General features: G+C 43.9%; 2 protein-coding genes across 2 annotated transcripts; both read left to right on the top strand.

Moving 5' to 3' along the window:
* The first annotated feature begins 13,983 nt into the window (after positions 1-13,983).
* On the top strand, positions 13,984-32,260 carry LOC311225569 (zinc finger FYVE domain-containing protein 1-like). The gene is made up of 11 exons (XM_084310918.1): positions 13,984-15,520; positions 15,618-16,122; positions 19,467-19,681; positions 22,390-22,496; positions 24,899-25,007; positions 26,155-26,252; positions 26,862-26,979; positions 27,274-27,444; positions 27,687-27,867; positions 28,003-28,116; positions 29,932-32,260. The coding sequence occupies exons 1-11, from the start codon at positions 14,966-14,968 to the stop codon at positions 30,162-30,164; spliced, it is 2,406 nt and encodes an 801-aa protein (XP_084167044.1). The 5' UTR covers positions 13,984-14,965; the 3' UTR covers positions 30,165-32,260.
* A 488-nt stretch (positions 32,261-32,748) lies between these two features.
* On the top strand, positions 32,749-70,669 carry LOC311225212 (zinc finger protein DPF3-like; the record flags this gene model as incomplete). Its single annotated transcript, XM_084310420.1, has 10 exons — positions 32,749-32,780; positions 39,088-39,248; positions 46,888-46,995; positions 56,669-56,796; positions 57,099-57,194; positions 59,104-59,167; positions 60,971-61,099; positions 62,017-62,130; positions 63,362-64,271; positions 68,583-70,669. 9 exons carry the CDS (start codon positions 32,749-32,751, stop codon positions 63,520-63,522), a joined length of 993 nt encoding a protein of 330 aa, XP_084166546.1. The 3' UTR covers positions 63,523-64,271; positions 68,583-70,669.
* Between the last annotated feature and the right edge of the window lie 1,420 nt (positions 70,670-72,089).

The raw sequence follows: 72,089 nt of genomic DNA, 5'->3' as shown, positions 1-72,089 counted from the left end.
TTGTTTAACTGTGTTAATAAATAAATACAAATACAAATACACACATACACACTGCTGGCTAGAGCTGTGTTGTCAGCAGCACACATACACACTGCTGGCTAGAGCTGTGTTGTCAGCAGCACACACACACTGCTGGCTAGAGCTGTGTTGTCAGCAGCACACATACACACTGCTGGCTAGAGCTGTGTTGTCAGCAGCACACATACACACTGCTGGCTAGAGCTGTGTTGTCAGCAGCACACTTTGAGCACTGTGGTAGAGCAACTTTATTTTTACTCATGCTGCCTGCTATTACGGTGGAGCTCACGAAGAGCGAGATTCAAGTAAAATCTTTATAAACATGCTCACACACCAGCCTTGTTTAGTCCGGTTGAATCCAACCCTGGACCTTTTATCCCTGTGGTGCTGTTCGTTTGGGCTGGTGTGAACACAGAAATCAAACTCAGGTCTGCACCAAACAATCCCAGCCTGTTCCTCCCTGTTTGGGGTAGTCTCGGTCCACCTCCAAGTGAACTCTGGAGAGGTTGATTTGAGGTTTGAATGCAAACAGAACCAAAAGCAGGATTAGATCCAATAAATCATGCATGTAATGAAGCTGATTGGGAAGGTTTTGTTGGCATTTCCCGTATATTTCCAAATGTGTGATTTTTTCATACAGCTGGAGCTGGTATTGTTCAAAATAGCCAAATAATGTTGTGATACTAAACAAATACCTTGTATGCAGTAATTCAGGTGACAGTAGCCAGAGTGGTGCATAATGAATTACTGACAGTTAATTGGAAAATGTATTTGTGCAACAAACCAAGGTGGAGCACATGATTTTATTTGGTCTCATACTCATAGTAATTTTTTCCCCACAATTGTCCCGCAATTTCCACAAATGTCCTGCAAAATCAACATGCTGGCCTGCATTTGGATCATACAGATTTGGTCACCCTAGCTTCACCCCTAGTCTACACCTAAAGGGGAAAGACCCCCCCCCCCATTTAGCTTTCCACTATGGAAGGTCATCTTATCATTTGATGGAAGCATCCATGCATCCATATAACTCTTTGGCTAATCCTCAGCATTTAAGAGCCCAGGCATGAGGAGTGAGTATCTGCTTAAAAGGGACATTATGCAGGAAATCTTATGCAAATGGCTTGTTTATCACTTCATCATGGCGTCAGCCACTTGTTTTCTACCCTATCTATGCCATGCTGATCTGCGGCTTAGGAGGGGACATAATCCCTATAATATACCTATACAACAGATTTCTCTATTGTTGTCAGATTTGGTATCAGACGGGACATTTAGTCAGTTACTGTGTTTACTTTATGGATTGAGAAGAGAGAGTTCAAGAGAGGCTGGTGGACGGCTTGATTAACCATACAGTATCTATTTATGGATCTGTTTATGGATACAGTACACCTATCAGTGCTGCGTTAGAGAGTACCAGGGGTAGAGATGATAATTCTGTGTATTCCTCGACTGTACGTTCTAAGTGTGCCTGTATTGGGGGGGCTCTGTAAGCTGCACACATTTCAGAGACCCTTACTAAGCAGATTACCTCCACAAATCTGTGTCAGGATATGTTTCTGCATGTCTAGTCATGCAGTAACGCTTGCCCTTTGCAGAGGGCGTGGGAACGTGCTGAACAAAACATGTTTACTCAGACACATGCATGCTAGATAGACCAACAGGATGCTGATCCGCTGCGTGGTGCTGAGAGAGAAGCGCATGGCTGACCTCTACTGATAAATACAAGATGCAAATGTCTGAAGGGCACTGCCATCCGCTGTTATTTCCTTACTCTATACTCTATAACTTCATTATAATGGATTCCTATTTTTTTTTGTTACAGATTTGATCACAAAAAACGAATAGCACATTTATTGATAAATGTGATCTAGCAGAGGTAAATGGCCAATATTAACCATATATGCTGTATAGGTTGCTTGTAATTGAGATAAAGTTAACATCTGTTAAGTATTTTGACATTAATTGTTATGGCTTCATTGTTTTAAAATCCCAATAATGCTGTGGGTCCACCAGACCCGTGAACACTGGGTGAGTAACACAAATGTGAACACCACACAAGGGTTAAAGGAGAACACCACACAAGGGTTAAAGGAGAACACCACATAAGGGTTAAAGGAGAACACCACACAAGGGTTAAAGGAGAACACCACACAAGGGTTAAAGGAGAACACCACACAAGGGTTAAAGGAGAACACCACACAAGGGTTAAAGGAGAACACCACACAAGGGTTAAAGGAGAACACACAAGGGTTAAAGGAGAACACCACACAAGGGTTAAAGTAGAACACACAAGGGTTAAAGCCAAAGGAGAACACCACACAGTGGTTAAAGGAGAACACCACACAATGGTTAAAGGAGAACACCACACAAGGGTTAAAGGAGAACACCACACAAGGGTTAAAGGAGAACACAACACAAGGGTTAAAGGAGAACACCACACAAGGGTTAAAGGAGAACACCACACAAGGGTTAAAGGAGAACACCACACAAGAGTTAAAGGAGAACACCACACAAGAGTTAAAGGAGAACACCACACAAGGGTTAAAGGAGAACACCACACAAGGGTTAAAGGAGAACACCACACAAGAGTTAAAGGAGAACACCACACAATGGTTAAAGGAGAACACCACACAAGGGTTAAAGGAGAACACCACACAATGGTTAAAGGAGAACACCACACAATGGTTAAAGGAGAACACCACACAAGAGTTAAAGGAGAACACCACACAAGAGTTAAAGGAGAACACCACACAAGGGTTAAAGGAGAACACCACACAAGAGTTAAAGGAGAACACCACACAAGGGTTAAAGGAGAACACCACACAAGAGTTAAAGGAGAACACCACACAATGGTTAAAGGAGAACACCACACAAGAGTTAAAGGAGAACACCACACAATGGTTAAGGGAGAACACCACACAAGAGTTAATGGAGAACACCACACAAGGGTTAAAGGAGAACACACAATGGTTAAAGGAGAACACCACACAAGAGTTAAAGGAGAACAAGAATGGGTTCAGTTTTATTATTATAATTTTTTAACCCAGGCCCCATTTAAACATTGTTTGGTATGACGTTGACTATAGTGCAGGCCATAATTTCACTGATCCCTTTAGCACTGAGAAACACTGTTTCCTCTCACCAGGCTCCAATCCACTACAGTGGGGCAAGTGTTTTAGCCTTCAAAAACCATGATACGTGTCCTTAAACCATGATACATGTCCTTCAAAAACCACGACACACATGTCCTTCAAAAACCATGATACATGTCCTTTTCCAAAATAGGAAAAGTGCACAGTGTAATCAGATGTGTCTTATGTTCTGCTGCGGAAATGGTTGCAAACTGGATATTGTTGCAAATGTTACGAGTTTCATAGGCTTATGCACATCTGATTAAACTGTAACTTTCCTATTTTGGAAGAGGTCATGTGTCATGGTTTTTGAAGGCTAAAACACTTGCCCCACTGGACTGTATTGGAGCCTGCCGAGAGGATACAGCACAGCACAAACGTGAACCTGTCCTTTAATATCAAATGCAAACTTGCAGGTTGCTTGGAAATGTTAAAAAAAAAAAAAAGCTTTTAGCAAAAGGCCCTCTGGAAATAGATATTAAAGCGTTGCTTCCTGTGTGTGACAGTTACCTTGGATGGCGGAACAACATTGTGTGTCACAGCTGTCAGGGGTGCAGCATAGGGGCTGGTGACATGATATAGAGGGGGCCCAGATGTTGTCTTTCTGCCACGGGGAATAGGAATAAACTCCCTATCACTCACACTGCAGGTGGTGAGGAGAAGGGGGAGAGAAAGGGAGAAGTGGATGAGAGAGTGAGGGACAACGGCAAACAGGAAGCAGAGACCTTACAATACAATGCTCCCAGAATTTCCTGCAGGCTCAGATAGATAAGGAACACTGCCATATTTTAGGCTATATTTCCCCCCACCAAAAAAGAAATGTCCCACCCTCCCGAATCATATCTCATGACCCCGTCGCAGTGTTTGCATCGCAGCTGTCAATGTCCTGGGAAGGCATTTCTCCATACCATGTTACAGTATATTGTTGACAAAGTAGCAATAGCAAACATTTTGTTTGTTTGATGAAACTCCTCTATGAGGGCCTAATGTATGAACCCCGTCACCCTGGAAAATAATCCATCCTGGAATGGAACTTTGGCAGATGATGCAGCGCAACGGAGTGTAGAATCTGCAGCAGCACCTGCAGCTGACATCTGAGCAGAGACCGTCCAGCTGTTGACAGAGGAACAATGACCACTAAGCACTGTAAGCAGTGTCGTTTATGTGGGAGAGGAAGCCTCAGTGTAGCCTAGGCCAATAACAGGCCAATGGATGGAGGATGATACTGGAGCAACAGCTCCCCCTACTGACCTAGCTGAGTAGGCTACACCACTGTATTAAACACTGTACAGTACTGTAGGCCTAACCACCGTTTCCCCCAGCTAGGGCTAGCCTACCTAATGGCATTACAAATGACATTCTTCTTCTGGCTGTAATTCTTTCCGCTTTCAAAAGATAATTAAAATTTGCAATAAAATAGCTTAGACCTATATTTTAACAAATGTAGCCTAAGATACACACACAAATGCAGCTTCCAAGATGTCACAATCATAGAAATACAACGCACGCACACGTTACAATCGAACAACAGTTTATTAAGTTTATTTGAAATCCTACACAAAAAGTTGCGATTGATAATCCAAACAAATTACCTCCAATGCTCTATCAACTACCTGTTCCATAGATAAGTTGCTAACTAAACATTGCGTCGATACAATCAAGAATGGACAAACCCTTTGGTGGGGGATTGGGAGGGTCAACAATGGTTTTACACCAAATGGAAACAAATAACGCGTTTGAGAGCACTATTGGGCAGTCGTCTGATTGGGTGTCGTATTGTTATTTCGAATCAGGGCCTTCTGTACCCATCAAGAAGAACTGCAGCTCACTGTAACGACGCTGCGCACGCTGCATGAAATAATTGGATTTCTACATGCACAGCAGTGACAGAAACGTCTTTTGATATGTTTTCTGGTAAGTCAATTGCAGGGCATATGGTTACTCATAGAGGATACATAAATAGGCCTAACAGGCCTCAAAGTTATATCTTATTTACTTACCTCTATATTATATAACAGGACTGAGCAGCTCAACGTGATGGATGCTGCTGGACAGGTGCATCTCAAAGTGATGTATGCTGCTGGACAGGTGCAGCTCAAAGTGATGGATGCTGCTGGACAGGTGCAGCTCAAAGTGATGGATGCTGCTGGACAGGTGCATCTCAAAGTGATGGATGCTGCTGGACAGGTGCAGCTCAAAGTGATGGATGCTGCTGGACAGGTGCATCTCAAAGTGATGGATACTGCTGGACAGGTGCAGCTCAAACTGATGGATGCTGATGGACAGGTGCAGCTCAAAGTGATGGATGCTGCTGGACAGGTGCAGCTCAAAGTGATGGATTCTGCTGGACAGGTGCATCTCAAAGTGATGGATACTGCTGGACAGGTGCATCTCAAAGTGATGGATGCTGCTGGACAGGTGCATCTCAAAGTGATGTATGCTGCTGGACAGGTGCATCTCAAAGTGATGGATACTGCTGGACAGGTGCATCTCAAAGTGATGTATGCTGCTGGACAGGTGCATCTCAAAGTGATGTATGCTGCTGGACAGGTGCAGCTCAAAGTGATGGATGCTGCTGGACAGGTGCAGCTCAAAGTGATGGATTCTGCTGGACAGGTGCATCTCAGATTCATGGTCAGAGAATGGCTGGAAGGCTCTCACGTCAAGTAACTAGCTAGGAGACCTGGAGAGAGAGAGATCATTTGGGGGACACTCTTATAGACACTGGAGAGAGGGGGGACAATAAGGGACTGGGGGTTGGGTGAGTTGAAGAAATGGGGGGGGGGGGGGGGGGGGTGAAGGTCGATGGGTGAGAGATTAGGGAGGGGACAAGGTTTTATCTCACACACTGGACAGGTACAGTGATGGATACTGCTGGACAGGTGCAGCTCAAATGTCCATGCAGGCATGCATTATGCATGTTTTAAATGGCCTGGGCTGTTACTTTCCCTGTTCCTAAATTCTCGCAACGTTTGTCCTTTGACAGGGAGAGTTTGATAATTTCCGCTCCCTGTGGTACGCCCAAGGGGGTGTCTTCATCCAACCCGGTGTCCTTCCACAACATCGCCTCCAAATGGATCACATCTGCGTGTTCAATCAAAGCTCTCCCATTATTCTGGCGGGGACTCTGTATGACCTTGACCTTCATCACAGTGTGAACACCCTTATTAGTTTGGACTGGTTGAGGATCAAGCTTCCTCCAATGCCTTGAAGCTGGCTTAGAAGATAAGAGCTCAGGACTATGTGTTCGGCACTGACCCAGAAGAACCTCAAAGAGGTGTTTGCTATGCTGCAATTAAGCACAAGACTTGCGATAAAGCCAAAAACGTCCACCTGTTTGCTTGTCTAAAGGATTTTTCCAGTGGTGGCTGGAAGAAACGTATGTCATCTCACACAAGACAGCTAAGAATGCTCGGCGGAGGAGTTTCACAACTAATTAAATAAAGGAACTTCAAGTAGAGCCTACCTCAATAACACTACAAAGTTTGGATTTTGCACTAAGGCAACTGGGAATATGCTAAATGAAAAACTCCTTAATTAAATTGAACACAGCCAGCTCCGTCTCCCACTCACATCTTGTGGAAAAACCTGACACAATTCAAAAGGCAGTGCTCGTGGTAGCCTACTATGGCAAGCTACACAATGGAATGTGTTTTAACCTGTGTTTTGTGTCAGGTTTGTCAATAGAAGGAAAAGTAGGGGGCTATCATCCTCTCTCTGCATAACCACCGACCTATACAGTATACAGCAGTAACACATATTTAATCTAGTCTGATGAGACTATTGGGTAGTAAAGCCACAAGCAAATGGACGGAAATTATACCACATGAACACTACCACAGGGCTCTCAGAAGAGACAAATGGTCAAGTTCAAGTTCAAGTTTTGTTTTATTTGTCACATATAAGGCACACGTACATTATAGTGAAATGCTTGGTTCTGTATGACCCTCCTAAAATTGTGCTTCGTACAGTAAAGAAAAGTTAAAGAATAAAGACCAAATACTATACAAAATATACAATATATGAAACTAAAGTACAAAATGCTAAACAAAATGCAAAAATTAGTCACCTAGAAATGGTAACAACAGCTGTACTCAAAAAACTGAGCGCCCTCCAACCTAACAAGGCCACTGGCCATGACAATATCCCCTCCAAATTCCTCAGAGGTGGACGCGGGCAAATACTGCGGCATGGTCATGCTGGGCCTACAAAAGGCCTTCGACACTGTCAATCACTCCATTCTGATTGACAAGCTAAAAGCAATTGGTTTTGATAGTTTATCAGTGAGCTGGATTCAATCCTACGTGGAGGGGAGAGAACAGATGGTGGAGGTAAACGGTACCCTATCCCCCCCCCCTCCCAGTGAGCTGTGGTGTTCCACAAGGAAGCATACTAGGACCGCTACTGTTCCTAATTTATGCAAATGACATGTCGTCAGCTTGTGACTGCAACTTGTTCCTGTTCGTGGACGACTCAGCCCTGCTGGTCTCTGACAAGAACAAGTTACAGGTTGAAAAAACCCTCAGCTCGGAACTAGGCAGAATCTGCACCTGGCTCGCTGATAACAAACTATCATTACACATGGGCAAAACAGAGTCCATTCTCTTCGGTTCAAATAACAAACTCAGCCAGACCGACGGCTTCTTAGTTACAGTGGGTGACAATATTGTCACAAGGAAAGATGAAATTACACACCTGGGTTCCATCCTAGAGGCAAATCTTTCCTGTGACAAAATGGCATCCAATGTAATCAAAAAGTCAACCAACAAACTAGATTCCTGTACCGGATCTCCTCTCTGGTAAACAAGAATACCCTGAAGACTCTGGCAGGAGCACTCATTCAAGGGTACTACGACTATGCTTGCACCTCATGGTACCAAAGCACCTCAAAGGCGCTAAAAACTAAATTACAAACATTACAAAACAAACTGGTCAGACTACTGCTTGACCTTACTCCTAGAACCCACCTCACCCCTGCCCACTTTGACAACCTAGGATGGCTTAGAGTAGACGACAGAGTACAGTAACTTGCAATGGACCTGGTCTACAAGATACACTACACCACTAAGGTAGTGGTACCCATGTACATGTCAAAATACTTCCCAAAGGTCAGTGAATACCACGATCACAACACCAGAGGGAGCTCCACAAATCATGTTAAACCCAGATTCGGCTCAAACAAGGGATTAAACACGTTTCGCAATTATGCCACATCAATGTGGAACGCCCTACCCAAAGCTGTAAAGCAGGGGTCAGCAACCTTTTTGACATGAAGTGCCAGTTTGAAATATAGTTGTAACTAGTGTGCCATATCAACAATATTCCATGCATCATACAAATCTTTTCTCATAATCAGGTATTTTTAATGATAATTTTTACATTATTACATCATTATTTTATTGTTATTATTAACAATATTATTATGATGGTTGTATCAACCCTAAATCTGAGTTGGGGGGGGATGCAATGCAGACAAACAGCTGCATACAGTGCGACCATTTCATTCACATTTGACCATTCATTTTTGGACACATCCAAAATGCCACGTGGGCTGCCTCCACCATCGGTGTGTGTACTGTGTACTGTACGTGTGCTGTACTGTACATTAAACAAGATGAAAGTCTTTCTCTGGTCTGCATCCCCTTAACAATTGTATGTATTGAGCTGTACTGTACTGTACCAATTCTGCAATCTGTTAATAAAGTTTTCAATCAATCAATCAATGCTGTGTCGTAGCTCCACCTACAGGCCTAATGGAGAACACCACAATGTGTGAATGAATGGGTGAATGTGAGGTATAACGTGTAAAGAAGTTTTGATTGATCGCAAGACTACACTGTAAAAAAAAAAAACAATAAGTTGCCAGAACTTAAAAAGATTGAGTTCAGTTATGTGCATTAAGGTTTTCAGTTTTCAATCCATAATAAGTTAACAGAAAAATACACAACCACATTATTTCAACCTAATAAAACTATGTTTATTGTCATTGTTTTAAGAACACAAGTTGACTTGGTAATACTCACATTTTGAGTAAAAAGAAATGGCGTTGCCCTCTCCCTTTTAACGTGTGCAATGTTCAAATGAAATAGAAAAATAAAGAATACAATTTGTTGATTAATCCCACTGGTCACAATGGTGTCCGTAATAATGTTTTTGTTATAAGGCTCTGAAAATGTTACTGAATGATGTATCAATGTATTTCCAGCTAAATTGAAATAATAAAGGGTCTCAATTAAATATGTGTAGTGTAGTGTCACATGACCAGAACACAGCTCAGAACACAGAACACAGCTCAGAACACAGAACACAGCTCAGTCGTCGCAAGGTTTAACTGAGGCTAACGTTAACTTAACATGATGGCACACACACACACAAAGCACACCCTCCTCCTCCAATCCCTCCACCGGAGCAAGGCCAGAGAGAGAGAGAGAGGAGAGAGAGAGAGAGACGTTCAAGTTAACATGCAGCCCCATGTGTAGGAAAATAAACAGCTGCCTACCTGTCGCTGTCAGTGAGATCCCTGGCCCTGTTTTGCTTTACTGAGCTCCGTTATCTGGGGGCTGTAGTTGGTCACTTTAAGCTGCACACCGGAGCATCTTTTAATCCAGCTGTTTGCTGTTCTCTGATATTTTCTGACATTTCGTTGATGCATCGCTCGACACTTCGAGCTGACATGGGGATATCTTTTATCCTTGATTTGATTGTCTCTTTGTTTGGCAAGCCTTCAAACAAAACATCTGAGCTACAGAGAAAAGCCTCCTTGATATACTCGCCATCAGTGAATGGCTTTCCACATTTCGCAATGCAATGAGCAATGCGATAGCTTGCTTCAGTTGCGTGGTTTTTAGCAGTCATGAACACTTTGAGGGTGCTGGCTTGCTTTCCATACCTGGCCACGGCACGTTTAATCGATTCTGCCTTATCCGCCTGATCTTTGAAACTTTTTTGATGCTTCGTCTCAAAATGGCGTTTCATACCTGGCAAACTACATTTTTTAAACATAAAGTACACACAGCACGGTCCTTCTGACACACAAACCCGTAGTCGTCTGTCCATGAGGGCTGGAATGCCCGAATTTCCTTTGCTTTAACTTTCTTAGCGGGGGTTGCCATCATGAAAGACGGCACATACAGAATGCAACCGCAGCACTGTGATTACCTGGGAACTGCGCGCGGGTGCGGGAGGCCAGCTGACTGCTGACAGCTGAGCACCATGGGAACAGCTGTATAGCTGTCATAGGGGTGTGCAAAACAGTCGACTTACAAAAAAGAACCTGTGGGAGGATTTCAACAAGATAAATGTGACAACAGTGTAAAATATTTCACTATAATATTTCAAAGCAAAGTAAAAAAATAAAATATATATATATTTTTTTTAATGCTGCTCCCTGTGCCAATGAAAATGCTCCCACGTGCCTAGGGTTGCCGACCCCTGCTGTAAAGGAATGTGAATCACTACCCACTTTCAAAACCACTCTCAAAGAACACCTACAGGAGACTGCAATTCGAAACTGGCCCCTGTAAATGTCCCAACCCAACCTCCTCCAATGTACAGTAAATGACGAAGTATGGTTTTGTCAATATTCCAATTGTAGCAGGGTGGATTATCCCTGCTTCGTGGGAACTGTGGGGTGCGGTCAATAGGTAGCGAGACACAGTAGCACTCTGGCCAGCTGCACCTCCGTCTTTGGGGTCCGGAGCGTCAACTGGAGGCTGGCAGTGGGGGTGGATGAGGCCCAGGGTTTACAAACCTGGTCCGGTACTCTGGTCTTCCTCCCTCTCTCTGGAGCAGTCAGCAGTACTCCCCAACACTCCCTCACCCTCCACAGTTGCCCCTTTTTCCCTCCCACACCTAATGACCGGATGGTAGAGAAATAACTTGGTTCCCCCCGCAAGCAGTACCCTCCCTTAGTGACACCAGAACCCTTACAATGGAAATGGAAAAGGTAGAATAGCAAGGGGTTACGATTACATATATTACCCGTAGCAAAGGGTTAGGGTTAGGGTTAGAAATAATGAAAGACACACACAGTGCTCCCGTTCTGGATGACTGTATTGTAACTCAGCCTAGTTACAACAAAGCTACGGCTGGTGATTACTGCACCATGGGTATCCATACAATAATTACTGGCATGAATTATTAGCATAAGTCAATTACAGTATCACACACAGGCACCAAGTGCTCTCAGGTACCCAGACTAAACGCTGCCCACGTCTGGGCGGACCACAGTATTCACCTTCTTTAAGGAATTACACTCTTACTGTCCCCGGTTGAGAATATGGGGAAGGAAGGGGGAAGCATAGGGAAGAGAATAAAGGGATTCACAGAACGGGAATTATTTAGGAAATACACGCCTTATCACGCTCAAAGAAAAGGAATAAAATAAAAGAGTGAGCCCACAAAATACCTTGCAAAAGTCCTATGCTAATACCGGTATATATTGTCTGGGGTACCCCTATTGAACTGTGGTTAACAACGTTAACTTCGCCCGCGGGCAGCACCACACTGTATACTGTATATGGAGTCGGGAGCATCAATGCTCGTTTGTACTTATCCGAAATGGCCGCCTCGCCACTCCACTGTTGTCCGGGAGGCAAGATGGCGTTGAACGCTCTCGCTAGGATGTCAGCAGGCGGAGCTAGCAGAGAGACAGCGCTGGCTGAGCTGGTGCCGGCGATGACGACCTCTGCTGGTGGTAAAGAACTCCCCGTGTCCTGCAGGCAGCCTGGAGCAGGTGTGCTGCTGCTCTCCGGTGCAAACAGCTGTTGACGCCCAGGCAGACTGCTTGGAGGTCCCGCACGTCTCTGGCACGCAGACTATACCGTCACTGTAACTAGGTATAACACGAGCAATGCTACTGTGATCCTTAGCCGCACGCTACCTATACCGCTCACTGTAACTAGGTATAACTCGACCGTTAGTGCCTGACTCTGCACTTATTGTTCATATCATAACACTGGTACTGCTAGGATATCGTATCCACTAGCCAGTACTTCCTATCACCCGTCACTGTTCCACGGGGCACTCCGGCATAAAGTCAGCAACGGGGCTATCCAGAGCCCCCCCGTTAGACGTGACTTCTCGTTGTCAAGTTCACTGCAGAAGAGAACGACTTCCGCTGCACTCCTCCCTTTATCATCTCTCAGCTCTCTCCGCCACTCTCTGCCTGCTACTGCCCCCTGCTGGTCCCGCCTGCCAGTCACACGGGGAGACGCACTGTAAAATATGAATCAATACTGTCATTTATGATCCGTATTCACATGCTCTTTGGACGGGGACGTTTGTGTCATTGTTCGTGTGAATCAATGACACTAGTTAGAATGTCTTTGTGTACAAAAAGGGATATAAACACAGTCAGCAGTTCTGAATAATATACCATATTTTCCAGACTGCTACACAATGTTATAAGATATACTGGCACATGGGTCTAATACAGCAATGGATTATGGGTAAATGCAAAGTTAAAGCAGTGCCAATGTAAGACTGACTTTACATTAAACGAATGACAATAATATAGTATAAAGTAGGGTATTATTTGGACTAAAGAATGGTGTTGTCTCATACTTGCATGTTGAGGGAGAGCACCATACATTATACACTGAGAAACCACGGCCGAGAGTGAGCTCTCCGGGAACAACCCCACTTTGCCGGTTTCACTTCTCTGCCTTTTTAGGTAGGTAGGTGTAGAATGTAATACAGTTTGTGCTAAACCCCTCCTTTAGCCGGTCGCTGTTTTTCTTCTTCTTCTTAGGGTCGCAACCGTCTTCCGGTCTGACTTCCTGTGCTAACGTTCTAATCTACACTGCTGCCACCTGTCGTCACGGAGGGCAATTGCAGCCATTTTGTAAAAATAAAAAAATAAAAAATAAAAACGGGATAAATACGGGAACGGGATGACGGCGGGAAGGAAGGTTGAAATACGCGACAATCCCGGGAAAAACCGGATGGTTGACAGCTAACAGTGCCCCCCCAACCCCAACCACCTCCAATGTACAGTCCCCCCCACCCACCCAGCCCCACCTACCCGACCTCCAATGTACAGTTTCTACATCAAATGTATATACTCTCTTTTCTGGACTCTTTTTGTATCACAAACTACTGTATTTGCAAATCTGGTATGTCATCTGATGTAAACAAGACGAAAGTCTTTCTCTGGTCTGCATCCCCTTAACAATTGTATGTATTGAGCTGTACACTGTACTGTACCCATTCTGCAATCTGTTAATACAGTTTTCAATCAATCAATCAATCAATCAGAGCACGTACTGTAAAAGTATCCATAGACCACCGCAACACTTCCGGGATTCTGAAATCGGGGAGGAGATAGTGGGGGGAGCAAATGAATGAATGTGGATGAGAGCCTTGATGTAAGTGATTGATTGCAGATACGGCTCTGGGGGTGATAGAGACATGATCGAATAGACTTGTATGCGCCTGAATCTCCTGAACACTGCGCGACCCATTCCTAATCAATCAGAACTAAATCGGCCGAGCTAAAGTCTCCTTTTCAGCACCTACTCCCCATACGCATGCGCAGATTGCCAACGGAGTCTGAACGACGCGAGACGACGCGCGAATGAATGTTGAACGTTCCACATAGACGACCGCAACACTTCCGGGATTCTGAAATCGGGGAGGAGAGAGCTGGGGGGGAGTATGAATGAATGCTGTGGGGGTGCTAGAAAGATATAGAACTACAATTCCCATGAACTCATGTTGCCCTCCTCTGACCCTGTGACTGACTGAAAATAATCTGATCAGCTGATCCGACCTGGCAACAAAATAACGTAGCTAGAGAAATCTGCCAAGGAGGGGGCTGATGAACAAAACAATGACACTGCTCGGAAGGATAGTAATGCAATAACACTTTTTAAAGACTCTTCAAACGGACTGGTGCCCACTTTCTTCGCGTGCTGCCTTTTATTGTACAGACGGCCGAGGATATCCGAACATTTGACAGCAAGTGGCCGCTGTTATTGTTGATATTCAGGCTAGCTGAGTTGCCAAACTGCTAGGTAATGTTACCTCGATTGGACGAATAGCAACTGCTGGGGCTAGCCAATAATACCTTTCTGTCTGGATTTTGTCCAGCGAAACTCGCTGTGAGTGTTTATCCTAGTATGCAAATTCAGCTATCGAGTTTGCTTGTAGCTAGCCACTGAGAGTCTCAGCTTGCTAGCTAGCCTGTTGTTGTTGTTGGCTAACATATGCACATTAATCTTTCAGGGATAATTCATTGTGTTGCTGCCGGTAGCTACTACCCGCACTAATTTCTGTATATATTTTTTGCCAAAATAGCCAACATTACACTTGGACACAGTATTTATGTTTGACGCCTTTTGGCAACTAACTATAATGTTACAGCTAAGATACTTTGTTTTCACGAACCAATCATCAGTCACAAAAGACTGCTGAAAAATCGGACTGGGTTAGCTTTAGGATAAGATTGACCCCGCCTCATTGCATAATTTAGTGAGTCACTGTGTATTTGCATTATAACAAATCAAAACAAAAACATCAGCCAATAAGTGTTTAAAATTCATGCTGCTGCTGAAATTGCATTGATAAGCTCTATCATTCCTGGGGACCTCTTGCATCTGTAGAGGTTTGAACTAATACCATGCAGCTGTTATAAGGTCTCTATTGCCAAGTTGAGTTTGATTGTCGATTGAGTGCATCCTCATAAAGCACACATTTGCAACACGTGTATATGTATGCAATTAGTATTCACTGCTATTGGAAATAGTTGGCTCTGTAGTCCAAGCTGTTCCAGTTAGTGTTACACTGTGTTCAAGTCTCCCTCGATAGAAACGATGAGTGGACATGGCTCATCATCTACAGAAAAGGGAGTCAATACTAGTCTAATATGTCAAGAGAGTTATGCCTGTGGTGGCTCTGAGGAGGCTGCGTTTGAGTGCGATGAGTGTAAAAGCTTGCAGTGCATCCGCTGTGAGCTCGAGCTCCACAGTCAGGAGCACCTCAAGACCCATGAGAGGGTCCAGATAGGGCCTGGCCATGTTCCTTACTGTGACAACTGCAAAGGAGGTAATGGAGGCTCAGAAAGTGACAAACGGCACAGGTCAGTAGTCCGTTGCCAGAACTGCAAAGTTAACTTGTGCCAAGACTGTCAGAAACGAACCCACAGTGGAGGTAGCAAAAAAAGACACCAGCTCACCTCGTATCCTCTACCATGTAAACCTGCTGTGGTCAACTCTGTCCAGCCCTCTGTTCAGCCCTCTGTCCAGCCCTCTGTTCAGCCCTCTGTCCAGCCCTCTGTCCCAACAGTCGACGAGACCAAAGCTCAGACAGAAAAACTATTGGAGAATGTCTCCAGTTTTCTCATGGTTGACGAGAATGAGGAGATGCAAGTGAGTGATGCAAAAACAGTACAATTATAAACGTGTTCCTTGGTTGTAATCTTTGCTAATTTTAGCACAAAAAATAACTTCTTATTTTGTCTCTCAGATAAAAGACGAAGCTGCCTTTGTGAAGAAGTTGAACTGTGAGCCTGAGCGACTGTTGAAGGTGGTGTCCATCTTTGGGAACACAGGAGAGGGCAAATCCCACACCCTGAACCACACGTTCTTCATGGGAAGGGAGGTGTTCAAGACGTCCCCCGCACAGCAGTCCTGTACGGTGGGGGTGTGGGCAGCTATGGACCCCATCCACCGTGTGGTGGTCATTGATACAGAGGGCCTGCTGGGGAACAGTTGCAACCAGGGCCAGAGGACTCGGCTCTTGCTCAAGGTGCTCGCCATCTCCGACCTCATCATCTATCGCACCCATACCGACCGTCTCCACGACGACCTCTTCAAGTTCCTTGGCGACGCGTCTGAAGCCTACCTGAGGCACTTCGCCAAGGAGCTGAAGGCGACGGCGACCCGCTGTGGCCTGGATGTCCCTCTGTCCACCCTGGGTCCCGCGGTGGTCATCTTCCATGAGACAGTCCACACCGAGCTGCTGGGGTCAGGTGAGTGTAGAGGTGTTAATTCTCAATGGTATTATTACTCTGAATAATATGTGTGTGTGGGGGGAGGGGGACATTGAAAAAATATAACAAGTTAATGATAGTGTCTTAGGTCTAATGCCAGGGTGTACCTTGTAATGCTCAAGTTAGTTTAAAAATCCCTCCTCAAATACTTAAATTGCATCAAAATAGACCACATCTACTTGTGGAACGAACCCATTGGTTCAAGGGTCAAAAATTATGTTGTGGATGACCAAATCTGTCCCCCGGGGTGCTACTTTCTGAAACCCTGGCTTAGACTATATGTGGAGGCAAGAGGCGCTTTTTGTAGAGTAAGGCAGTTTCAGTAGTGTCAAATCCCCAAACATCCAAGGTACTCTCTCCTACGAAATTAAAAAAGCCTATGTTAATTTGGCTAATGCATGTGTCAGAGTTTTAGAAAACACACCACTGCATTGATGATTTACTGCCTTCATCAGGACGCATATCAGTGCACATACACAGGTGTATTTAATGAGAACTGGCTTCCCTTTATTGGTTGTCATGATAATATGAGATAATAAACACATCATTAGGTAAGTGATTGTAAACATTGGCACCCATGTCAGGCACAGGGGGAATACAAATAAAGAAATGAAGCCCTACAGTGTATATATAATCACAAAGGTAAGGTGGGGCATTGCACATGACATGACAGCTTACACTCAATAAAGACCACAGCAGCATGACATTATGGTATTATAAAAAAAAATAAGACATGACGTGACACATACCACAAAAGAATAAATAAATGAATGTGTCCATACGAATGTTGGGGACATGGTATTGCTGCTGTGTCACTATGCATATAGGTCAGCCTCAGCAGCCGGGACAAAGGGGAATGTTTTTATAGTAAATTGAGGGTTAAACTAACAAATAATTACAGGTTTAGCCAGTGTCAGCCTAAAGTGCCTCGCATCGCTGACTCTGACACCTTCCACAGCACTGGGAGTAGCTAGCAGCATTCCAGCATGTTGTGAAAAACAACATAAACACTGCTTTTTGGACAGAACAGAACCGTCACAAATGTAGGCTGGTGATGGTGCAAATTCCAGTTTCATATTTAATATTCTATGAATGAACAAACAACTAAGTATTCTTATATGTTATTGTTATTAATCTTTAAGTATTTAATATGGTTATAATATCTAACTACGTGATATTATCTATAATATCAATAATTATTATTATATATACTATTTATTAACATAATATCTTTATAGATAGCAATAGCAATGATCAATAACATTTCTATGTGGTGCCTCAAGTATTTCCAGTCAGTCTGGGCAATGTCTTATATTTCCAGTAGCAATATTGAAGCATCCTTAGAGTCTGAGGCCTGTGTATGCTATAGGCTATATCTGATCTTTTATGCCATAGATGTGCCAATAGTCCCAGACTAGAAGAATATCCATTTATTGTAGGTGCTGCCATTTAACCAAAAAAACATCCCATTTGGTGGACACTTGTATCTAAAGTGCCTTACAGTGCACTGGTCAATTGGCCATCCGGTCGATTGCGCTGGGGGGCTTATTAAGCAATGGCCAGTAGAGCACATTCTGTGCCGGTCAAATTTAATGTTGCACGACAACAACAAGTTCACTGTGTGTGAGTGAAGAAGACGCAAAGCTGGCAATCTAAGGCCAAAGGCAGCTATGACCAGAATTGGTTGAAGATTTAGCAACATGTCAGTATCTCCTCCCTTCCACTCCTGTGTTTTTCCATGCTCTTGAGTCGCTAACAACATTAGCTTGTTACATTAGCTAGCTATCTAACAAAGCAAATTGTTGTACATAGCTGCAATGATTTTTTTAAGATTGCAAGGTAAAATAGACCTATGGCTCTTCAACTAAAACGTCTCCAGGAGCTACTAAGATCCCCTTTCACCTTGATTAGTCCAGTAAACAGTGCATGCAGCATGGCAGAATGGGTCTAGCGTATCACACTAGGCTGTCAATCAAAGTCAGTGGCACGGCCACGGGACTACTGGTAATCTCTTCAACTGGCTAGACTTGAGGCACCACCGATGCCATAAACCTGCTTACACAAAGTATTGGTTGTTTTGTTTATGTGTTTTATTTTTTAGGATTTGTTTGTGTTTTTTTCTTTTTTCTCAAATCTCTTTATTCTGGTTTTGCATTATTCTGCAATTATCTATTACAAACCCCACTCAGCCCGCTGGTCCAGTAGTCAATGTTTTATTCAGAATTTTCCATGAACACTTTCAGTGCCAGGGGTCGCTATGGGCGTTGGGCCGTTGTGTGCCAGCACTCTGTTCAATGGGGATATATTCTGGTGTTTGCAGTGCTAAACCTATATTAAATATGATAGCTATGGATCTAATAACAACGTCGATTGTCAGTGAGTTTATTTCGGTCAACATGCGAAAAACAGATAATTTTTATACCGTGGTGAATATGAGTATAGTTCTAGAGTGATTCTGTGTAATCCCAGGAAACTCCGCCAAACAGCGCTTTACTGCATTCCACTATAAATCGTGCCACTCCTCGCCTGGATCAATGATCAATCTGAAATCAACGCTAGATTATCGGTATTATGTTTCATCATCGATGCATGAAAGGGGGGAGGCGGGGAAAGATCGCAACCAACGGGACACGGCCAACACACACACCACAGACACATGCTGCGATCGCGGGGGCAAATGATCGGATCAACACAAGATTGATAATATATAGTCCTTACCTTGTCTATGATGTACTGCAAAAACAATAATCCAATTATCTGATCGCCATTCCAAATACTGATCGCGATCGTGTGTCCAACGTTATCCATCAAAACACATGAACCGGCGGTGCTCGAGTGTCCCCAATCCATGTGTTATAAACGTTACTCATGCCCGAGAAGGAAAACCTGGACCGGACTTCTTAGATCGACGTACAGCCCAAGCCAGAGGGTTTCCAATGATGTGCAATACCGGCCACAAGGCGTTAGGCGGCGGTATTGGCCGTTTGCGATCTCAGAGCCATTCCCAATGATAACACCAGGCTGGATGGATGAATTATGAATGGATATAGCGAATAAAAGAAATAACGACTAAAATCCGAGTTTTCTCGGGTTTGGCGCTCAAGCGATGGCGAGTTAACCCGACTCGGGTCTGGCGTCCATTGTGTTAAAGAAAAGTTGAAAATTGTTTGTGTATGCTGTCAATTTCAGAATCAGAATTGGCAGCTCAGACTTTTAAAAGTAATCGGAAATCAGAATCGACCAAGAAAATCTATGAGTGTTAGTGCTGCCCTCTGAGCTGCAGGACCACTTGTCATTTAACCCTTTGTGTATGTCCGTTACAGACAAGCCATCTGAGTCCATAGACCGGCTGCTAGTGGAGCGCTTCAGGAAGCTTGGCCGTGTCCCAGAGGCCTTCAGCTCTGTCCAGTACCAGGGCACCCAGACCCTCAGTCCCCCTACCAACTTTGGTGGCCTGCAGAACAACCTGGAGCTGCTCCTGGATAACAACGCCGCCCGCTCCCCGCGGACCCCTCTGGTCATCTTTAAAGCCCTGCAGGTAGGGGCTGCATGTAGGGGCTGCAGGTAGGGGCTGCAGGTAGGGGCTGCAGGTAGGGGCTGCAGGTAGGGACTGCATGTAGGGGCTGCAGGTAGGGGCTGCAGGTAGGGGCTGCATGTAGGGGCTGCAGGTAGGGGCTGCATGTTGAGGCTGCAGGTAGGGGCTGCAGGTAGGGGCTGCATGTAGGGGCTGCAGGTAGGGGCTGCATGTTGGGGCTGCAGGTCTGCAGGTAGGGGCTGCATGCAGGGGCTGCACGTAGGGGCTGCAGGGCTGCATGTAGGGGCTGCAGGTAGGGGCTGCATGTAGGGGCTGCAGGTAGGGGCTGCATGTAGGGGCTGCATGTAGGGGCTGCAGGTAGGGGCTGCACGTTGGGGCTGCAGGTAGGGGCTGCATGTAGGGGCTGCAGGTAGGGGCTGCAGGTAGGGGCTGCATGTGGGGGCTGTAGGTAGGGGCTGTAGGTAGGGGCTGCACGTAGCTCATCAACCAGCTGGCCTCCGAGCTTTCCAACTGGAAAGCAAGCACTGTGGCTGTCTTAGAATAACAATTGATATACAGTACCTTTTTTAAAGGTGCACTATGCAGTTTTGGAGGAAGGGGGATTTGTTGGCCTGCAAAAGATGTATACTGTAATTCTTAGAATCATTCTTAAAATCATTCTTATGTCATCATAAATAAATATTTTTTAGGCACTGTGAACCAAACGTAAGCCTAGAATATGTCTGTTAACAGAATTGAGGGCCCTACCTTTGTAAATGAGAGCAAGGAAATTGTAACTTTTCAGGTAGCTTTCTAGCTTCAAACAGTGTTCCAGGATCCAATTTATCCTCTGAGGGCAGTTTGTTTATTCAGGTATGAAAATATACCTTAGAAATTATTCACTGTTATTATTCTGACTCTCACAAAACTACATAGTGCACCTTTAAATTTAATCATTGATTTCAACATGTTTCAATTTGTAGTATCCGAGGTTCAAGTATTTTGTCACCCAGCCAGCTCAACAAGTAGTTTAGAAATGATGTTGTAATGTTACATTATGCACATTTATCTACATATCAAGTGCCAAAGTCTATTCAAATATCAAAGTCTATTAAAATGTCATTCCGACTATGAAAATAGAGCTCTCCTCTACTAACGTTATTCACCTTGTCAGCTAGAATCGAACAGGCAAACACAGCCTGGAGACTAGCGCCAGATAGCTAACTTAGCTATTGAATACATACAGTAACATCGTCAGCTGGAATTTCGCCGTCTTTTATCTATAATTATCAGCACTACAATCATGTTAGTTCCAAGGCAGCTCACTGGAAAGTATAAGTCTGACACCAATTTGAGCAATCAAAACAGCCTCTCACGTTATGTGCTGTCTTCAATGCAGGCAGCAACACACAGACACACACACACACACACACACACACACACACACACACACACACACACACACACACACACACTACCAACAGGCTGCTACCACACGCTAATGTTATCAACAGCGTTTACAATTATTCTGTCAGCCTCCGTAAGTGAGCTGTATTAGCTTTTTATACAACTCTTACCTGTCCGGCTATAACTTATAACTAAGTCTAGCTGTCCCCGAAGCCTGTTTTTGGGCTTCAAACTTTGTCAGGGTTTTTCGAACGGACATTCGAACCTTAGTTTTTAATTACAATTTATTTATATATATATAAAATCAAAAAGAATATCAATATAAAAAAAAAATTATAATTTATATAAAATATCCTCAAACTAAATCCTCAATTTGAATAAAGTGATTAATCTGATTAAATTTGTTCTTTTATTAAATCAACTTTCTTTAATGAATATAACTCATCAGTTTCGTCAACATAAATAATCCAACAAGGGCACGGTTGGTACGAAAGTGATGGTGATGTCTTGATGGAGTGCCAAGTGGATGCAGATAGGCTACATCATTTATGATAAATGTTTTATTAAAATACGAGTCATATACTATAATAGTATAATATTAGTGTAGCCTAATCTTTATCTGCAACCGTGAAGAAAAATCCCATTGGTATAAACAGAATGAATAGACACATAAAACAAATTCTAATGTTGATTTAGAATTCGAACGCCAACGTAACGAACGAAGGTTAATTCAGCCCTAATCCATGGTAAGAGAAAAGCCATGGGGCTATTCCTCTTTGCTAGCTTCTGTACAAAGACCTCCAGTTGCTGTTTACTCTCAGCAGGCTCTGTCTGCATGGTCCTCTGCCGGCTGATGTGTCCTGTTGCTCGGCTTGTAGCAGCAGCCTCTGCCTCTCTCCGTTGCATCATTTGGGCCGAAACACTGTCAGCCAAAACACTGTCAAATGTATCCATGTCCATAAAATTATCTGTACTAATATTTTGGGATGCCATTTTCCGCTGTTGAAAACAAAGCTAGAACATTGACATGTTGTTTGGAATAGTGGCACCTAGACCACGCCCCCTGGCTACCCAGAGGAGGAGACCACCGGAAGAGCACCACATTTTGCTGCTGCACCCCAGAGACACAGAGAACATTGGCGAAAACCACACACGTTTTCCCACACTATCTCTAATTCATATGGAGACAAGGTTGAAAATTGGTGAAGTGGTCCTTTAAGGTTTATGCTGTATGAAGCGCTGGGTCAGTTAGTGTTCTTCATTGTGATGTTTACATTTTCTCACTATATCTAATGGCTGCTGGATGGTGCCTCTCTTCCACCCAGGCCCTGAGTGAGCGCTTCAATGGAGATATTGCAGATGAGCTTGTTGTCCAGAACTGTTTCTTCCCAGATGAATACTTCACCTGTTCCTGCCTCTGCCTCAGCTGCGGGTCAGTGCATCTCTTTCTTTTTTCATCATTCAGCTCAGTTAGCTACATCTCAGTTAGCTACATCTCACTTCTTCCATCGCATTGCTGCTGCTGCACTACTACTACTTTACTACTACTACTACTACTTTACTACTGCTACTACTTTACTACTACTACTAATTTACTACTACTACTACTACTTTACTACTACTACTACTACTACTACTACTACTACTACTACTACTACCTTGCCTAGCTATAACCAAATGGTATGCCATGCTGCTAAAATATCAATATACATAGTACAGAACATAGTTGTACTGTATGTATAGTCTACTCTACTGTTTATCCTATGTCTTGCACTATCTGATGAGGTCCTGTTGCCTACGATAATAGTTAGGGTAGTGAGAAATAACCAGTGCATTGTGTTGTGCCTATATGAATATGAGAATGCAGCTTCATTGATCTGTAAAATTGATCAGCAAATTAATCGTAATTAATGTGTTTGTCTATTCAATTAATCTATGAGCATAACTAATACCATGCATCATGTGAGGTTTTAATTGCACATTCCAGTTATTGCCGACTGAATCAGTCTCATTACATTCGCATGCCTAGTACACTTCTGATGCAAGTATTGAACTCTGTCTCATCTAATTGAATTGCACTGTGCTCAAAATGTACGGTACACTGTGAAAGAATTATGTTTTTTCACGGGAAATTCACTGTATTATTTTACAGATTACTTTTGTTTTTCTACTTTAACACATTGGACGCCAAAAACGAGTATACTCGTTATTGCCCGCCATGCGTTGTGCGCAGGGCTTGACATTGACACCTGCCCACCTGCCCAATGCGGGTAGAATTCGTCATTGGCGGGTAAATGCGTCATTCTTCCCGCCAACAGGGTGCCTTTTTTTTCTATGAAAAACATTGAAGTCTACAAAAGGCATCTGGAATAATTAAGTGAATCCAGGTGATACTATATAATACTACAACTCCCACGAGGACTGGGTGCGCACAGTGTGCTCATTCCATTGGCCCATCCACTTCGCCCTACTATCGCGCGCGTCGTGTTGCTTCCGTGTGTGACAGCTGACCGAACGCTGTTAACGTTAATAGCTCAACTGGTTAGTGCGACCGACTCATCCATAGTTTACTTTACAGACAGTTAGCTAACGTTACAATGTGGTGGAATATTGTGAAAAGACTGGGTGAACCAAACCATCGACAAACAGAAAAGAGAATGAGACCGAGACCGACTATTTGTGCATGTGCGAGTAAGTAAACAAACTAACATGTATTATGTAACGTGTATTATTAAACTAATATTACAGTGTTTGTTAGCAAACCGGAAGTGGTGCTCGGTGCATCGAGGAAATCCCTCCGGCAGTAATATCTTGTTACGTGGATCCAGACAAACACTCGAGTGCATGGGATCGCTTTTGAAACGCAATAATCAATATGATTTCGGCGTTTATTGCGTCATACAAACGGGAAATGGATCTAGCAGATCGACGTCAAATAATTGGAATATTTCTTTTCCAGTCATCGGCGAACGGTAAGAGGAATATAACGTTATTTTCAGCCCGATTGTTTATTCATTTCACGGCAATACATCTGATCAACATATCAATCCATACTAAATAAAGCCGTTACTGACGATCAAGGAATTATAAACGACCCCCCCCCCCCCCTTTCCTTCACGCATGATGAAGCATAATGTATACCGATCATATACCGGTACATTTGAATTTTTTAATATAGCGTGTATAGGAAAGAAACGCCAATCGATAATCTATCATATGCGTCAGGGCCTATAACTCGCGTTTTAGGAATTACTGCAGAAAACCTTAAAAACATACTTATATTCTCGACGGTATTAACACAACAATGTATGAATGAAAAAATATAACGTTCCCACATCCGGAACGATAGATACCCGATGTTGAATGGGCCATAGTAATGTTGATATAGCTATAATATTTAAAAAGTTATAGCCCTGCAAAGAAGGTAAACATCTCCATAGGGTTACAGCGCTGGCAGACTGGGCATAAGGATGGGCATACTGCGTGGCAATCAAAGTGTAAATGCCATACAAATACAGTAAATTACCTTTTATCAAAATATTAACCATTAAATAAAGGTTGTAATCTGTAAATGTATTTGATTTTACTGTAATTTGACAGTAAGTATTTGGCAACCATTGATGCCAGACATTTACCGTTTTCTTGCAGCTTTTTTTCTTACAGTGCATTATGCTATATAAAATGGCTGCCTAAGTCATTGGAACCAAACCAAATTGTTGTCCGATTGGATCATTAACGCCCCATCCCTGCACCAATGTCAAGGAGACAAACCCTGTATGTCTAATCTGTCTGGTGAATAAACTAACATGGCTATGTTGTTGCTCTTGGCTCCAGCTCCGGCTGCAAGAACAGCATGAACCACTTGGGGGAAGGCGTGTGCCACGAGGCCAAGCACCGCTGCCGCTACTCCATCCAGTATGACAATCGCATTTACACCTGTAAGGTAAGTCGGGCGGCTCAAACAATCCGAGTCTGAATCACCGCTTTAGCCTGTCCCAAACGTTTTAACTACCAGCCGAGTACAGATCTGCTGCTTTGACTGAGAATGTAGACATATGGTGGAAAAGCAGAGCATGCACATCCACTCTGGTGATCAGGTGCAGGACAAACAGAAGATCAGCATAACAAAGAATAGAATCCACACACTGTTAAGACTGGCTCCCGCTGTATTTATTGCGATCAACTTTGTGTGCATTGATCACTACAGTGTGTGCGGATTCTATTGTTTTTTATGTAGACTTATAGACCATTAGTTTGGGGCTGTTTGATGAAAATGATTGAGATATAGTACACATTTCCCCATTAAGGAGATTGAAGAGATTGATGTCCAGAAATGCAGAAAATCAAGTTGCTTGGATTTCTTACACATATGGCTCTTGGTCTTGCGTTTCATAAGGAGGGTGATTTTTTTTTTTTATTGGTCTTTTCCCCCCCTCCTTTTTCCTCAGATTTTCTCCCATCCCAATGTTAGTCGTTATGCCAATTCCCAATCCCCTTCCTGGTCGCTGTGCACTTACCCCCCACAGTCGGTCTGGGAGAGTGGAGGCTATCACGTGCTTCCTCCGACACACATCTAGCCAATCAACCGCTTATTTTCACCTGGCAGCGCAGACTCTCACTGAGAGGGTGTAACGTGTGGAAGGATCACACTACCCCCCTTAGATCCTATCCGCGCTGAGCAGGCGCCCCGACCGAACTGTAGGAGTCGCTGTTTACAACGACCCGGACCCACCCCGCCAGCTTTCCCACCCTCTAATACTGCCAATTGTATTAGTGTGAACGGCCAGCCAAGCTGGTGACAACGCCGGAGCTGTGAGCTGGATTCGAATAGGCGAATCCAGTGTCTCCGGCGTTTGGTGACGAACGCAATCTCCGCTACGCCACCTGACCGCCCCAAGGAGGGTGATTTCTAATAGTACGTTCAGATACAACACAAAGAGAAATATCGTCTCGCTTTGCTCGCACTTCCTCTAAATTGTGTTTTGTGTTGTATTTGAATGGTATTTGATGCCGGTGTCTGTAACAGTTCATCCTTAATCCCTGCTCCATGACGACTCTGAAGTCTACATCACTGTGTTCTGTCACTCTAGGCTTGCTATGAAGGGGGGAAGGAGGTGATGGTAGTTCCAAAGACCTCGGCCTCCTCCGACTCTCCATGGTTGGGTCTTGCCAAGTATGCCTGGTCTGGGTGAGTACCAGCATTGGAATGACCACAAGGGTCGTGGGTAGTGGGACAGGGGTAAGGCTTGTGTTACCGCTACCTTTTACGTGCTCTAATTTTTGCATTGGTGGTCCGCGCGCCTGGACCTGAAATCAGGATTTCCTGTCCCACTAACCTAGCTGTCTTCTAGAATATCATACTTCAGATATTACAGATTATACTGCAGACTATATTTATATTTATTAAAGGGTATTTTAAAACCTGGGCCCTATTCTTCCATTATTTGGGGTCTAAAATGACTAACGGGGACCAAAGGTTTTGGAATTGGTCCAGTACATATGAAAGCATGGCAGACTTCTGTTTTGGGTAAGAAATAGAAGACACTTATAATAACAATCTGAGCCTGTGAGCTGCAAAAACAAGCACCTAGTGGACATACTTTGACCAGCGAAATTTTGCCCTCAAAGATTACATTGCAGCTGTGGGCTGCCGCAATCTCGCTCAATACTGGACCAATTTCAAAACAGTTTGTCCCTATTAGTCATTTAGACCACAAATGATGTAAATATAGGGCCCAAATACCAGTATTATCTGTGTAGAAATGTTGTTCTAGCTGCTGTATTTTTGTATGTGAAGGTATGTGATTGAATGCCCAAACTGCGGAGTGATCTATCGCAGTCGTCAGTACTGGTTTGGGAACCAGGACCCTGTGGATACGGTGGTCCGCACTGAAATCCAGCATATATGGCCTGGGGTAAGTAGTCTCTCCAATGATTTATTCATATAGCTTTTGCTTAATTAATCGCAGACATTGTACACTTACTTGTCTAGACGTCTAATAGGTGCTTTCTCATGCTGTTATGAACTGAAGCTTGTGGGTTCTTCATGGCGATAATGTTCATCCCTTGTAAACATGTTTATTTATGTACCAGTGTTTGACGTGTTCATCTTGTCGTGCATTTGCTTCCATCTTATCTTTCGTCGCGTGACGTTAAGGGAAACCATTTTCCCTGCATGTGTAGTGAATTAAATCTCCACTTTTCCACAGTCTGATGGCTTCCTGAAGGACAATAGCAACGCGGCGCAGCGCCTGTTGGATGGAGTCAACTTGGTGGCCCAGTCCGTGTCGGAGCTCAGCGTCAAGCCTGCCAAGGCCGTCACCTCCTGGCTGACGGATCAGATCGCCCCAGCCTACTGGAAACCCAACTCCCTCATCCTGGTGAGTGACACGCGCAGCCCCACCCACCACCACCACCACCACTGTCACCCACCTGCCCCTAACAGCCGACTCAACACTTTCCTGATCAGGGACGTGTTTACTGCCTCTCCCTGGTGTTCAGTGCCTATTACACAATCTGTGTTTGCAGGTCACAAGATAAGCTCAGCTCAAAGTGTGCTCTCAGACCCCGGTCAGTAACAACTGGTGTTGTTGTTGTGTTTTTGTTTTTCCTCTTACACAAGGCATGCTATAAGTGCCGTGCGGTCTTCCAGGGGAACGACACCAAGCATCACTGCCGTGCCTGCGGGGAGGGGTTCTGCGATGGCTGCTCTTCCAAAGCCACAGTGGTCCCCGAGAGGGGCTGGGGTCTGGCCCCTGTTCGAGTCTGTGACGCCTGCTTCGAGCAGAGAGCTTCACACTCAGGTACATGCCACTCTCCCCCAGTCCCACTACCTTGGCTGTGGCAAGGAGGCCCTGTTATGCCTTTTCTTCTTGTTCATTTAGCATTAACATTTGTGTGAATTATGCCTTTTTAATGAAGCTGTTTAATGTGTCCAGAGTTGCCTGAAGCGGAGGTTGAGGAAGAGGAAGGTGGGACATTGGCGAGGAAGGTCGGAGAGGCAGTGACCAACACCCTAGGGGCTGTGGCTACCGCCATCGACATCCCACTTGGTGAGCATTGACCAAAACAAGACCTAAATACAATTATTACATCATAGGAGGCGATGGCCTAGTGAATGCAGAACTATGGATAGGCTGCCCTCTACTGGCAGAGGTGGGCTGTGCTTGTTTACAGTAGGAATGAGTGTACTATTTTGAATAGCAGAGGGATCTTATTTCATGTCTCAACTCTAAAAGATGTTATGGAGTAGTCTAGCCGGCTAAACTTTCCTTATAGAAAGTTCAGGCAGGTGAGGGATTGCTCTCTTGTCATATCAATCATACAAATATATATATATATTCATATTTTACAGTTGTCCCGGGCCCACTGTGTGTCTTGCTTGTGCACAGAGAGGAGATGATCTCAAATAATAGACCACTATAGCTATTCAACCAAGTTCAACTTCATTCAGACCCAAACAATGAAACATAGAAATGCAGCCTTACATTTTATAGCACAGCAACAGCTAATTAAAAGGCATACTATGCAATGGTAGTAGGATATTGGGTTGCATTGATCAAAAGTTCTGAATGTGCATTTAGCTGTTGGCCTAACAGGCCTAATGATTGAATAACAGCATATATGGTAGGCTAAGTAAAACTAAGGTGTGACCTCATTCTGGTGTTCCAATACATAAGTAATACATGTATGTGTAAAGAAATATAATTATCTCCAATAATTTGTGAATAAACCTTCAGTTGAACTCAACAGTTAATCATGCCCATCTACTGCACGGCAGCAGCACATAATAATGAACCAGCATTCTTACTTGGTGCTGCAGTTATAAACACTCCGGGGCGACACCGATGAAAGTATTCATTATGGCATGAATATCCAACTACTGGGCAACGGTGTCTCTGTGTACATGGATCAGGGTCAGGTGTGTTAGTCTCTTTTTTTTATTAGATTCTCTACTTCTCCAAACAGAGCTCTGGTTTGAGGGTGGCTGTGGCTAGATGTTTTTTTTTTAATCTACTTTTTCTCCCCATTTTCTATTTTTCCTCCCATCCCAATTTCGTATTTCCAATTCTTCCCTCCCCTGTCTTGAACGTTGCTAGACTATGCCTCCCACTGGTCGGCTGTAGTGAGGATAGAAGCCTTGCATCACGTGTCTCCTCCGGTACACAAGGAGGCAGCCTGTCGCATCTTTTCACCGCAGCAGCTCGAACTCTGTGGCGAGGAGTAACGCGTGGGAGGCTCACGCTGCCCCCAATACTTCCTGTTTCCGCCGCACCGGCGTCACCCAACCGACCTGTAGGAGTCGCTGTCCACAACGTCCAATCCCCACCCACCGGCTTTCCCACTCTAACACTGCCAATTGTGTTAGTATGACGGCCGGCCAAGCCGGTAGCAACGGCGAGAGCTGGGCTCGATACCAGCATCTCCTGCGTTAGTGGCGAGCGCCTTGCCCACTGCACCACTCAGCCGCCCTGGCTGTGGCTAGATGTTAAACCTTTGACCCAGCGTGATGGACCAAACAATTTTTTGCATTACAGGGAGGGAAAGTGAAATAGTTTTCGACCACTATGACAAAGAAAATTAGGAAGATAAAAAAATAACAATGTCTTATGTGACTCGCAAATTCTATATAAGTTATGTTAAATTAAATATACAAGTGCAAACTGCCCCAGTCTTCCCCTCTCTGCCCCACTCTGCCCCAGTCCAAAACAAAATGTATCTTCATGCTGACTGACTTTCAACTTGCTGGCTACACATCACGCTAGCTTCCCACAACTGAGAAGCTGGTCAGGATAGACAGAGAGAGCAATGACAATCAAAACTCCTTTCTAATGTGTGTGTGTGTGTGTGTGTGTCTCTCTCCTCAGGCCTGGTGAGGGATGCTGCCCGTCCTGCCTACTGGGTGCCTGACCAAGACATCCTGTCCTGCCACAACTGCCAAAGCCACTTCACTGCCAAGCTGTCCAAGCACCACTGTCGTGCATGTGGGCAGGGTGTGTGCGACGCCTGCTCCCCGGAGCGCCGGCCGGTCCCCTCGCGGGGCTGGGACCATCCCGTGCGCGTCTGCACCGTCTGCGGCCAGAAACCTGGAGACCTTTAATGGAGGGGGGGGTGCTTTACCTTCCTTAGAGCACCAGAGAGAACCACTCACTAACCCATCCAACCACCCACCTACCTACCCACTCATCCCACCCACCTACCCACTCAGCCCATACCTCTGTTACGCTCAAACGGTTCTGTCCTGCATCTGGGGTCAAGGAGGTTTTTGTAATAAATGTAAGATGTTAGAAATTTTAGGGTTCCTGCGTGGCCTTGTAGAACAGCAGGAACATGTACGCTACTTGACTGAGTGTGGATACTGTATTTCCACTCTGATTACCGACAGAGTGAATATTTTTATTCTCACTGACACAAATCACTACTTTTATGTTATATAAGGGTGTTGACATATTTTTCTACCATGGGGGAAAAAATAAAAAATAAAAAAATGTATCATTTTAAACAATATTTAGTTTGTGGAGAGAACCCCATGGGGGTTGGTTGGTTTGATTTTTAGTTTTAAGAAATTGTTATTATTGAGCATTGTTTCACTGATGTTATATGATGTGTAATGGTAAAGGGATATTTGTATCCATGCAGAACAACTGCTGGTTCCATTGCATGCTCTATTGCAACCTTTTTCATTTTTGCACTAAGTCTCGCAGCTGTAAAAATGCTGCCGCTTATCGTGGCCAAAACCCAGATATCCTGCTAGTCAGCTAGTCTTGTTTGTCACAAGTTGATTTGAAGTCTAGGTCTAAATAGTGGATATCTGGTGTGCCAAGAGTCCTTCAGGTTACTATGTCTATGGCTGGTATATACTTTTATATTTACCATGCGATTGTGGTTGAAACTATGCTAGAAGAGTGTACATTTTAGATGTGGGTCAAATTATTTATGTACAGTATTGAAAAGGACAAAAAAAAACAAAAAAAACTCAGCACTTCGTGCATGACAGTCTGAGGGATCCATGGCCTTTTAGGTATTCAGAGGGTATATTCTCTGGAGAAAAAAAAACTAAACCTCACTATCTCTTATACTGGTTGGCATTTTTGTTGTGTACATGTGTTATTCAGTGTATGTGATTGTTTTTCTTTTGTGTCTCACAATGTGTTCCTTACACACGCACACAATGCATTTTGTGTCCCTGTGATGACAATTGTCATATGCCTCTCTGCCTATGGGGGTTCTTTTGCAATGTCACCGAAGAGCATCCGAATTCTTCTCCAAACCAGTTTTGCATATCACACGCATGCCTCCAGGTCCGTGTACCGATGCGATAAGGAACTACGACTAAAGCCGAGCACATTTTGTCTTCCATTTTAGCCTTCCGTTAGAATTTACTTTTGCCATTGTGTTTCATCTACTATCATAAGCGTATACTATGTGGAGAAAAAAAAATCTGTTCTCATGTTATTTTGCGTGACTTGTAGTTATTTTATGGCTATTTATATTTTATGTAGGGACGCTAAGGAAGCCCCTCTATAACATGTATTTTGTTTTTCTTTTGGCTTTTTTTTTTTTTAAACCAGTCATAATCATGTTCTATGTTACTCATCAATACTCACTTTAAATATTGAGCACTCAATTTGTTAAAGCTTTAATTACCTCCTCTGTCAACATCTCTAAAAAATAAACGTGTCCTAAAGAATAGTTTTATATGGTGACGAATATGAGACCTTTATACCTGGGTATGTTATTATTAAGCACATGGAGATGCCTTTACATTGACGCTTGTCGGAAGAAAATAAAAAGAGGAGTAAATTGTCTTGATTGTAAGCCTTTTAGTAAGTAAGTAATTTCCCCCTTCGCTCCACCTTGTAACCTTCGTTAATGTGTGGGAAGACAGTATACCAGTCTGTCTCTCGGAATAGGTCCATCTGTTTGAAAGTTGCATCTCACAAGCTCTTCCCTGATATGCTCATATTGCACAGAATGCCATGTACTCAAGATCCCCTCCCCTGCAAGTCTGTGAAGTCCCATTGTTTCAAATATCCTTTATGTGGTTGTTTGATAGGTAAACTCTGTGACTGACTTCAGTATTGTGAGAATTATTGCCAGAATTATTGATACATTTGAAACTGTTGGCCTATGAATGATGACCTAACCTTGATGTCTGCATACTGGCTGAACTGTTGGAAGAAATGCACAAGATTAAAGTCGTATCAGCTTTTAATTGTCTGGAATTGACCTATTCTGTGTGTCAAGTGTGTGTCCATATGTTGAACTGCAGCCTCCGATAAAATTAGTGAAACTGATTTACTTGGTGCTCAATAATGATAAATGATTTATATATTTTGGAAAGAATAATGAAATAGTCCTACATGGTTCCTTGTTGATACTTTGTACTGCACATAAAACGATATATATATATATATATAATTAAAAAAGGAATTCCCTATGTAGCCTATATTCTTGCAGGCTCAGGGTCTCTTTAAAAGTCTTGGAATTCAGTTGTGTACAATATAAATACTAGGGAAAACCCTTTAAAATAATTTTTGACAGTTTACCCCGTAAGCCACGCCCTATTCATGTATACCGCAGATGTATTGGTGCTTCATTTTAACCCGAGCTCTGATTGGCTACTTTTTCGTAGGTTTCCCTCAGAACTGCAAGACGCTGATATTGCGTTACATTGTAGCAAAATGGCGGCTGTCATTCAGAATCCACTAAAAGCGTAAGTAATTTGGCACATTACAGAAATTCTGTACAATTACTTTGTTGCCAACTTGTAGATAAAACAGGACTGTTTGTGCATGTTATTGCAAGTCATATGCATATGGCAGATTAAACTGTCTTAATGCGATTTATAGATTTCTTGCATTGCAAAGTAGCCTTGTATAGTTCTTTTTTATTTGACAAGATTGTACATTTAGTCTGAAACATGTGCTTCAAGCGACGTGACATTTTGTATGCATTAGAAGAGCCGTTCCTCCATACGAACCTCAGTCGGAACGCACAGAATGTCGTCTTTCTGGGGCTATAAATGTATCTGAAAAGTGTCGACAACGTGCCTTGCACTGCATCGAATGATTAAAGTCTGTTTTTTTTAATCGCTTGCATGTACTGAATAACATTTTGACATTCCTAGAGTCGTTATAGTTGGTGTGAATTGTCGACATGTCAACTTTGGCTCCTCCGAGGAGCGCAGACGTGGTCAGGACAGGACCCGGTGAAAGCGAAGGGAGGAGGCATTTTGCATTCGCATGCCTTCTCTCGAAATCGAAAAAGTCTCAGCTATCTGATCTCCTCATTGGAAATAGGCTGCCAGTCAGCGCTCAAATAGCCCGTGAGATCATTAATTACAGTATCCCTCTTCAAAGCGACGGTCCACCTTTATCTCCATTCCTCCTTTGTTCTGTTGTTTTACACCAATTCCACTGGTCAGACATGTCAAGTTAAAATAATACATTATTGTCCTGTTTCCTCACTGTTGTTGAGTCTGTCTGTTTTTATTGAAGATGGATTATTATTTTGGCATTTCTTATAAGCCTCTCAGCTGTGCTACCAGCAGGATGTGGTCTACATTAATTGGCTGTCAGTCACCTCCTTGGATCTCTTGGGCTGTGTACACTGTACAGTGCTTGAGTCAGAGTAAGGGCTCGACTGTGCCTTTAAGTGGAGGAGTGGTGGAGATTAGCTTGGTCCAGGATCCTGGGCCCATCTGTCAAGAGATGCTCCGCCAGAGAGGAAGTGTTGGCCACAGACTAGATCCATCTGCTGCTCCATGGAGGTACCCTGGCACCCCTGTGGACCTCGTAATGGACGAGTGGACCATGCAACACCAATACTCACCATTGTTGTTGTTATCACGTTATTACAGAACACAAGAGCGCGTTATAACAGAGGTGCAATTGAAGGATTTTGGACACTAGTCCCAACAGGGGCTCTTTGGCTGCACAATGTGCAAATCTCCAAACCATGTGGATAATATTCAAATTGTGGGGAGACTGTTGCCCTAGCCAGCCTATAGGAAGCGCTAGTTATGGACTGATGAGTTAGTCAAATTTCCATCTGCAGTTATGAGTATGAGGAATACTTCCTTATGGCTCTAATCCCATTGCCACACATGTCCGTTCATTCCTCTCTTCTAACTGTCTTGTGAATTAGAGCAAATTGCATTACGCAGCAAATTGCATTTCTCATTATATTATTATTATTATTAGGCTGCTATGTCTTGTATTCAAGTGGATTAAAGGTGTGTTGCACACATCGCCGAGCTGCGGTTTCATCTCCGGGAGGTTTTAGCATTCTAATGTGGAATGTGTCCTTGCTATAAGCTGAGCTTAATGAAGTGTTTCAATCTGCTATAATTAGCCTCTGTCTTGGGTTTCTGACTTCATTTCACACGTTTGTCAGATTATAATTAGTCACACTCGACACTAATTGGATTTTGCTCCCGTGGACTGGTTTGACCTTTTTTATAATTTTTTTTATTAAAGACTTCACTTTGGGGAAATGAAGGTTGACTTTGCTGTAGAAACTGTGGTACATAACATGAAAGTATTTCGAGAGGTGTGTGTGTGTGTGTGGTGCGTGTGTGTGTGTGACGTCTGTGGTCTTGTAGACGCAGGGGAGAAAGGCATCTGATCTCCAGAAAGCGGCCGATAAGATGGAGGTCGGAATATTTAATAAAGCTTCTCATAAAAGCCTGTTCTCTCATTCATTAGAACTCTAGTCTGAGAGGTTTCCGTATCCCCCCCCCCCCTTTATATCTCATCTCCCCAGCCAGGCCACAGCTCTCTGTACCGTAGCAACCAATCAGAACCTCAGGAATGGCACATTTAAAATTGTCAGTTTGTCACTGCTGCTTTTAGTGAACCTTCTGAGTGAGTCACGGTTGCTGGTGGCCGGCGCCGCGGTGTGTGTGTGTGGAGGTGTATGATGGTCTGCTTCTCCTCCTGCCCTCGCCCCGGCTGTGTCGTGCTGATTGGTGTAATCAGGAGGTTGTTGTTGTCAGGATGCAGTCACTGTGTAGGCCCTCCTCCTCCTCCTCTTTCTCCTCTCTCGTTATGTGGCAGCTCTGGCTTCCTGTGAAGCAGCAGCACACCTGTGTATCTGAAAGACCTTGTGAACAGAGCGGAGACACAATGTATTCGTCTTTATCTTATTTCTTTATGTTTAAAAAATATCTTGAGTGTCCAGAGCTCCGTGGTTTCCTCAGACCTCATTGCTCGGAACGGTGGTGGACGGGACATTGGGTTCTTGGTAGTCTATATATCATGTCTGAAGATCACTTCGCTTCTGGGAAGTGTGGTTTCGTCGCCAACTATGCAAAATGTGTGTTATAACACATTTGCGCGCACTATAAGGACGCAGCCATGTGACACACACAGCGAACCGTTGACAGGAACACACTGATAGCGGAGGCCCCACTGGCCACGAGATTTGCTTTTGTTCCTCCCACTCGTACGCACACTCAACCATCCGCCTTCAAGTGTGTGTGTGTGTGTGTGTGTGTGTGTGTGTGTGTGTGTGTGTAGCGCATGCCTCTGGCTCTGGGGTGCCTTTTTAGTTTCCAAACACGCATAAAGTATCCGTCTTGTAGTTTGCTCTACTTCTACACTGGTGTCTTATTGCCGTCAGTGGAGCCAGTCTCGGACCACTTGAGTATCTCACAAAAGCCCCCTAGATGACGGACAGCGGAGATTACAGAGACATGCAAGAGAGTCTGTTGAGTGTGCAGACCAGAGGAGGGCTGCACCCGTATGGATGTTTCTAGCCGCTACTGATATCTGATGATGCCGTGTTCTGTTATGGCCGATGTTTGTGATGTGGTCTGTATACAAAATTAAAAATAAAACAGTTCATACGGCAAGTGACGTGAAAACATGTATCTGCCCAGTGTTGCTCATTGGAAAGATGCTGATAAGCGCACCGCTGTGAAGGAAGGATGCGCTGCATTTACAACACGAGACAAAATGAGAGGGAGAGAGATTGCAAGAGAGAGAGAGAGAGAAGGTCGACTGTCACGGCTCTCGGGAGGTGTGGGCTCATCGTCACTCATTACAAGTGTTAGAAAGATCTCTCACCTATAGGCCAGCAGCACCTGCTGCTCTAAGCGGGCTTCGCTCTGATGGAGAGAAACACGGCGTCACACTGACAGCCAGCGCCTGGCAGTGGAGCAGCTTTTCCAAGTGCCTTTAAGCCGCCGTGTTTGTTTTCCTTTTCCCCCTCAGCACTTTTTTTCTCTTGGTATCCCCACTGCCTCACCGCTGTCTTCTTCACTGGAGTGATCCCGGGAGCGTCGCTCTCGGCTTCACAGTGCCTAACCTTTTGAGTATGCACTCGTAGCTGAGCCCACTTCAGGGACCATTTAGGAGTCGTCTGTTTTTTAGTAAACCGATACGTCACACCATATCACCATATCTCATCAGCACTGTATGTTGTTATGAGGGAATGGCTCTAATGTACACAACGTACTCTCAGTGGGAAAACACACCACTGCACTCCCAAGTGTTGAAATAACAGAGCTGCGTATAAAATAGTTTCACTTTTATTATTATCACTGTCTTTACCGTTTTATAGACAGCTTTAGATTTAGATTTGCTTTAACAAGAAGCACCTTGGTCCTTTTCATAAAGCCCATTTGAATTTCATTTGATTCAATATCGGAGATTCTTAAACGGTGTTCAATTTACTTTTTAAGTTTCTACCCTCAGTTTACCACCTTGAATAGGCCACTGGTCTGTTGACGTATCAAACCTCTTGTCTGCTCAACTATGTGGCCAATCTGTTTTGAGTATAACCAACCCGGTGTGATTCATCTTGTAAAAATTCCTGCATTTTAGAGGCTAGTAAGCACACCTCAACGCGGAGGTTGTAGCTTGGCACACTGTATGCGCCGATCACCACCGCGTGATGTGTTTACAAGGCAGAGAGCAGCACAGACCATGTTTATTTACCACACAGAAGCCACTAACTGTCAGATTGCAACATGAGAAAGGAAAACAATAGCCCAGTAGTTATTGGTCACTACTATCTTGATGGTTAGGTTTTAACCTCTTGTCTGTTTCTCTCTCTCTCTCTCTCTCTCTCTCTCTCTCTCTCTCTCTCTCTCGTTTGATTTCAAACCCTCTCCTTTCTTGCCATTTATTATTCTCTCTCTCCTTTTCTCTACTCCTCTCTCCTTTCCTTACCTCTGTTCTCCCTCTCTCTCTTTGTCACACTTCTCCTCCTGTGTACCTGGGACTGTTTACTCTTCTCAGTGGCACAGACACGTAGCATCTCCCTGTCTCTCTCTCCCTGTCTCCTTCTCCCTGTCTCCCTCTCCCAGAGCACTCAAACACTGGCTTTGTGTCGCCCGCAGAGCCATGGTCTTTGTGCAGGACAGCATTCCAAACATGGCTGCTTATCTGCTGGAAGTATAGCCCCATCCAGGAGAGGAAGAAGGACAGAGAGAGAGAGAGAGAGAGAGAGAGAGAAGAAGGGGTGGGTGTCTAGAATAGATGGTGAGAAGCAGGAGAGAGAAAAGTCAGCCCCCCCCCCCCCCCCCCCCCCCCCCCCCCTCCAGTTCTACTTTGAGACTGCAGGCACGCTGTCTACAGCCGGCAGCTCATTAGTTTCATTTCAAAATGGCTGCCTGCTAATAATGTAATTGAGAACATGTGGGGGGAAATTCATTATGCGGACGCGGAGTTGCCGCGTTGAGGCTTGGAAGAACCACCGTGATCCTCTCTCTCTCTCTCCCCCATTTCGCCCTCCGGCGTTCCTGTCGACCGCCGGTCAGGGTCGGTGTTCCCGTTTAACCGCCGGTCGGGGTAGGTGGTCTCGGCCACCGCTGGAGTGGAGACGTGCCGCGGTAGTACATGCATACATATCAGATGGTGTGGTGCCATCGTGTCATAGATTCAGACGGCACCGTTTACCCTCATCGTTGATTACTAGAACCTGCCCTTGTGCTAGGCGTTCTGCTGAGATTAATTAAGTAGGCTAATTACCATACCAGTCGTGTGGCAGCGACTGAGGGCTTGAATGTGAAATATCCTCCTCCCCCCACTTCACTCTGAATATTAACATTGAAAGCCCGAGGGACTGGCACAAGGAGAGGTGGCACGAACGTGAGGAACATGGGCACCGGGCACTTCATTCACCAAATATTTCCCTAACAATACAACTGGCCACCTTATCGTTACACGAGAGACTATAGCCTAAAATCCGACCGGGCGTTCCCCCGTGGTGATGCCCCTGCTCGATCATCCCCCTCCTCATTGATTCAGCAGTGCCCTAAATAGCCACCATAGCTCACATACTGTGTAGAATCGGGTCACGTGACCAAAGCCCACAGACCCAGAGGTCGTGACAACACACCAAAGTCATGTCACTGCGAAGTTGAGCCAGAGGAGCCAGAGAGCAACGCAGTTGGAGGCCATTCTGCTGCGCCTCCTACACATTCCCCCTAATGGCTAGCTGAAGACACAAGAGAAGGGGCCCGTTTGTGAGCTGGATACTTTGATCAACCTGATTACAGGCAGGCGGTGTAATTTGTATCGCGGCCTGTCGCTAGGGGGATGGCCCTTGATCCTGCATCCTTGATTGTGTTCTCAGTGGGAGGGGGGGTACAGTCTGTACTCTGTGGAAGTACAGAAGTGTACTTCCACCTTCCACAGAGAGTTGTGTGAACAGCTCTCGGAGGCTAATGGGGTTCCCATTGCTTTTATTGTGTCCTTGTCATCTCAAAGCTTGTTTTTCTTTCTCAGATGGGTTTAAATGGAGGCTACAAAGGTCTTTTATAGCTGGATCATGTGTCGCTGAGCGTCAGGCCACTATCATTCATGCCGGTTTAAACAGTGACATTCCTCAGATCTTGGATGCTGAACGTGTGCTGTCACATTTCTGGTCAGCCACATACCTCTCGGTTCTATCAATTCTCTCCACGCCACACAGCCAGTGGTGAGGCTGTGTGCCTCTGTGTGTGTGTGTGTGTGTGTGTCAATCACATCTCTCAGTGTGCCTGACCTCTGCTGTGAACGCTGCCCCCACAGGTTGGGTGACCAGTTCTATAAGGAGGCCATTGAACAGTGCCGCAGCTACAACGCCCGTCTGTGTGCCGAGCGCAGCGTGCGCCTGCCGTTCCTCGACTCCCAGACCGGAGTGGCCCAGAACAACTGCTACATCTGGATGGAACGCCACCACCGCAGCCCTGGTGGGCACACACACACACACACACACACACACACACACACACACACACACACACACACACACACACATTCATCTTAAAGCAAAGCTAACTAAGTCATATGTAATTGTCTTAATATGAAATAAGAACAGCCAGGGTTCCTACAATCTGGAAAAGCCATGAAATTTGCTAATTGTATGTTTGAGGTCTGGAAATCATTTGAAATTTGTTCATAATATTTTTTAACTAGTAAGATGATTTAATGTCATGTGTGGTTGCTTATACATCTAGGTACAGTTTGAAGGAATAACCCATACAACAAACTTCCTGATTGCACACCGTATCACAAGTATTGGGTCACGGTGATCACAGTGCGGAGGGAACCTAACTGATGACTGGAAGACAGCCGCCGCTAAACCCCATTCTGCGCTCGTGTTTGCCAGCCAATGATGTATTGAGCTAGACAGTCTAAAGAATGCTGGGTAATGGGTGCTTCCTTTCAGGGAGCAAGCCAGTACAGGGCTGTCTGCTAGGCAGCAAAATGACACTGCAAGCCTCCTAGGCAGCCAAATAATACAGATGGCTTTAAGGCAGTCCGAACAATTAAAATGGTTACTTTTACATGCCTACCAGGCGGGGCAATACAGGGGCAGTCTGTTAGGCAGCGAAATGGCTCATTGGACATTTCACACAGCCGTGTCTTGGTAGACTAAGGCAGCTTAAACAATGATCGATCATGTCTGCTACATTCCAGGCAGTCCAAGGCAGTCTGCTGGGCAGTGTAATAACACCCAAAGCCTCCTAGGCAGCCAACATTATTACATTTACATTTGAACGTGTGCCTCAAGGCAGCTTAAACAATGATGGACAGTGTCCGATGCCAGCTAGGCGATAACGCACTGTAAGGGCAGTCTGCTAGGCAGCCGCATGGCACATTGAGCCTTTCAGGCAGCCGAAGCAATGATAAATCATGTCTGATGCCTGCCAGGCAGCAAAGCAATAAAGGTCATCGAGGGGGTAGATCTAGGATGCCAAAAATCCAATGTTCCCGTTTTAAGCTGTCTGGATGCTATTCACTAATGCTAGGCTGCCTGGAAGGCCCGATATAATTTCCAGCATGAGGTATCATTGTTTCTGCTGCCTTGAAGTAGTCTACAGTACCAACCAAGTCAGCCTCAATGTGCCATTTGGCTGCCTAGCAGACTGCTGTTGTACTGCATTTCTGATGGCAGGCATCTGGCATTCTGTAATTGTTGTGGTTGTCTTGTTGGTATCTTAATGAGTTGGCTGCCTAGCATACTGTACATATATAGGTCAGTGTACGGATTTGCTTCCTGAAATGTAGTGCCCATTATCCAGCATTATTTAGGCTGTCTAGAAGCTATCTAGTCATACTTGGCTGTAGGGGAAGGTGATATGACATCAGTCTGCGATGATATCGATAATAATCTGCACATCAGCCAATCACACATCCTGATACAACAACACCTGCTCCAATGACCTAATGGGTTGTTGGCGTTTGAGACAAATAAGAAGGTTTGGGATTCGAGGCCGCTCCACATAAATCGGCGGTCCGAACTGGACCGTTATTAAATTCAGAGTTGCCATCGAATTCCAGTTTATTTTATTCAAAGAATCACCCTCTGGGATCACGCAGTAGGAGCAGCAGCGCACACTTGTTTACAGAGGTAGTTAACGGTAGCAAGTTAACTGGCTAGCATGCTTGCTGACTCTCACCAGTGAAAATAAATGTTTGCCAGATCACAACTTGCCACAGCTTTTTTTATTTACATGATTGCAGGAGGGAGAAGAAGGAGCTTAGCTAAACACATAAACATTTTCCGGCTGTTACCTAAACCATTTGTAAAACCCTCCATTTTGCGCTGTTCTAACGCTGTTCTAACTCTGTTCTAACATCTTACTTTATGTTAACAGTTACTTTCTATGCCAGAAGAAAAAATATTAATATACATCTTTTATGCGGTTAGGTGGCCGCTCGGAGATTGCGTTCGTCACCAACCCCGGAGCTGTGAGCTGGATTCGCCTGTTCGAAGCCAGCTCACAGCTCCGGGGTTGTCACCAGCTTGGCTGGCCGTCCGCACTAATACAATTGGCTGTATTAGAGGGTGGGAGAAGCTGGCGGGGTGGGTCCGGGTCGTTGTAAACAGCGACTCCTACAGTTCGGTCGGGGCGCCTGCTAAGCGCGGATAGGACTTGAGGGGGATAGTGTGATCCTCCCACACGCTACGCCCTCTCAATGAGAATCCGCGCTGCCAGGTGAAAAGAAGCGGTGATTGGCTGGACGTGTGTCGGAGGAAGCACGTGGTAGCCTCCACTCTCCCAGATGATCTGACTGTGGGGGGTAAGTGCGCAGCGACCAGGAAGGGACTGGGAATTGGCATATGACTAACATTGGGATGGGAGAAAATCGGAGGAAAATGGAGGGGGAAAAAGATAAAAAAAAAAAAAAAAACATCTTTTATGGGCGGCTGGGTAGCGCAGTGGACTAAGCACTTGCCTACCACCGCAGAGATTCTGGCTTGGTCAGTTGTCCCTACTAACACAATTGACAGTGTTAGCGGGTGGGAAGCCGGTGGGGTATGTGTCCTGGTCTTTGTAAACTGCGACTCCTACTGGTCGGTCGGGGTGCCTGTTAAGCAGGGAGGGGATCTGGGGGAAATTGCGTGAACCTCTGCACGCGTTACGTTCCCCCAGTGAAACTCCTCGCTGTCAAGGTGAAAAGAAGTGGCTGGCGACTCCACATGTATCAAAGGAGGCATGTGGTAGTTCTACACCCTCCCCAGGCCGACAGTGGGGCAATGCGCGCAACGACCAGGAAGGGAATTGGCATAACGACTAAATTGGGATGGGTGAAAAATACACAAATCCCCCCCCCCCCCCCCAAAAAAAGAAAACAAATATATATATACATCTTTTATGAAAAATACCAATATAATTTTTCGCTCATATCACCCACACCTACTTCAATGCCTGTATGGTTTGACATAACTTTGCTATCTATCAGACTGCCCCTTTATTGCTTTGCTGCCTGGCAGGCACCAGACATGATCTATCATTGGTTAGGATAACGTATGTACCATTTGCCTGCCTAGCAGACTGCCCCTATATTGGATCTTTACCTGGTAGGCATCTGACATTAAAGGTATCCATCCAATGGCGTTTTTGACCACTAGTTGATGAAATTGTCACTATAGCGCACAGTAGGAGAAAATGGATCCCCGAAAATTGCATATCATGTTCGTCACATATACAGGGGTGACGTAGAACACAAAAATAGTGCACTTGAAGCATGTGAACATGGCCTTGTGCTTCAAATTGATTTGTCTATACAATCTAGGTAGAATCTGCATATGGCTCGCTGATAACAAACTATCATTACACATGGGCAAAACAGAGTCCATTCTCTTCGGTTCAAATAACAAACTCAGCAAGACCGACGGCTTCTCAGTTACAGTGGGTGACAATATTGTCACAAGGAAAGATGAAATTACCTACTTGGGTTCCATCCTAGAGGCTAATCTCTCCTGTGACAAAATGGCATCCAATGTAATAAAAAAAGTCAACCAACGAACTCGATTCTTGTACCGGATCTCCTCTCTGGTAAACAAGAATACACTGAAGACTCTGGCAGGAGCACTCATTCAGGGGTACTACGACTATGCTTGCACCTCATGGTACCAAAGCACCTCAAAGGCGCTAAAAACAAAATTACAAACATCTCAAAACAAACTGGTCAGACTACTGCTTGACCTTACTCCTAGAACCCACCTCACCCCTGCCCACTTTGACAACCTAGGATGGCTTAGAGTAGACGACAGAGTACAGCAACTTGCAATGGGCCTGGTCTACAAGATACACTACACGACCAAGGTACCCATGTACATGTCAAAATACTTCCCAAAGGTCAGTGAATACCACGATCACAACACCAGAGGGAGCTCCACAAATCATGTTAAACCCAGATTCGGCTCAAATAAGGGACTAAACACGTTTCGCAATTATGCCACATCAATGTGGAACGCCCTACCCAAAGCTGTAAAGGAATGTGGATCACTACCCACTTTCAAAACCTCTCTCAAGGGACACCTACGGGAGACTGCAATTCAACACTGGCCCCTGTAAATATCCTAACCCAACCCCCTCCAATGTACAGTCATCTACCTAGTATGGTTTTGTCAATAGTCCAATGTACAATTTTGTTTGTTTGTACAGTGTGTCCCCCCCCCCCTCAATGTACAGTTTTGCTTGTTTATACAGTGTGCCCCCCCCCCCCCCCCAACCACCTCCAATGTAGATTACCCAGTATGGTTGTCAATATCCCAGTGTACCCAACCCCCCCCACCCAACCTCCTCCAATGTACAGTTTCTACGTCAAATGTATATACTCCCTTTTCCTGACTCCTTCTGTATCACAAACAGTACTGTATTTGCAAATCTGGTATGTCATAAATGTATAGATGTAGCAGTACTGACTATCTGTATGTCATGTATGTCATATGTCCTGATGAATTGAAAATGGGGGACCCTGATGTAAACAAGACGAAAGTCTTTCTCTGGTCTGCATCCCCTTAACAATTGTGTGTATTGAGCTGTACTGTATTGTACCCATTCTGCAATCTGTTAATAAAGTTTTCAATCAATCAATCAATCAAACCAAAGCACCTCAAAGGCACTAAAAACCAAATTACAAACATCTCAAAACAAACTAGTCAGACTACTGCTTGACCTGACTCCTAGAAGTTAGAACCCACCTCACCCCTGCACACTTTGCCAACCTAGGATGGCTTAGAGTAGACGACAGAGTACAGCAACTTGCAATGGGCCTGGTCTACAAGATACACTACACGACCAAGGTACCCATGTACATGTCAAAATACTTCCCAAAGGTCAGTGAATACCACGATCACAACACCAGAGGGAGCTCCACAAATCATGTAAAACCCAGATTCGGCTCAAACAAGGGACTAAACACGTTTTGCAATTATGCCACAACAATGTGGAACGCCCTACCCAAAGCTGTAAAGGAATGTAAATCACTACCCACCTTCAAAAACACTCTCAAAGAACACCTACGGGAGACTGCAATTCAAAACTGGCCCCTACAAATGTCCTAACCCAGTTGTACAATAAAGACCAAGCATGGCTTTGTCAGTATTCCAATGTACAGCCCCACCCAACCCCACCCCACCTACCCAACCTCCTCCAATGTACAGTTTCCATGTCAAATGTATGTCAGTATTCCAATGTACAGTGTCCCCCCCCCCTACCCAACCCCCCCCCACCTCCAATGTACAGCCCCACCCCACCTACCCAACCTCCCCCAATGCACAGTTTCTATGTCAAATGTATATATTACTCTTCTTCTGGATTTTTTTAGTATCACAAACAGTACTGTATTTGAAAATCTGGTATGTCATAAATGTATAGATGTAGCAGTACTGTCTATCTGTATGTCATGTGTGTCATATGATGAATTGAAAATGGGGGACCCTGATGGAAACAAGATGAAAGTCTTTCTCAGGTCTGCATCCTCTTAACAATTGTATGTATTGAGCTGTACTGTACTGTACCCATTCTGCAATCTGTTAATAAACTTTTCAATCAATCAATTCAATCTCCCTCAAAATCTTCTTGGCAATCAAAGGAGGTCGAACTCATGACAACTTCGCCAAAAGTGAAGGTGAAAGCGAGAGCAAAATCAGAAATGGACTTTGCAAAAACTATATATGAGGTATGATGAGATTTATTCAGCTTGTAGACTATCAATACAATAGAAAGCTCTTGTCTATTTAAGTGGAAATGTCAATATAAACAGCTGTTTCCAAGAAAACTCCATTGGACATCTTTAACTGTAATTGTTTAAGCTGCCCAGTAGACTGGCCTGTACATGTTTGCTGCCTGGAAGGAAGCGCCCATTACCTAGCAGCTATCTGCTCATACTGTAGTTATCTGTCTGGAAGGCTCAATAAATCATTGGCTGGTGAACAGTGCTTGTGGTTGGCTGAGCTCAGAAGGGGGTGGAACCACAGTTGGCTGCCTTGAAGACAGCAACTACCTTCCAGTCATCAGTCGGGGGAACAAAAGTTCCCTCTGCGATCGATATAACCAGATCTTCTAGAAGTTATTTCTTATGCTGATGCAATTTTTTGGGGGTGATTAAAAAAATAACATGCAATCTTGATTTTGGTGTTGATTACCATGGCAGAGTGTGAAGCTTTGAAGCATTCAGGTCAGCCCTAGACCTGAAGCATTAATCCGTTTTCTTTCTTAACTAATTGACTGCCACGCTGTTTTTCCATCTTTACTCCCTGGCGCCAGTGTTATTGACCATTTTCACGATGTTTGCAGACCCATCGTATATTCTATTCTTCTAGGGACAAAAAACTGTGTATTTCTATATACCTTAGTTTGTGCGCTATACCATGTTAAACATGGCCCCGTTTCACAATAATCCAGGCTGGTTTTCTAGATTGTGAGATATAGTGTGTTTTGTGCGGTGTATGTGCAAATCTCGCGGCTGCTCGCCTGAAACCTATATTATATATATATATAATATATATATATATATATTGCCAGGTCAAAGGTAAACACTACCATGTTTCTTCACAATGCCGGGGGGGGGTCGTTTTACGACGCTGCGATCATTACAAACGCATGCTTTAGGATGGGGTTCGGTAAAATAGACGTTACCTTTGTCAGAAGGTACATGACCATATTATGTTTCTTCACAAAGGCATTGGGGGGGGGTTGGGTCATTTTCCGACGCTGTGATCATTACAAAACCATGTTTTAGGATGGGGTTCGGTAAAATAGACGTTACCTTTGGCAGAAGGTACTCCACTCTGCTCCAAGTGTCTTGAATCAGAACAGGATCAATACATATAATGTTAGGTGGCCCTCATCCGTTGTCTTCTTCGTCTATAGTCTGCTCGGGCCAGACTATAGACGGAGCCGAATAGGTTTCCTCATCGGCCGGTTTGACTATTGTATTTTTATGATTTACCAGAAGTGCTGGGTCCAACATAGTCTGGTGGAAACGCATCTTATCGTCCATAATCATCATCCATATAATCCGCTTAGTCTTATTCTTCTAATATCCAATAGTTCTCTCTAGGCGATCACCATTGTCGAACGTTAGTTGGCTGTCCTGCTCACTGCTGCTCGCTCCCTACTAGAATCCCTAGTACTTTGGGTGCTGTGGGGCGGCCCACACTAAGCTGGTCCATGCATGTTCATAAGGTAGGCGATACTGCCACCTGGCAGGATTCAATTGTCATTGCAGGTCCAAGCTACACTCTCAAGGCCCGCACGAGTGTCTAGTAGTATAAGAAAATAGAAAAAAAGGAACTAAAACGAGATCTTGTTTTTGGCGCAGAATGAGTTAAAAAAAAAATTATGTAACATTACATGCAGAAAAATCTTAGTCTTGGAAAATGTGCTGTAAGTTATGGAAAAGCCATGCAATTTGTATTTCAGCAGGAATGAATAGGAACCCTGAAATTCAAGCCAACTGTACGGTGTTGGTTCACAGTAAGATATCACATCCTGTGGTGGTACAACGTCATTGTGGTTCAAAGGTTCAAAGGGTTATATTAGACCTTATTGTTGTCAGTGTGTATATTATGCCTTTGTCTGTGTGCAGGGATGACAGCCGGGCAGATGTACACCTACCCCGCCCGCTGCTGGAGGAAGAAACGACGGCTGCACACCGCCACCGACCCCCGACTGGGCCTCTATGGCCTCCAGCTAGGTAAGACCCTTCCTCCACCCCGACTGGGCCTCTATGGCCTCCAGCTATAGTAAGTAAGACTCACTGACCCATAACTGGGCCTCTATGGCTTCCAGCTAGGTAAGACCCTCCACCCCGACTGGGCCTCTATGGCCTCCAGCTAGGTAAGACCCTTCCTCCACCTCGACTGGGCCTCTATGGCCTCCAGCTAGGTAAGACCCTTCCTCCACCTCGACTGGGCCTCTATGGCCTCCAGCTAGGTAAGACCCTTCCTCCACCTCGACTGGGCCTCTATGGCCTCCAGCTAGGTAAGACCCTTCCTCCACCTCGACTGGGCCTCTATGGCCTCCAGCTAGGTAAGACCCTTCCTCCACCGGGCCTCTATGGCCTCCAGCTAGGTAAGACCCTTCCTCCACCCCCGACTGGGCCTCTATGGCCTCCAGCTAAGTGAGACTCACTGACCCATGACTGGGCCTCTATTAGGGATGGGTACCGAATTCAGTACTTTTAAAGGTACTTACCGAAACACGTCTGTACTACTGAGTATCGATTCACGTGAGATCCAACGCTGCCAATTTTCGGTAATGCAACAACAACAACAAAAAGTCAGATGACGTCACATTTTGTTGACCGGAAAACGAAACCGCACGTTAACACTTTCAGTGCCAAGCAGGGGGCGCACGATTTAGTGCTTGAATGCCCACCATCCACTTCATTGTTTTTTTATTTTAATTTTTTTATCTTTTTCCCCCTCCTTTTTCCGATTTTTCTCCCATCCCACTGTTAGTCGTTATGCCAATTCCCAACCCCCTTCCTGGTTGTTGCGCACCCCCCCCTACTGTTGGTCCGGGAGGCCGGAGACTGTCACATGTTTTCCTCCGACACACGTGCAGCCAGCCGGCAGCCAGCCTGGCAGCACAGATTCTCACCGGGAGAGTGTAACGTGTGGAAGGTCGCACTACCTCTCTCCAGATCCTACCCTCGCTGTGCAGGCGCCCCGACCGAACTGTAGGGGTCGCTGTCCACAACGCCCAGGACCCACCCACGGCTTCCCTCCCCCTAACTCAGCCAAACGAGTTAGTATAGCGATCAGCCCAAGCCAAGGCAATGCTGAATCTCCGGGAGTCGAGACCGGTCCACTTCAATGTTAGCGTTAATATCGCCTAATCTATGTTTTAAATTATGGCTATGTGTCTAATCTGCCCGTCGCTTATCAATGACTCATTTTCCAGTCAACATAGTCGAAGCGGATTGTTTTTTTATCGGTTCATTTCCATTTTATAGCATCTTGAAAAGCCCTCGTTTTCAAGGAAAATTTAAATATTCCATAATAAACGGAATATTCTAAAATACACAAAAAACATTCTCATTTTTCGGCCTATTTATGAATCGTTTTCAAATAAACGCTAGATTATCGATAGTATCTGTGTACGTATGCACGCTATATAGGTGATCTGATATATTTCCTGATCGCTCGCACAGCCAAACAGCCATATCACACATAGGGGAAAAGCTTATATCTCCGTGAAAACAGGTCTGATTATCCTAAGACTGGTAAAATAGATTCCTTACCTGAGATCAGATGGTATCCAAAAAGATTATTCCAATTCCTGATCGCCATTCCAAAAATCTATCCTTTTATTGATCCAACGCTACATACTGTAAACACATACACGCTGTTCTGATGGTCCACAATGACTGGGATCATCTCCGGTTACATGCGTGAGAAGTAAAATGTGGATTCCGGGAAAAAAAATTCTCATCCATTTTCATTGAGTCCATTCCAAAAGGGTGCATTACCATCTGGGAGACGATAGGGGCGCTTTTTTCACATCTGAGCTCCTGATGGGGCTGGTTTCCCAACGGTAGACTCGGTTGATGAAATATGAATTCAGATCGCTAATAAAAAAAGTTCACGCTAATTGTCGTGCTGGGCATTCAGGGGGCGTGCTGATAACACGTGTTATGTCGTGGCTGGCATCCAAAGTGTTAATGTCAACGGCACAATGCATGTTTTCAAACTCTCTTTGGGTGTTTGCAATTCATGGGAAGTATATGTCTCTGATATCTTGGTACAGTGGGCACACTGGGCAGGTTGTTAGAAAGTGTAGCTCATTTTCCACCTCTGCTCTTGAAACAATTCCACTCCTCTCCAAACTTTCTTTTGTTATGTGCTCGCGCTGCCGCGGTGGGTTTTCTTTTTAGCGGTCGGCTTACTCCTTCCATAGTTTCACATATTTGTAACCCATTTAACGTTATTAAGCTAACATTAGCTAATCGTCAGACATAACGTTAGCTCCCTAGGCTAAGAGTAGACGTAAACAAGCCACAAATTAGGCTGTTATGTAAGACCAAAACACACCGCAGAGCCAGTCTTCTCCAAAGCGGGGGACACAGTGAGTGTGGAGCGAAAAGAACTGCTAGAATACTCAATCGGCAGCAGAGTAGTTCATTGCTGCTAGATTGTTTGTTTGTTTGTTTAATCAGTTGTAAAATACTTTCATTTATTTGTTATTTAAATATATAGATGTGTATTTGACTACTTTTTGATCAGCAGAATAGTTCATTGCTGCTAGAGTGGTTTGTTTACCCTTGTTTTATACTTGTTATTTTGTCAAATACAATACCTTTATTTATTTTGTATTTAATTATATAGATGTGTACCTTTTTAGTTAATTTGTAAAACCTTTTTAAATAAACATAACATTCTTGTGCTATTTGTATAGCACCTTTCATACAGGGGATTGCAGTTCAAAGTCCTTTACATCAGTATAAAGTAATAATAATACATTATTTATTTATTAAATATTAAGTTTTGAATAATTTTTTTTACAACTGAGGTAGGTAGATACAATTCTTAGAGACTAAAGTACCGAAAAAAGATACCGTTGGGTACCGGGTATCGGTTCAAATGTGAAAGGTACCCAATACCCATCCCTAGCCTCTATGGCCTCCAGCGAAGTGAGACCCTCAGCGCCTCCCTCCACCTGACAGAGGCTCCTTCTCCACCTGCATCTTCTCCACTCGCCGCACCTCTCAATCTCCCGTCTCTCGTCTCATCCCATCATCTCTCTCATCACCGTCCACTGCCTCCCGTCATCTCATCTGATTATCGTTTGATGATGTGGAATAATAATCCCGCTAAAAGCACATCACTCAGGGTTTCACGGCATGCCGCGTGGGAAAAAAACAGGCTGCCAGTCACTTTTCATAGAATGAAATGCGGTTGTGTTCGGCGGCTGGTAAACTTGTTTTGTGAGAAGTAGAACATGTAATTAGATTTAGCGCTGCTGGGTGCTGGGAGCTGCGAGACGGGGCTGCAGACAGTATTTAATAAATGTTATGGAATGGAGTTTGGTCTCCAGGCTGCCACTTGAATTAGATCACTTCTCACTCGACACCTCTGCTATACCGTCCCCTTTATTCTCTCTCCCCCTCCAGCCCCCACTATATCTTTCTCTCCCTCCCTCCCCCTCTTTCTCCCTCCCTCTCACTGTCTGTCCATCTCCCTCTCTCGGTCTGTCTCTCCCTCTCTGTATGTCTCTGGCTGTCTCTCTCTCTCTCCCCCCTCCCCCTCACTGCCTGTCCATCTCTCTCCCTCTCTCTGTCTATCTCTCTCCCCGACTCTGTCTGTCTCTCCCTCTCTATCTCACTCCCACCATCTCTCACGATATTGCTCTGTCACCACCACCTCTATCTATCCATCTCTTCTCTTCTCTCTTGCCTGTTTTTTTGTTTGTTTCTCTCCTTCCAGGCACCTCTTCCATCTCTCCATCTCATTCTCCTTGCTCTGCCACGTAGGCTGTGTGTGTTTGTGTGTGTGTGTTACCTGGCCAGTGTTCCGGAGCTCAGGTAACCGGTCCATTCTGTGTCAGAACTGTGGACCCTCTGGGATGTCACCCTATATCCTAGAGAACGGATCTCCGCTAAAGAAGGAGTTCCTGTGGTCTCTGATTGAACCATTGTGTTACAGCATCTCTCACCATCTTTTAGCAAAATGCTCTCAGGAATTCTTCACAGATTCCACAAGCCTGTACCTGGGGGGGGGGGTCTACGCTGATTGATATCACAATTGCATGCTTGTGCTGGAATCTGCATCCACATTCTTGGAGTGTGTGTGGTGTGTGTGTGTTTGGAGGAATGCAAGTGTTTTGGGATGTGTAGAAAGTGAGTGAGTGAGACAGAGAGAGGGGAAAGCGAGATGGTTAGATAGGGTATGAACTAGGGATGTCCCGATCACGTTTTTTTGCTCCCGATCCGATCCCGATCATGTGATTTTGAGTATCTACCGATACCGATATTTCCCGATCCGATCAAAATTATTATTATTATTTTTTTTTATTCAACAAACATGACCATGTTCACGTCTTAAACTCATACTGAGGCCTTAGTTTTGGTTTTAAATTGCATATCATCATTAATTTATTTATTGTCACACAGAGCAGAAGAATTTTGCCAAAACAAACCAATAGTATCCAGCTGCAGAACAGCAGACCAGCCACACTCTCAGACCCAAACGCATTTCCTTTGATTTAATTATACATCAAATGATTTATGAAGTTAACTTTTCACCTGGATAACATCAGAAATTGGGATAAAAAAAATTTAAATAAAAATTATTTGGGTCTGAGATTGTGGCTGGTCTGCCGTTCTGCAGCTGGATACTATTGGTTTGTTTTGGCAAAATTCTTCTGCTCTGTGACAATAAATAAATTAATGATGATATGCAATTTAAAACCAAAACTAAGGCCTCAGTATGAGTTTAAGACGTGAACATGGTCATGTTTGTTGAATAAAAAAAAAAGTTAAAAAAAAAGTTTTTTTTTTTTTTTTTTTTTTTTTTTTTTCGATCCCGATCTTCGGAAAATCACGTGATCGGCCCCGATCCCGATCACGTGATCGGATCGGGACACCCCTAGTATGAACCCAGCCTTTGTTTCCTCAAACACATCCCATTGTAGCCTATTGTTTTCCACTGAGCTCTCCCTCACTGCGCTGCCTTCTGCCCCCTCTCCCCCCCTCTCTTTCTCGTCTCTTCACCCCCACCTTCTCCAACAACGGAGGCTTGTATATGCTCTGTGTGAATGCGTCCAGCAGAGGGACAACGGTAGCTGATTCAAAACCTGGCTTCTCCTTCATGGAGCACCTTGTGGTAGCTGGCTGGAGGTGGCTGGTGTCTGGTACTAGATAGAGTGAGTCCTGCTAGCTGGCTGTCTGTGTCTAGCTGCCTAGGCAGGCTGTCTAACTGATGCTGTGCTAGAGACTCAGGCTGAATGCAGAATCAGCTCCCTGCTGCAGGCTGCTGCCGGCTGTATTTTTAGCCCCTCAGCTCCCATGGGTTGGCGGTGGAGGGAGAGGAGGGGAGGGAGAGGAGGGGAGGGGAAGGGGGGGCTGTCTCGTCGCGGAGAGTTGAAAGTCAACGTGCGCAGACACAATGGTGAGGGGCTGCTGCTGCATGGTAGAGAGCTCCTTTTGGAGAGGCACATTGTACCTGCCTCTTGACTACCAAGTACCTCTAGTACATCTAATATGTTCGCCCATGCAGACCGACGCCTATTAAAACGGCGCGCATGTTTAACATTCTCACTAGGTGCAGTGGCGAGATGAGGGCTTATTAAGGTATGGTAATAAGCTGGAGTTAAGGAGCTTTGAAGTGTGTCCTCTTTTCAGACATCTACCAAACTACCGGGCGAACATGAGGCTCTCTGCAGAGAGGTGTGTGTGTGTGTGTGTGTGTGTTGTGTGTGTAAGGTGGCCGGGTGTTCTCCTTTTGTGTCCTCAACCTGCCTCACTCTTGCACTGTTTGTTTAGATCTTCTGCTAAAGGAAGGAGGAGGAGACATGTTTGCATTAAAGGGATATGTCACCCAAATCTGCTTTTTTCCCTTATAGCTGCCTACTGTATGTAGTGATTCAAAAGCCTGACGAAGGAATTTATTCGCATTACTGAGCATGAAACAGGGGGCCCTGCAGTTAAAGTAAATGGTCTCTTTAACTCATTGAGCGCCACGCTCTTTTCCCATCTTTACTTAATGGCGCCAGCGTTATTGACCATTTTAGCGATGTTTGCAGACCCATCGTGTGTTCTGTATTATAGCTATGGAGACAATAGTATGGCTCATTTGACAGGCATTGTTTATAGTCCAAGAGTGACTAACCAGTTAATTTCTACATACTGTTATTTCTACATAGCGCTATTACAGGCTAAACATCGCCCCTCACCTAAATAATCCAGTCTTTTTTCATAGATCGCAAGATATGACGCGTTATATGTATTATGCCCAAATCGTTCTGGTTGCTTGCCTGAAACCCCAAATACTTACAAATCAAAGGTATATACCATGTACATGTGTCTTCACAAAATCATCAAGGGGGGGGGGGGTCGTTTTAACTAGAAACTGTGATCGTTACAAAAAGCATGTTTTACGTCCGGTAAACTACGACACTGTGATCGGTACAGAAGCATGTTTTATGTAAAAAAAAATACCAGCAGGTTACCTAAGATAGACCTTACCTCAGTCAGAAAGTACTCCAAAATGAATAAATCCCAGTCGATCCCATGGCGATCGCAATTACTCTGGGCATATATATATTGGGCATGGCTACCATACGGGAAATAATAGCTCTGAGGCACCAAATCTTCCACCGATTGCTATGTTGTGATCCACTCCTAGGCGGAAACAGCCGGAGTAGATCACAAGACAAGTGATATCCCCACTTCCCAGTTCAAAAGGTAGGCGATACTGCCACCTGGCGAGATTCGATCGTCATTGCAATTCCAACATAGGCAGATGAGCCAGGGAGACCGGAGCTCCGGCTGAGTGTTTAGAACAGGGATCAAAGGAAAAATATCAAAGGATCCAAAAACTAGTATACCAGTTTTTGGCGCTCAAGCATTGGCGGCGAAACACGAGTATACTCGTTATTGCCGCAGAATGAGTTAAAGATATACTAATACTTCATATTTAGTTTATTAATATTTTGCTGTAAAAGTAGACAGTTTACAGAAAAGAAAAAAAAATGATATCCACTTTTTCTCCTCCTATTTTTCTGTATTTTTCTCCAATCCCAATTTTGTCATTATGCCAATTCCCCCCTCCCCTTCCTGGTCGTTGCGCGCATGTGCCCCCCACTGGTCATTCTAGGGAGCTCTGAAGTCTATCAGATACTTCCTCCGATACATAGGAGACAGCCAGCAGCCTCTTTTCACCTGACAGCGAGGACTCTCACTGGGAAAGTGTAACGCGTGGAAGGATCACACTACCTTACCCCAGTTCCTTCCCTCGCTGTGCAGGCGCCCTGACCAGTTTCAAGTACCTCGGAGCCCACATATCCGAGGACTTGACATGGACCACACACATTGACAGTGTTGTGAAGAAGGCACGACAACGCCTCTACTTCCTCAGGCGCCTAAGGAAGTTCCAAGTCAGTCAGAAGATCCTTAGGAACTTCTACTCATGTACAATAGAGAGCATCCTGACCGGCAACATCACCTCCTGGTTTGGGAATAGCACTGCACAAGACCGTAGCAGACTACAAAGAGTGACACGTTCAGCCGAACGCACAATTGGAGGGGGGCTTCCCACCCTCCAGAACATTTACAACAAGCGGTGCAAGGGGAAGGCTAAGAGAATTATTAAGGACTCGAGCCACCCGAACAACTGCCTCTTTGAACTGCTGCGGTCAGGCAAGCGATACCGGAGTCTTAAGGCGAGCACAGAAAGACTCAGAAGAAGCTTCTATCCCCAGGCCATCAGGCTGCTAAACGAACAATAATCACTATGCAACAACCATCAAATGCACACAGCACACACACCCACACGCACACACTCACTCAAACAAACAACACACTGCAGCACCCACTCTCCACACTTTAGATCACACAAACACACTTACACTTTATATTTATTGATAAAGGATTTGCACTACAACTCGTACACCTACTGTGAATTGTACCTAAATTGCACCTCGTCCCATTTCTCCATTTCTGCCTTGCACTATATAGTATTGTATATTAGTACACTGCACAGTATTGTATATTGTATGGTAACTACGTCTATACTGCATCGAACATTGTACATGTGTCTAAACTGAACACTGTGACCTAATTTTTTTTACTTCTAATTTTACTATGTTATTTTATTCATACTTATCTTGTCTTGCACAGTCTCTGGAGCGCAACAGTAAGAAGCATTTTGTATAAAAGTATTCTGTACTTCTGTATGACAACTATTAAAGAAACTTGAAACTTGAAACTTGACCTGTAGGAGTCGCTGTTTACAATGACCAGAATACCACCCACGGCTTCCCACCCGCTGACACTGCCAATTGTGTCAGTATGACGACCGCCCAAGCCGGAGGGACCGCTGACAGCCGGATTCGATACCAGTGTCTCTGCGGTGGTAGACAGACGCTTAGTACGCTGCGCTACCCAGCCGCCTAGAAAAGGAAATAATTATAAACAAAGGAACATTTAATATAAATTTATAATTTGTAATAAAACACAAGATACTTGTGCCCTAAGGATAAGCGCTCCACAAATAAACCCACTCTCATTGCCAAAAGAAAGTCTAATCATGCCTATAAATACTTACTATGGAATTACTCACTACAAATGTATTGCGTGGCCCATAATGGCTGCCAAACAGCATTGCCAACTTCAACAGACCCGTGTAGTGACTTTCGGTTGTTCGGGGCTTCAACCTTATTTTGAAATTGAAATAAAATTGAAATGCAATTAATTTGAAAAGAAAATGGTATCACTGTGTCTTGGTTTCAACAAGCACAAAATTAATCCATGCATGTGTTTCATGATCTCAGAGAACTGTAGATGTCTATGTTGCATAGTAAAATTGTTGTGGTTAATCACAATCTTTAAACTATGGAGAAAATCATTCTGAAACCAGAGAGGGAATATAGGAACTCTACTTGGGAGTTCTTTCCAGACTTGATTGCCTCAACAGTGATTGTAAATTATGAAATATTTGGATATAAAGCATCTGACGGCCATAGAAAGCAGCACGGTTCATTGTTCAATGATGAACCTTTTTTAATTTAAAAAGATTACCATCAACATACTGTAGCTTCATATTTAATTAGCAGTGACTCATAGAGAACATAGCCTTATCATTGCTTCACTTTGAGTCATACACCCTCATTAATCGACTAATTGACTAATACTGTTAAAACAGTAATCCAGAACTATTTTATTGCACTGTAAAAAAACTGATTTTATAGTATCTTTTCTATTCTACTAAAACTGAATCAAACCATAAACAAGGTTGAAACAATGTGAAAAACTGTGATTTATATGTCAGCTCATTTTACCCTTGCTATTATTTTACTTATTTTACTTTTATCTCTACGCCCCACTATGACCTTTATCATGTTTTGTAACAGATTACAGCATTATTTTATCCCAATTTATGCTTTGCTCTTGCTGCTTGTTTTACACTGATTTTATGTCTCATTTATTACTGATGTAAAGCACTTGAACTGCAATCCCCTGTATGAAAGGTGCTATACAAATAAAGTTATTATTATTATTAATAGATCTTATATGAATAGATCTTGAATATCACTGTACACACGATGGGACCCTTGCGATGAGTGGTCACTTCTCATCGGACCGCCGCCTCCTCTCCGCTGAGGTGACGTGGATGAATCATTGCCTGTACGTTCTTGTCTTTGATCAGACAGCAGCCTCATGTCCAAGGACTCCTTGCCCACTCAGAGCACGACGCTAGAGGCGCTGCTCCGAGGAGAGGGTCTGGACAAGAGGAACAACTCTAAGAACGACGAGGAGAGTCTGCTAGAGATCCAGGTGAGTTCTGTTGGGAGCTTCAACTTCAGTGCTTAACGGTAGATAACTGTCAACCCACTGAACGTCTGCCATTTTACTTTTTAAGGACCACAATGGAAATAACTCAAGACTTTTGTGTCATCCTTGGTATTTTCTTTTATACTTTTAAATGTGTGGTTATGTGTTGTATGTAAATAAAACTAGGCTAAATTAACCTAAGCACCCTGGACGTTGATGGCATGCCTTGGCATGCCCTGGTATGTATGTGATTAATAAACTCTTGAATCTTAAATAGTGTTAAAATTGTCCCCTTTCCTCCATAGAGGGTTCTGGAGGCAGACGCAGCAGAAGACGCCTTAAATGATGACGATGACTATGATGTGGACACTCCTAAACGGAGACACAGGGGCAAAGGAAGAGTAAGTGAACTGTAGGCCATTGCTCCTGATGTCCTTTAATGCCACAATAACTATACCATAAGTCACACAATAGCTATTTCTCTAGAACTAACGTCTAAACAGGGATTGCATGTTTTTTTTCTTCTTTTTGTCTTACGCCACTCTGCACTTTTCGGCATCAGACATTTTTTCTCAGCTGGGCTAGTTTCATAGTGTTATTCAATCCCATGTAAAACATTTTTAATAGAATTAAAGCTGCAATCATTATTTTCTGACTACTAGAGGGCAGCAAGGAGCCATTATAAACAAACCACTGCCTCTCCTTCTCCCAAAACAAAAGCCTCAACGTCAAAGTGATCATTGTAAATACATCACATATAAACATAACAATGCCTTACTGGCATTAACTTTTTGTAACAAAGAGATTCTCTGAACTATATATATATATATATATATATATATATATATATATATATATATATATATATATATATATATATATATATATATATTTGTGCAGATTTCAACTACAATTTGAGTTGTAAAATGGAGAAAATGGCCAATAGAGAACATTAAATACTACACATACAAACTTACTACTAGTCTGACAGCACAATATTGATGTGATTAAAAGATTTGTTGAAAAAAACCTTTTATTTTTAAATCTGCGGAGCTAAATCATGTTCCACATTGTCAACAAAGAAAATAAAAGATGGAATAACAACAGACTGTAGAGACAGTAGAAAATACAGGTGGCGCAGGGTTTATTGAGGAGGATACCATGACTCGATGAGACCGGCATGTGGTCATAAGACTTTTGAAAATGTGAAAAATACTGTCTCGGTTCTCCCATTACCTCACTAATCCCTGTTGTGGAAAATGAGTTATGTTCATACATTCAGTGCTCCGTCATTTGCGCTAGTATCACGCCATCTGTTCCATGACTGAGTCACGTCTCCTTGTAACTAATCACCCCCAGTGTGACTTGTTTCAACATAAAGGAAACTCAACTAAAAGTCTTGTTTCAAAAGATTTATTTCAGTGTAAACCCAATGGAAAGCCTTTTTATATAGATGTAGTTACAAGTAAACGGTCCCCTTGTCATGGCGTACTGACGGTTCACTGCGCACGATGGTATTTGCTTATCTATTCTTTGAAAAGGAAAAATTTAGTATGAATGAAAATTCCTTTACAAAATGTCTTTATTATCTCTTGTATTATCACGATGGACCTAAATTGAACCAAAACGAAGTCTTATGCAATATTACCATGAATGTAAAAGGAGTTGTCCATTTGGAATTTGATGGTGATGATGATGACGACGACCATTTATAACGCTTTTTGAAACAAAGTTACAAAGTGCTCTACAGAAATGACACATAAAATAACAATCAAAGACTGCAATCTCAAGATGAAATAACATCACAATAAGAGGAATCGCAATCGGCATGAAAAAAAGAACAAACATGACCCAAGAAGAAGTATGAAACTGGAGGAATAAAAACTAGACAATTATTTTAAGATAGATAAATAAAAATGATTCCTATAAAAAAATATATTTTCAGGAGAGATTTAAAAGGTGGGACTTATTTTGATAGCTTGTGTTCCTCAGGCAGGGCCTTTGGAACAGTCAGAAGGTCAGTAATGTAACTAAAGGCCAGATGATGTTGAGCCTTTAGAGTTATTTGTGAAATCATCAAATCAATTCTAGAATGTACAGGCAACGAGAGAGAATAGGGGTAAAGTCTGATTTCATAGAATTAGATCCTATAGAAATATAGATAATTTTTTATTTATTTTTATGATGTGTTATCTATCTATGCCTACATACACCTGTGTTGAAAGTGACACATCAGCACCGTAGCTGGTATCTGCACACTGGGAGTTGTTTGGCTCAGGTTGTCACAGTCATCTGTTGTCCTTGGCACAGGGTCGGGGCTCAGGTCGCAGGAGGACAGACATGGATGACCACGACAAGCCATACGTCTGTGACAGTAAGTATATGCATGAAGGCTGCAACACGAGGTGCCATTTTCCTTTCCTTTGAGTTTGTTCTCTAAAGAACATCCTAGAGCTGGATATTTCCGGGGGTTGCGTGGAAGACCGTACGATGCAGTTCTGTGACTAACCTGTGATTTCTCACAATGTCATTTGTTGTAGTTTGTAAAACAGTCTTCTTTGTATTTTTACCACAGTAAACAGAGTAAAGACGACAATCAAAGCACTATGTTTAAAAAAAAATCAAAAGTTTTAATATATTTCTTTTACATTGATAAAAATCTGCTTTTAAGTTTTAAAAGTATGCAGACCATAACATATATTGTGAAAATAAATGATGTAGTAGAACAATGTGTCCTTTCTTAATTCAGGGTGTTGGAATGATTTTCAGTTAAAAAACATAGTGTAAAATATCTTCATATGTATTGTGTTACAAAATGTAAATTTCCAAATATATCATTAACAGTATATTATTACAATATATAAGTAAACTGACTGCAAACATATTCAGGAATAGAAGCTCCTTTTTCTGATTGAATTGCAGAATGTGAGAGAACATCTGTTTAAAAATCAACGTCAAGATCCATTTTTGGATCAATTCCAACATTGTCTGGTATTTTGTTGTGAATACAAAAATGTTTGCGCAAGAGCTTTTCACAAACAACAAGTCTTGTTGACCTTTCATACTCCTAAATAAATCCTTCACGCTTATTGCGGTGAATGGCCTCAGCTGTGAACCACCACTGAGACGGTGCACAGGGACCTGTAATATCCTCTTTAAGCGCTCTCGAGTTGTGAGGAGAGGAAACGGGACAAGCCACAGATGAGTGTCAATGACGTCTCAAGTACTGTATTCCAGTAGACCATGCAAGTTGCATGTGGAAAAGCTAGGCAAGGGGGTATTGGATTGTCTCTTGTTGTCGTTGACTCTTCCTTCCTGGAGCGACACATATACTCATGCTATTCTTTTCTTTTTTCTTTCCTTTTTTTTTTTGCTTTGTGTTTTCTCTGTTTCAGACAGATACAAACAAAAGCATAACTCAAAATCTTCGACCTCAGGTATCTTGACTTGTTGACTCTTCTTGTCGGTAGCTCTGTAGGATATTTGGAGTGGTTTTGATAGATTGTAGTCGAGTGGTAGTGTGTTGCAAGTGTTGTGATTGATGATGTAGCCCTTACATTCTCTTCCCCCCCCCCCACCCCCCCCAGCTCAAAATGCCCGTGGTGTTATGGATTTAATCATACATTCCTCTCCTCTCCAGCCCTGCAGAGCATTGCCTGCATACACAGGGCTGCGCTGTGTTTAACTGACTAACCTATTCAGATCTTTGAATGCTCGTTCCTTCTTCCCCCTGGAGTCGGGAGACGGATAAGCAAACCAAACCCCATTGGATGCTATCGGCCGTATTTACATAACTCCACTTGTTGAAGTTCTCATGGCGTACTTTGCTATTTTCTGCTATCAATACCGTATTCATTCAAACCACTAGACTAGAGGCATGTTGCATTATAATTTAGGGACATTAACGGTTTGCCAGACAATGTTGTGCTCTGATGGAAGCTTGTCTTGAATGAGTTGGTGGGCGTTTGGAGCGAGATGGGGTCTTATCGGAGCGAGAGGGGTCTGAGGTTTACTAGCCTTGATTCTAACATCAGGCGCTCGGAAAAGCAAATAACATGCACGCACAAATGGATTGTCCCCAAATCTCGAAAAGTGACTGCTGAATTATTGATTTCAAGTGGTGTTCTAGGCGGTATGACCGAACGCATGTGTGTTTCTTTGTGTGTTTTCTCTGCAGTCTGCGGGAAGCGCTACAGGAACCGTACAGGGCTGAGTTACCACTACACCCATTCTCACCTGGCGGGGGACAGCAGGGCCGCGGTGTCCTCCAGGTCCCCTTCCACACAGCGCACAGACAGACACAAACGTAAGATTCCCACTGGTGTCCACACTATTTCTTCTTCTTCGGCCCCCTTCTTTTTCTTCTGCTTTTCTTCTTCTAGTTCTACTTCTGCTGCATTTCTTCTTCTGGTTCTACTTCTACGTTTCTTCTTCTGGTTCTTCTACTTTTCTTCTTCTGGTTCTTCAAATTTTCTTCTGGTTCTACTTATACTTTTCTTCTGGTTCTTAAACTTTTCTAGTTTTCTTCTTCTGGTTCTTATACTTTTCTTCTGGTACTACTTCTACTTTTCTTCTTCTGGTTCTTCTAACGTTTCTTCTTCTCACCATTCCTCTGCTCGTACTTCTTTCTTTCTTTCTTTTTTTTCTTCTCCCTTATCTCATTGTGCTGCTCCTCGTCATTCCTTAAGAGTGTGTGGAGCTGAGAGACTGTAAGTCCCAGAGTGACTATATTTGGTGAATATGTTCCTAATCTCCCCCACTACTTGTAAACTGGTAAAAATTACTGTTCTACAAATGAGGTTCTTCGTTGTCCTCCTTTGTTTTCCACTAATCTCTCTATTTCCTCAAAGCCACGGAATGGCACACAGCATTCCAGTCACTTTGATATACTACTTCTGTTCTGTAGTTTGCATAGAGCAGCTGGTTTGAGCCTGGCTGCAAGTAATTACCTTAAGTAGTGCTCGCAGTAACACTGCACCCGATTTTGAACTTGGTTTCACCTGCTCCGGCAGAGGCCTCAAGGCCCCCGAACGCATGATTTGTGCTGCTTTTATGACGTTATTATCCACTTCATTTAGGTTTTCTGACAGCGGACCCTTCAAAGACTATCTGCTACATTCATGTGGCAGTTTAAGTGCTTTCGGTTGCAGCCCTGTGGCTTTTAGAAGTGACGTTTCTGAACTGTTTTTGTTTCCTCTTTTCTTCACACCCGTTCCCCTGTAGGTCAGAAGGGTCCAGGTGGAACCGGCATTCCCAATAACTACTGTAATAAATGCCAGGGCTCCAACAAGAAAACGGGTAAATCGGGGCCACCCTGCTCGGCCTGTAGACACACAAGTGAGTATTCCACGTTGCCCTCAAAGATAATGGCCTTCGACTCTGTAGGATATGTGAGGGATAATCGAGTAGGTGTGCGTTAAGCTGTTTTAAGGCACGGCGCGGAGGTAAAGAACCACCCGATGCGCAAAGTATAAAATAAAAGCCTTCACAGATTTTTGGTGAAAGTTTTGCACTTGCCATTGGTGGGTTTTCCTTCCTGGTTGTTTTCTCAAGTTGATAAGGGGTAAAGCTTTAACAGCTGTGCTGTTTAATGTTGCTATGGTTACAGGTTGTGTAGTGGATGAATTTAGAAAGATTATTACATTTGAGCCAAACTACGTGTGCATTTATGTACTGTAGCATTTTCATCCAAAGCGCTTTACAACTTATGCCTCAGATTCACTCACACATTCACACACCAACGGCAGAGGCAACCATGCAAGGTGCCGACCTGCTCAACAGGAGCAGTTAGTACCCCCCCCCCCCCCCCCCCCCCACCCCCATTCAATGGTTTTAACACACACCTGCTGGCCAATCAGAAAAGAGTATTCACCCAGACCATGGTGTAATTAAAATCGGGCCTGTCTATTGATTGTTACCGGCTCAGTGGCCTTGTGGGTAGAGTGTCCGCCCTGAGTTCGGGAGGCTGGGAGTTCAAGCCCTGGCCGAGTCATACCAAAGACTATTTAAAAATGGTACCCATAGCCTCCCTGCTTGACACTCAGCATCAAGGGTTGGTTTGGGGGGAAGTCCTTGCGACATACTAGCGTCATGTCCAAGGGGTGTACTTGTACATCAAGCTGCCTCACGCTACGGAAACAGGAGATAGGCTCCTGCCCCATGTGCCGTTACGGCTCGAGAACCATTGGTTCTCAAAGGCAAACTTCTGTCTATTGTTTGCCATGCTGTCCTTATGCTCTGTATGAACTGTATGTCACTGTATACATGTCTCTTATACTTAATAAGTTGTTCAAATGAACTTCATTTATATATCGCTTTACAACATATGTCTCACATTCACCCATTCACTCGCACATTCACACGCCGACGGCGAAGGCAACCATGCAAGGTACCAACCTCCTCATCGGGAGCAATTAGGGGTTAAGGTCTTGCTCAAGGAGCCACTATATGCCTTTCTGCCGTAGTAACTAAATTAAATTCCTGTACATTGGTTGTATTTGGTAAATAAAATGTAGTTCTCTGTGACGTTCTAACGCCTCTGTTCTCCCTCTCCTCTCCTGTGCTCCAGCTGACGGCGTGGCACGAAAGGAAGCCGGGACGTTCACCGGAGCGGAAGAGCTGTTCGGCACCACCTCGGAGAGCGACACCTCCACCTTTCACGGCTTCGAGGACGATGAGCTGGAGGAGCCCGCCGCCAAGCGCAACGGCATATCGAACAGACACAGATAGAGAAGAAACTTCTAGAAAGAAAAAAAAAGGACTTATTTTTTAATATGGATAACCTCTGGCAAAAATCTGCTGCTTCTTTTTCAATGTTATTTTATTTTAAATTTTTCTTTCGTTTTATTTTGTTTTATTTTGCGGAAAGCACAAAGTGACGATTTCAGGACAGAAATGCAAGTGTTATTTTATCTACTGAACAATGTTGAATAATTTATGAACACGTTTTTATATATTAACTTTAAAAGGCAACGAGCAACTGACAGTGTTTCTTGACGAGACACGCTCTCGGTGTGAAACACAAGAAAATTGTTTCTGGACAGATTTTGGTTTTTCCCTTGTTTCGTTTTTTTCCCCCACTGGAGCAGAAGGAGCAAATACGCTATGAACAAAGAGAAGAAAAAAAACACTGGAACACAGGATATAATTCTATTGCTCAGTTTTGGATGATTTGCCAGAGGAAAATGACATTTTAATAATTTATCTGAAAATTTATAAGACTTCCGTTTGATTAACTTGAGTATTGGAAGAGAGGATCGAATGTCAATACGGACCCATCCCTCCCTCAGCAAGTGGATGTTTCTGGGTCAGTAGTCATGGTGACTATGAAGGCCTCTTTTGCTCCCATGTCTGGATTATATAGTTTTGTGAAGATGAAGGAACCAATGAAAGGACCGACAGAGGCCACTGACAAACTTGTTTGGAGAGGAAGAAGCCTATGGAGTCCTTACAGACATGGAACTCTAGTTAGGTGAAAGGTAAGCATTAGCATAATTCATTATTCATTTATTTATTCTTTATTTAAACTGTTTTACCTTAGTGGGGACAGGGCTTTCTGTTTTACCTTAGTGTGGGGACAGGGCTTTCTGTTTTACCTTAGTGTGGGGACACAGCTTTCTGTTTTACCTTAGTGTGGGGACACAGCTTTCTGTTTTACCTTAGTGTGGGGACACAGCTTTCTGTTTTACCTTAGTGGGGACAGGGCTTTCTGTTTTACCTTAGTGGGGACACAGCTTTCTGTTTTACCTTAGTGTGGGGACACAGCTTTCTGTTTTACCTTAGTGGGGACAGGGCTTTCTGTTTTACCTTAGTGGGGACAGGGCTTTCTGTTTTACCTTAGTGTGGGGACAGGGCTTTCTGTTTTACCTTAGTGTGGGGACTCAGCTTTCTGTTTTACCTTAGTGTGGGCACAGGGCTTTCTGTTTTACCTTAGTGTGGGACACAGCTTTCTGTTTTACCTTAGTGTGGGGACACAGCTTTCTGTTTTACCTTAGTGTGGGACACAGCTTTCTGTTTTACCTTAGTGTGGGGACACAGCTTTCTGTTTTACCTTAGTGTGGGACACAGCTTTCTGTTTTACCTTAGTGGGGACAGGGCTTTCTGTTTTACCTTAGTGTGGGGACACAGGACTTTCTGTTTTACCTTAGTGTGGGGACAGGGCTTTCTGTTTTACCTTAGTGTGGGGACAGGGCTTTCTGTTTTACCTTAGTGTGGGGACACAGCTTTCTGTTTTACCTTAGTGTGGGGACACAGCTTTCTGTTTTACCTTAGTGTGGGGACACAGGACTTTCTGTTTTACCTTAGTGTGGGACACAGCTTTCTGTTTTACCTTAGTGTGGGGACACAGGACTTTCTGTTTTACCTTAGTGTGGGGACACAGCTTTCTGTTTTATCTTAGTGTGGGACACAGCTTTCTGTTTTACCTTAGTGTGGGGACAGGGCTTTCTGTTTTACCTTAGTGTGGGGACAGGGCTTTCTGTTTTACCTTAGTGTGGGGACAGGGCTTTCTGTTTTACCTTAGTGTGGGGACACAGGACTTTCTGTTTTACCTTAGTGTGGGACACAGCTTTCTGTTTTACCTTAGTGTGGGACACAGCTTTCTGTTTTACCTTAGTGTGGGGACACAGGACTTTCTGTTTTACCTTAGTGGGGACAGGGCTTTCTGTTTTACCTTAGTGTGGGGACTCAGCTTTCTGTTTTACCTTAGTGTGGGGACAGGGCTTGCTGTTTTACCTTAGTGTGGGGACAGGGCTTTCTGTTTTACCTTAGTGTGGGGACAGGGCTTTCTGTTTTACCTTAGTGTGGGGACAGGGCTTTCTGTTTTACCTTAGTGTGGGGACTCAGCTTTCTGTTTTACCTTAGTGTGGGCACAGGGCTTTCTGTTTTACCTTAGTGTGGGACACAGCTTTCTGTTTTACCTTAGTGTGGGACACAGCTTTCTGTTTTACCTTAGTGGGGACAGGGCTTTCTGTTTTACCTTAGTGTGGGGACACAGGACTTTCTGTTTTACCTTAGTGTGGGGACAGGGCTTTCTGTTTTACCTTAGTGTGGGGACAGGGCTTTCTGTTTTACCTTAGTGTGGGGACACAGCTTTCTGTTTTACCTTAGTGTGGGGACACAGCTTTCTGTTTTACCTTAGTGTGGGGACACAGGACTTTCTGTTTTACCTTAGTGTGGGACACAGCTTTCTGTTTTACCTTAGTGTGGGGACAGGACTTTCTGTTTTACCTTAGTGTGGGGACACAGCTTTCTGTTTTATCTTAGTGTGGGCACAGGGCTTTCTGTTTTATCTTAGTGTGGGACACAGCTTTCTGTTTTACCTTAGTGTGGGGACAGGGCTTTCTGTTTTACCTTAGTGTGGGGACAGGGCTTTCTGTTTTACCTTAGTGTGGGGACAGGGCTTTCTGTTTTACCTTAGTGTGGGGACACAGGACTTTTTGTTTTACCTTAGTGTGGGACACAGCTTTCTGTTTTACCTTAGTGTGGGACACAGCTTTCTGTTTTACCTTAGTGTGGGGACACAGCTTTCTGTTTTACCTTAGTGGGGACAGGGCTTTCTGTTTTACCTTAGTGTGGGACACAGCTTTCTGTTTTACCTTAGTGTGGGGACACAGGACTTTCTGTTTTACCTTAGTGGGGACACAGGACTTTCTGTTTTACCTTAGTGTGGGGACACAGCTTTCTGTTTTATCTTAGTGTGGGGACAGGGCTTTCTGTTTTACCTTAGTGTGGGGACACAGCTTTCTGTTTTATCTTAGTGTGGGACACAGCTTTCTGTTTTACCTTAGTGTGGGGACAGGGCTTTCTGTTTTACCTTAGTGTGGGGACACAGCTTTCTGTTTTACCTTAGTGGGGACAGGGCTTTCTGTTTTACCTTAGTGGGGACAGGGCTTTCTGTTTTACCTTAGTGTGGGGACACAGCTTTCTGTTTTACCTTAGTGGGGGGACAGGGCTTTCTGTTTTACCTTAGTGTGGGGACACAGCTTTCTGTTTTACCTTAGTGTGGGGACAGGGCTTGCTGTTTTACCTTAGTGTGGGGACAGGGCTTTCTGTTTTACCTTAGTGTGGGACACAGCTTTCTGTTTTACCTTAGTGTGGGCACAGGGCTTTCTGTTTTACCTTAGTGTGGGGACACAGCTTTCTGTTTTACCTTAGTGTGGGGACACAGCTTTCTGTTTTACCTTAGTGGGGACAGGGCTTTCTGTTTTACCTTAGTGGGGACAGGGCTTTCTGTTTTACCTTAGTGTGGGGACAGGGCTTTCTGTTTTACCTTAGTGTGGGGACACAGGACTTTCTGTTTTACCTTAGTGTGGGACACAGCTTTCTGTTTTACCTTAGTGTGGGGACACAGCTTTCTGTTTTACCTTAGTGTGGGGACAGGGCTTTTTGTTTTACCTTAGTGTGGGGACAGGGCTTTCTGTTTTACCTTAGTGTGGGGACAGGGCTTTCTGTTTTACCTTAGTGTGGGGACAGGGCTTTCTGTTTTACCTTAGTGTGGGGATAGGTCTTCTGTTATGTTAGTGTTGGAGACAGGGTTCCAAAGCACTCTTGTTTGATGTCATGTGTTAGTCTTTTAAATGTTCATTAGTCAAGTTGAGTCGGAAAAAAATATAAAGTAAAAGAAAATGCACGCCAACACGTTTCGACCTCGCTGGTCTTCGTCAAGAGTTTTGTGTAAACAGTTGCCAGAAGCCAAACATTATAGAAGGACTAAATGTGACTTTTCATGCCTCCATTCCAACAGCATTGCCAACAAATACTCAGAAAAAAACAAAACGCTGGTGCAGGTACACTTGAGACAGATTGAAATGACTCTCACAATAAATCAGTTTTATTTTCACTGTCTAACGGTGTCTGTTGTGGACAGAAAAATAAAGTATCATTTCATACGGGCTGATGTACTGCGACTGTTATTATCTCGCTGTCTGCTTTAGTGACTTGTCATAACCACAAGTAGCTACAGTGCATAGCAGGAATAGTTGGCTGAGTGGTGATGTGTGCCAAGTTCAACGCGAGGCCGGTTAGGCGTACAGTAAGTGGATCACTCCTTAGTACACTGTAATCAGATGAGCAAGGAGATACATTTGGCGTTGGCTTCGCAAACCAAAATAATCCCAGCGCCGCTCTGTTCCAAGTTATATGCATCCGACTGACAATTACCAAAATACCCTGCTCCTTATCTCGCTTCTATTTGAAATCTGAAATAAGCAGGCGGGAGGATTTGACACTTTTATTGCTGAACCGAAATGGCATTCAGTAGTAGTATGAGTTAGTACAGTAGTAGTAGGAGACGGAGTAGTAGTTAGGAGTAGTATTAGTAGTTAGGAGTAGTAGCATTATTAGCATTATTAGTAGTAGCAGTAGTTGGGAGTAGTATTATTGGGAGTAGGAGTAGTAGTATTAATAGTAGGAGTATTAGTTAGGTGTTAGTAATAGTAATAATAGTTAGGAGTAGTAGTATTAATAGTAGGAGTACTAGTTAGGAGTAGTAGTTGTTAGGAGTAGATATTGGTCCGATACCAGGCTAAAACAGGGTATTGGAGAATTTACCCAATACTAAAAATCTAAAAGTATAAGCTGTATGTATGACATGTCACAAATCAAAGCTAATTAACCTTCTATGTCTTTGCCACATACAGTAGAAGCATGTTAGATCTCTGTAATGATTATATTTCAATCGCTTTTCTCCAACATCCCTCGTACGAGTCCCCTGTGTCTACACTGTTCAGTTAGTAGCGGATCAGTGTCGGCAGTGTGAGAACAACACCTTTCTGTTTGTGTTGTAATAGGAGCACCCAGCACCATGGCACGAGGATCCAAAAAGGGTGGGAATGGCCAATGAAGAGAGGGGTTGTTGTTGGAACCATCCCAACTGCTGAGCCTCCTCGAACTGGACCCCAAAGAAAGAAACTGACATAGTTTCATGAAACGTCAGCGAGATCTCCACACCACCACTACCACCACCACCACCACCACCACACCCACAAGCCCCTTCTGGTTCAGTTGAAGCAACTGCCCCATTAGGAATATCGATCACCGGAAGTGAGGATTCCTTTCCCCTCTCCCTCCTGCACTGTGGAGCTTTTCCCTGAATGGTGGGAACACTAAAAGACTGCCTTTTGGACTGCGTGTGTGTGTGTGTGTGTGTGTGACGTGTGTGTGTCTGTGAACCCACGGGGTGCGTTTGGACCCTGTGGCCCCCCACACCCACCCTGCCTGCCCGCTCCCCTACGCTGTGGTCGTGTGTCCGCCGCGTCCGCAGTGATCCGACGTGACACTTAAGACTCATCATCATCATCATCATTATACTCATCGTTGTGCCGGCCATGCCATTCCCTGCACTGGAACCCAGCTCTGACCGCCATGACCCCTGACCCCCAGCCATAGAGACGGTGCTCTACTCCACCACTGATACAAACAAACCTCTGGACTAAACTGTATGAATACTGAACATTAACTCTTACTTCTTCTTCTGTTTTGATCTTTTCCTTTTCTCTCTCTCCCCTTCTTATTTCCTTGTCCATCGCTTTCCTCACAATGACTTGAATGGGTCACAATAATTTTAGGCCACTTTTTTTCCCCTGCATCTTTTTGTCTGTTGTATGATATTTCTGTTTTTTTTTTTTTTACAAACTTGTTGACAGACCCCGGGTTGTTTTCATATTTATACACATCCTGTGCGATGCTGATTTGATTGATTCTTGTTGTTGTTCAGACCATATGGATACCTCCTCGTCCCCATCAGGTGCACAAATAGCCACTACTCGGGCGTCTCTCTCTTCATTCACACTGCTGTTCTTCTGGATTGTTAAAAAGCCACTCAACCCGCGTTCATGTGATTGTATTCCGTTGGCATAGGAAAGGCGGCGACTCCTCACAGCAGGGGGTCCGTTTTATAATCGACTCCGAAGACGAGAATTGAGACGCCACAGGTTCGCCGTGGCAGCAACCAATGTCTTGTCTCACTGTTGGGAGGGTAAGACATTGTTGCAATAATGAGCTTTTTACTGCCCGTCTGCTCTGTACTGATATGTCTGGCATTTACACTATCGATTCTGCAGCTCTCGCTCTTTATTTAATTGTTTTAATTTCACTGTCAGCCAACTGTGACTGAATATTCCTTTTTTTTTTTTTATATATATATAAACATTTGTGGAAAGCATTGTTCAGAACACTTTGCACGTTGCGTTATGCACGTACAGAAATGAACTCTGTAGGTCCCGAGCTATCCCACATTTCATTGGAGTGCTAATTAGACGGCCTAGTTTGTTCATGAAGTTTAGTGAAGGTGCTTGAAGTACTGTATCAAAAAGCCTTTTGGGTTCATCTATGAGTTACACAAACTGTGTAAAAACTGTATCCTTGCATATGTTATGGCTTCCATACAGTATGGCTGTGATGCAATAGTTTCTCCATTTGTGAAGAAAACCTGCTATGTGTGACAGAGAGAGAGGGGTACTTGTATGTTGACTGGTGAAAATGCTCACGCATTCATGCAATCTTTCTTCAACACCCGATTCCCTCAGGGACCCTGCTTCCATCTTCCAGTGATCACCCTCTCGAGACAGAATGGTTCTGTAACACTAACTACTCAACAGGTCTTCTTCCTGTACCTATATGTTCGGGTCTCCATGGTAACATATGAGTCATTCGAGTCATTCAAGAGCTGCGTCACTCGGCTTGAGAATACATGTTGTCTTCTCCAGGATTAACCATTGTGTGAAACAGGGGTCTAGTCTGGTGCAATCATGAACGAAACTAAACTAAACAAACAAAACTAAAATAAATGCTCCTCACGAGTCGGCAATGTCTGCTCTCAGAAAACAAAGTGTCACCAATCATGTAATAGCCTGTATACCTCGTCCAAGACACAGCAATAGCCCCTGGAGACGGGTGAGGGGGGGGGGGGGGGGGGGGGGGGTTGGGAACGGAGCCAAGAGGAGATGAAATGGACATGACTGGGGTGTTTGTTTCATCTTCAGCTGTACATACAAGTCCAAAACAGAGAGAGAATGAAGTCTTTTGTTTGTTAAACTATTTTTATTGTTCTGAGAGAAAAAAATAAAATAAAAAATGACTCTTTGCCTTGTCATCACTGGGTGGTGTTTGTTCTCTGCGCCTCAGGTATTTGAGCTCAGTCCTCCCAACTCTCTAGGAAAGCTATGGTTTCTAGGGAGTTTCAAGTGCTTGTAGATTACTCTCTGTATCAGGAACCGCAGGGTGCACAGTAGAGCCCTCTCTTATAGGCTAGTGACAATGCCCCCACAATGGTGATTCTCTAAGGTCTCCCATATACTGCAATGGATTCATGTAAAATAAATACTTTACTGCAAAAATTGTTAAATTGATAGATATTAAATTGATATACACCACAAAACAAAAAGCTCAAATAAAGCCTGGCTGTGGGAGTTGAAGCATATGGATTTAGTTGATTCATAATACAAGCTCTGAGAGCCTTTACAGTACACTTGATATGCTAGTAGTAGTCAGGATATTCCTCTACATAATATAGAAAACTGGATGTGAATATCTTGATACATGTAGGAAATATAGACCTATGAACATCTAAGATAAGCAGAAATGCAACAATTGTACTGTATTAGTAGTACTGTAACTGTCATGGATTGTCATAGAAAAACCAGTGAGGGCTTGTTGGATGAATGTCTAGATGTAGCATACATAGTCTACATTCATAATCATATCAACAGAAGAATACTGAAAAGTTTTACTGCAGCACTTGTGTCACTCGAGTAAAAGTACTGGGAGCATTAGATAATGAATATATTGAATTATTTACATTATCCACTTTAGTTTCCTTTTGTCCAAATCATTATAACAGAATTGTCTGTGTGATCATAAATACTGTATGCTTGAAAGCCACTACAAGGAGAATGTTCAATAATAATATATCACATCATATACAGTATCATTGTCGGATTAGTTGTGATACCTTGGTATACAGTAATTACAGTAAACATAAGACCATTGCTGAGACGACTGGTAGCCTAATTCTCATGATTAGACACTTTTCCCATAAACCCCACTGCTTGCTGTTGCCAAGGAGATTTAGCAGTTTGTTCTCACCTCCAGCAGCTTCCCACCTGGGGTTTGTTTTAAAGACGATTTGAGAGGGTAAACACTCCCTTCTAACAATGAATGTGGAGTTATTTTTGTTGATAAAGCAAATTAGTTTGTAATGCCGTTCCAGTGATTACCGACCCGTTGGCACACAATATCAATACAATATCAATAGAGGCTTCCAATGGACTCATCACTTTCTCATCAATTATCTTTCA

This window comes from Notolepis coatsorum, assembly GCF_963971535.1.
Source record: "Notolepis coatsorum genome assembly, chromosome: 3".
Classification (NCBI taxonomy): domain Eukaryota; kingdom Metazoa; phylum Chordata; class Actinopteri; order Aulopiformes; family Paralepididae; genus Notolepis; species Notolepis coatsorum.
This window is presented reverse-complemented; position numbering and strand designations above follow the sequence as displayed.

Bases quoted from the DNA above. Each gene is read 5' to 3' on its own strand.
- LOC311225569 (XM_084310918.1), top strand. From the start codon at position 14,966: ATGAGTGGACATGGCTCATCATCTACAGAAAAGGGAGTCAATACTAGT. The intron at 22,497-24,898 runs GTCAGTGCATCT...TCTTGGCTCCAG, and splicing joins TGCCTCTGCCTCAGCTGCGG to CTCCGGCTGCAAGAACAGCA. The intron at 26,253-26,861 runs GTGAGTACCAGC...TTGTATGTGAAG, and splicing joins GCCAAGTATGCCTGGTCTGG to GTATGTGATTGAATGCCCAA.